This window comes from Leiobunum rupestre, chromosome 2 (genome assembly GCF_980474605.1).
Source record: "Leiobunum rupestre chromosome 2, qqLeiRupe1.1.hap1, whole genome shotgun sequence".
In the NCBI taxonomy this organism is placed as follows: domain Eukaryota; kingdom Metazoa; phylum Arthropoda; class Arachnida; order Opiliones; family Sclerosomatidae; genus Leiobunum; species Leiobunum rupestre.
The window spans coordinates 58,927,256-58,999,344 of NC_143385.1; the positions used below are offsets into that span (position 1 = coordinate 58,927,256).

General features: G+C 34.1%; 1 protein-coding gene across 1 annotated transcript; it reads left to right on the forward strand.

Moving 5' to 3' along the window:
* Window positions 1-30,415: 30,415 nt before the first annotated feature.
* LOC149958552 (adiponectin receptor protein-like) lies at window positions 30,416-54,757 on the forward strand. Its single transcript, XM_090164974.1, has 7 exons — window positions 30,416-30,591; window positions 43,868-43,981; window positions 46,250-46,400; window positions 46,955-47,135; window positions 48,138-48,325; window positions 52,308-52,501; window positions 54,450-54,757. Exons 2-7 carry the CDS (start codon window positions 43,886-43,888, stop codon window positions 54,561-54,563), a joined length of 924 nt encoding a protein of 307 aa, XP_090021100.1. The 5' UTR covers window positions 30,416-30,591; window positions 43,868-43,885; the 3' UTR covers window positions 54,564-54,757.
* The last annotated feature ends 17,332 nt before the right edge of the window (window positions 54,758-72,089 follow it).

Here is a 72,089-nt window from a genome sequence, read left to right on the forward strand (position 1 = left end):
TTCCGACAACGACCATAATTTCAAACTATGTTTTTTATATTTTTTATTTATTTCTTTCTTTTATTTTGTTTAATTATATATATTTAAAATTGAAGCTGAAACAAATTTTAAAATGACTTTGGTTTCCCCATAAGACATGCTACCCTCCCCACCTCGCCGTCTTGCACGCGTGCGCTGATTTGCCCTGGGGGGGGGGCGCGGTCGGGGGGAACTTTGGGACGAAAAAATATTTATGCATACATATAGTGGAGGCTACTGTTCTTTAGCCGCGCGCGTTTTTTCTCAAAGGCTAGTGTTACGTCGTCATAAACGGAGTATAAATTCCCGTCGCGCGACTACACCCCGTTTTAATCATAACTAAACCCTCAGTATCGTGTCGGTGGCATGGCGAGAATGGCCGTTGTCGAATTTGACTTTCTACTAGGAAAATCCGCCTCGCGCTCCGGCGGAGAGCCCCCCGACATTGTCGTGAAGGAACTAGCTATATCAACAGTATCGACCCCTCCCGCCGTTCAAGCTTGGACTTTCGAACAACCCTATCCAGTACAACAACTTCCGAACGCCATTAAAAGACAAAACGGCTGGGTGTCTAGGAACCTTCACGGTATTTGCTGGACCGCGGGGTATCTCCCCTATTATAAACTACCCGCCTGCCTTATATCAGCTGTTTCGAGTGCTGATATGATTTTTACAAAAGGAGACGTAAAGTGTAAATTTTTAGCCGATTATATTGAGACCGCCATATACGATTTGGAAACTTTTGACTGTCCCCGAGCTGTGACTTTTGATACGCCCCCGCCAGTGAAATGTCTATTCAGACATCAAACTCTAAACACCCGACAACCGTGTTCTTTGGAACGAAGTCTACTTTTCGCCGACTGGATTACCCAGAACCGCGCTGAAATAGACAACCAAATACGATGTCCATTTTAATTTTTTTTTGTATCGCACTATAATATTTTTATTTGACTCGTAAAAGAAAAATAATTTTTGTAATATATCATCTTATAAAATTTTTTTGTAAAAATAAATATTTTTTATTATCTTATAAATCCGACTCGTTATTTCTCATTGCTCGCGTCATTTTTTAGATTATGTAATTAATAGTTCATTGTGTCCATTCATTCGCCCACGTTGGAAAAATATTATAAACGTATTTTAGAATTTTAAAAATATTAAGTGTCAATTTACCCAAATGTAAAATTTACTTTATACGGTCACCTTTAAAAATAACAATGTATTCAATATAAAAACGTTTATTCACATTTTCTTTACAGCGGTTTTAATATTATGAATTTGATTAGTTTTACAATATTCTTGAAAATAAATCAGAGCAGAAATTTCCTTTTCAGTCGGCAGTTTTAATTCGGCTGGCAGGTTAGATGTAGTTGACTCGGTTGATTCCATTGTGGCACCGCGCTTTTTACATTCCCCAATAAGTTCGTTAAGATAATCGATAATTTTATCATCTGACATTTCCTCGACCTCCGTGCATAGATGGGCATTTCGAGAGTTGTTAATACCAGTTTCGCTACAGAGCTTGACCAAATAGTGCCTGCGATCACGCATTCATATCATGGCGTAACCCGATCTAGTAATCCCTGCAATTTCATTTATGAGTGGGGTCGTTTTAGCACTACCAGCGTGAACAAAAGTATGATCGACCAACATGGTAATCTCGCGGAAAGAGTCGTTCTTTTTTGGTTTCGACACAAAAAACAATGAGTGAATCGTCATTCGTGTTCTAGTTCACTTAAAAAACCTAGGTACATATTGCTCACTGAAGGTTTTTCTCGATAAAATTTTAATATTTTTTTATTAGAGTGAATAGGTCACGTTGAGCTAAACATTTTGATTAGTATAACGATCTGAGCTCCGAGATAATATTCGGTCTTTTTGGGGCGATTGTGAATTTGTAGTTTCTTTTTTAATAATTCAATATTTTACCGAGAGGGAATGTGTAAGCTTAATGTTTATTCGATAACGAGGATATCTGAGTTTCAAGAGATATTTTTTTCTGAATGTGATCCTGCTTGATAAAAACTAAATCCAGAAATATGTTTTCATGGAATGACGAACGGGTCATTTACAAATGTTCAAAAACTATCGAGCTTATTGTGGTCACGTTTTAACAAAATAAACTACCCATAGTCAAGAACAACGAAGTTCAAGTCTAAAGGGCGAGCTCTTTTTCGCTTTTTTCCATCCATCGATATCTGGCGTGAATCACGGTAGCGTAAACTATGAACAGAAGAACTAATAGTATATCTCTGTTAAGTTGTTTAGTTTCAATTTAGGGCCGGGAGTAGTGGCTCACTCCTGTAATCCCAGGCGTCCGGGAGGCAGAGTTTGTGGAAGGCCGTGTGAGGACGACTACCAATCCCCCAACGGGTGGTCGGGATACTTCCGCCACGGGTGTCCCCACCCCTGTCCCCACATATCCCCCCGTGGCCGTTACACATATCTCACCCTGATTAATCAGTTATTGTGTGTGTGCTGGTGTCTAAGGCCTCGGGTCGACACCGATGTTTGTGTATCTCAAAAAAAAAAAAGTTTCAATTTAGGTTTTTCTGTCGCGGTCAGACAGTCAGTCACTTTTAATTGCCTTTAATTTTTAATTTAGCTACTGGTTGTTCCAAAATAAGGTAAATAAGCTAATCACCCGACAAATTGTTATAAACCCATCACGTCGAGACAAGGAGGAGCTAGTCGTACAGGTTCAGGTACGCAGCAAGGGCCTTTCGGAATTGGGCCCTGTTGGGGATATCTTTGAGATAATCAAGAGCACGCATCTATTCGCGACGCCTACCCCTATAAGGGTGAAGCGTCTGCTAACTTTAGTAGTTTCTTCCACCACCGCTAAGAGCGCCACTGTGATTTCCGTCGCCAATAAGGGGAAATGTGGAATCACAACATATTTTATTTCGCCGCTGTCGGTTTCTGGCCACGTAACGTAACGAGATTCGACCAGTATTTTTAAAGTGCTTGTTGATGGATTCCGTGTGCTGCACTACCCCTTTGACCAGCCAGTCTATATTTTTCCGCAACGCGCGTGTAGTGTAAAAGTCGATCCACACTATGAGGCTTTTGCGTCTTCTATCCTTCTTGCGCTTTTCCCGTCTATCGCGCGTTGCGTTCATATACGAGAAGTGCGCAAATGTTTCAAGTATGAACGAGACGCGCCTAAGCGAGAAAAGCGTTCGAAAAAGCGAAATCCTCATAGTGTGAATCGACCTTTGACAATAGGGCGAGCAAAAAACGAGGAGGAACTACTAGAAGAGCATTGCGTGAAAAACGAGAACTGTTCCAAGGGACCACGCAGCACCTGGTATTTCATTTCGAAACACAGCGACTGAACTTGTTCATTAGGTGTCATACTTATAGATATTATGTTACTTATTTTGGGATTGTACTGAAATTAAAGCTTGATTTCGAAAAACAATTTATTACATTTAATAATGACTACAGTATAATCAAACCCAAGCTACATTTTAATCAATAATAAGCTGATAAGTCGTTTTCTACAATATCTTGCTTTGTTAAAATGGTTTGGCGCTCCGTCTCCTTTTCCTTTCGTTGCATAATTTTATAATTTAATAATCAGCTAGGCTAATACCCAAGGCACCACCTTAGGCCTAAGTCATCATGCGACTTTTGAAGCCCTTAATTTAGGTGGCCGGGTTACAATGCGTAGGAGGGTGGTGGCAAGCCCTGCATGCCACGAGATCGAGCCAACAGCTCCCTACACTAACTATTACCGTTAACCTAGACAAGTTTTTTATGGAAGGGGAAACCGAAGAACTCGGGGGAAAACCCCTTAAACCAGTGGGGAGAAAACTTGCAAACTCAACGCAGAAGGAGTTGTTCCGAGTTTTCAGCCAGTGCCACAAGCTGGGATCGAACCCGGCTCCTCTTGCTGCGAGGCGAAAGTGCTAACCACTCCGCCACCCCACTTACAAGTAAGAACTTTATTGGGACCAGGGACATTGGTACCAGTAATTGGCACTAAACCATCGTAGACGTAAAACATATTTAGCTTACGCTTGCCGAAATTCCCGGAGTTAAATTTTTCCGTAAAAGAAGGGCACATAACTAAATCGATATTTTGCACGTCTACTGATTTTAAATTGTTCCCTGAACCTAAACTATCGGCGTCAGTGCGGTCATCTTCGTCTGACGTTGTTAAGATCTACTCTAATGTGACCGCTATTTGTAAGTTCATACTGTAATGTTCATTCTCTTCCGTCTTATTTTTTCGTGGAGGAAAAAAACGTTTATAAACTGATAAATGATAAAGTCCAGATAATATTTGTAAACGATATTTCTGAGCAAATAATGTGGGTATTTTTTAAAACTAACTCAAAACTCGGTTCGTATGAATTTTTCAAAGAATAAAGTCGTCGTTAAAAAAAAATATTTTCAACGTTTGAATCGTTGCAAAAAATACTATTATCGTAGATAACTACGGTATCTGAGGGCTTCAATATTAATTGAAATATTCACGACGTGAACGCCGTTCATAACTCCTTTCAAATAAATTAATATCAGTAATTTTTAGTAAGATAATATGTTTATTTATTATTGTTTGGATTTGATAACACGGTTTTGTAAATTTTCGTTCATTCGTCGAGCTCCGTTGTAATATCACGGTACGAAGTGGTAACGCAATAATATTAGTAATTTTTCAAATCTCACTCACTCATTGCAATATATTTAGGGGCGAAGTTTCCTCGACCTATGAAATTGTATCTCGCTATCCTATATTTTCTGAAATAATACTGGTCATGGACCGTGATTGAGCTGAAAGTGCCCATCTATGCCTCCGTGTAATGGAGAGATTCACTCGTATCACAATCACACGCCAGATCCGAATCTTCTTTCATTGTATTACACGATAAATGAGTCATTAAATGTTGTTTGAAACCTCTCACGGACCGGTATATTTCCGCACATATCCAGCATTTCTTGGGTACACTAAGCGGAGACATCTTCCTCTTTCCCATAGCGGCTGGCTTATGAAAACCACAACGCATCTACGTAATCTTTACGTTTCATGGTGTAGATTACGTCATCTTTAGTGAGTCATTTTTAAATTACGTCATTTTTATAGATTACGTCATTTTTATAGATTACGTCATTTTGGGGGGTTTAAACCCAGAAATATTATTCCGTAGCTCAAAGAGAATCGGGATGGCATAAATATATTGTGAATTTTAAAAACGGTTAAAGTCTCTTTTCATTAAGTATTTTTAAATATTTGAATATCGGAATTGTATTTTGCCGCGTTAAAAGTAGAGTTTAGATGTATAGTCGTTTTAAGAAATACTCGTGATATAGGGTCAAGTGCCCAGCATATTTAAGTACTACAACGATATTAAAATAAAGTTTAAAAATATTTCCATTCTACGTTACTTTAACAACGAATATTCTATGACGTCAAAACACTCAAATCCATGTTTCAAATTCAAATTAACAGCGCAAAACACTTAAATCTATGTTTTCATTTGATTTTTAAATTAACCGCGACGCGCCCCCCCCCCCCCCCAGGGGAAATCAGCGCACGCGTGCAAGACGGCGAGGTGGGGAGGGTAGCATGTCTTATGGGGAAACCAAAGTCATTTTAAAATTTGTTTCAGCTTCAATTTTAAATATATATAATTAAACAAAATAAAAGAAAGAAATAAATAAAAAATATAAAAAACATAGTTTGAAATTATGGTCGTTGTCGGAATTCGCGAACATATCGGGTCTTCTATCTAAGCGCGATACCACCCTTGAGGTTGGGGATGGTTAACTTTTATTCAATAGATAAAGCTCTCAAAATTATTCGTAAAACGTTTTGATCAAGTAATTTATATTTCTGTATTATCCGCGTAATAAGCCGAGTTGGATAATTTTTCGATTCAATTATTGTAATTCTGGGCAAAAAAATTGCATGTCATTAAGTTATCGCATTGAAAGAAGCTTCAGTGTTTCCATAGTGAAATGTAAGGGAAGTTGGTTTTAAATATAATGGAAAATTACCCTTGTTATTCTATGTTCACCCATTGAGTATGGTAGCAGATGAAAAAAAATTAATTAGCCAAACTAATACTGTAATATATGCAAATATTTCACTCAGAATCAAAATTATTGACTCCCAAAAAATATTTAGCTATTTTATTATTAACCTACAGAGCTAGTCAGACTTAGGGAAGCGTGTTTTAAGATATGTTTAAAATTAACTTGATAAAAACAATGCTTGAGTTTTTAATTTTACGATACAGAGTGGCTCCCATTTAATGTGATGATTCTGAGTGAAAAATTTTCAAAAGTCAAAGTTATTGGATTGCATGAAACTTTAGTGTTTTCAGTTTGAAATTTAAGGGAAGTTACCGTTATTAAAGTGATGGTTAAATTAGAATTGAAAAAAATAAATAATTTCAGGTTTTTTATAACTGATATAGGGTGGATCCAAAAAAAGTAATTTTTTTAAATTGAACACCATCTCTTCTGAATACCTGTGTTGGGTAATTCTAAGGTGGTCACATATTTTTTTTCGATTCCATAATCGTAATTCTGGGAAAAAAATGCATGTAATAAAGTTATCGCATTGAAAGAAGCTTCAGTGTTTCCATAGTGAAATGTAAGGGAAGTTGGCTTTAAATATAGTGGAAAATTACCTTTATTATTCTATGTTCAACCATTGAGTATGGTAGCAGATGAAAAAAAATTAATTAGTCAAACTAATACTGTAATATATGCAAATATTTCACTCAGAATCAAAATTATTGAATCCAAAAAATATTTAGCTATTTTATTATTAACCTACAGAGCTAGTCAGACTTAGGGAAGCGTGTTTTAAGATAAGTTAAAAATGAATTTGGAAACAAAATTGCTTGAGCTTTTAATTTTACGATACAGAGTGGCTCCCATTTAATGTGATGATTCTGAGTGAAAAAATTTCAAAAGTCAAAGTTATTGGATTGCATGAAACTTTAGTGTTTTCAGTTTGAAATTTAAGGGAAGTTACCGTTTTTAAAGTGATGGTTAAATTAGAATTCAAAAAAATAAATAATTTCAGGTTTTATATAACTGATATAGGGTGGATCCAAAAAAAGTAATTTTTTTAAATTGAACACCATCTCTTCTGAATACCTGTGTTGGTTAATTCTAGGGTGGTTCCATATTTTTTTCGATTCAATAATTGTAATTCTGGAAAAAAAATGAATGTAATAAAGTTATCGCATTGAAAGAAGCTTCAGTGTTTTCATAGAGAAATGTAAGGAAAGTTGGCTTTAAATATATTGGACAATTATCTTTGTTATTCTATGTTCACCCGTTGAGAATGGTAGCAGGTGAAAAAAATAATTAGCCAACCTAATACTGTAATATATGGAAAATTTTCACTAAGCATCACAAGTATTAAACCCAAAAAATATTTAGCTATTTTATTATTACCCTACATAGCTAGTCAGACTTAGGGAAGCTTGTTTTAAGATATTTTTGAAATTAACTTGATAAAAACAATGCTTGAGCTTTTAAATGATACAGGGTGGATACCGAAATTGAAGAAAAGCTTGCTAAATGAAATTTTTTCACTTCCTAACATAATCAATGGGTGGACACAGACTTAAAAAGATAATTTTCAACTATATTGTACGGCAACTTCCCTTAATTATCACTCTGAAAACACTGAAGTTTCCTTCAATCCAATAACTTTAACATATTCAAATTTTTCACTCGAATCATCACATTAACTGAACCCAGAAATATTTATCTCTGTTAATCGTACTCTACACAGCTATTCAGACGTGCAACGTTTTTAAAGTTATGGTTAAATTAGAATAAAAAAATAATATGTAAATGATATAGGGTAGATACAGAAAAAAAATCTTATTTAAAAGCTGAAGTAATTTTCTTTTAAATTGAACACTACAAATATAGTTTTCGCATTTTAACTTTAAATATAGACTATTTTACCATTCTCGAGTATCTTGCATATTGAAATTGTTACGCATACGGGGTTACCATTTAATTTTGGAATAGATCACCGAAATGTTTTAATTAAAATATCTTTTATTTTCTACAATAATTACCTTTTATTACCATAAATAATGCAAAATACTCTGTACGCTCAATACGTTTAAATAGCTTTCCAAAATGTAAATATAGGTAGTAAAATACTATAAAAACCCCTGACTCTACGTTCAATACGTTAAAATAGCTTTCAATACGCCAAATATAGGTGGAAAAATAATAGAAAAACACACACATACTATTATTATTTTTAAATTTTTGGAAATACACAACATCCACCAGTTACTTCACAATATGACAAATTGGCTGCTCTCTTAGTGCCCAACATATCACAATTTAAACACAAATATATGCGTGGTAACGCTTTTAATACACCTGGAGGAATTCTTATACTTAGAATTCTTTTTGATTGGAAATAAACAGCTTTACGGTACTTCAAACAGATTGAGTATCCGTCACAGTACCATGCTAGCCGTCCGACAGTTGGAACATGAAAAACTGAACCGTCACAATATATACAGAAGTAGTCACCAGTTCTTAATAATGACGTGATTCCGTCTTTCTTCAATTCTTCGACTGATATTGCATTCACTAGTGGTAAATACACGCTTGGTTATAAATTCATATATAATTCTTATAATAGTTTCTAGTGAAGGCTACCAGTAATTAAGAATTAACATTACAACTAAATAATTATATATAAAAATAATGTGATTTCTAAGCTAGCTTTAAAAAAAAATAACCGAAAACAATCTTACTTTTGAAAAATGACTCTTTAATATCAAAAATCGTCTGTCATACTCGGAAACAATTAATTGATCACTGATGTCGTTTCTAATATTTCTTCAGCTTTTAAAGAAAAAAAGAGTTACTCGAGAATGGTAAAATAGTCTATACTTAAATTTAAAGTGCGTTTTAAATTGAAGTGATTCTTATTTTGTATTCCACTTTCACAATGGGGAAAGTGTCTTTCTCAAATGTTGTAGTTGTACTATTGTTAGAACTATTTAAATCCATAAGATAGAATCGTTCAGTACTTTGCTGATATAAAAAGAGGGACTCGTTCAAATGGAAATATTTTTAAACTTCATTTGAATATCATTAGCGTGTAAGTGGTCCATGTACCCAAAATTGAACCGCAAGTTCAGATATGCTAATACATAGAAAATACTATAAAAGCATCTTAACTCTACTTTTAATACATCAAAAAAAATTCCGATATTAAAATATTTCAAAATACTCAATTAATGTACTAAGTTACGTTAAAAAAGAGCCTATCGTAAACACGAATTCCTCCAATTGTTAAACATAGATTCCAGATTAGATGGTGTATGTATGATGGGTAAGACTCTTGTCAGAAAGATGAATTTTTATTTTAATACGTTAAAATAAATTTCGACTATACAAATATAGTTTTCGCATTTTAACTTTAAATATAGACTATTTTACCATTCTCGAGTATCTTGCATCTTGAAATTGTAACGCATACTGGTTACCATTTAATTTTGGAATACATCGCCAAGCTAAAAATATAAAAATTTATAAAAACTTAAATGGCTACGTCCTCATCCGAGAACAGCGGAGATGGATTTTACATTTTTGGTGGGAACAATCGTTTGTTATAACCATTTTAGCGCGAAGAATCCACACCTGATGTAAAAACGACACTTTTAGCTAGCGAGAGGGGACACCCGCTGTGTCTATTTTACGCGCTGGGGGCAAGGGCCATCCTCTATCTACCCTTTACCCCTTAGGGCCGATATTCCGTAAGACGGATAGCTTTGCGCATCGTAAAAGTGTTTGAAAATAATGTTACACGGGGAAAGTGTTTGTCGGTGAAAATAGTTATGAATAGATACACAAAGGGCTCGACCCATTGAACTATTTGGATTTATTTCATAACACCACTCGCACGTGGAAAAAAGTGTTTGACAGATGCCGTAGGGGGCCCATTACTCGGGTTTATAGCTACTGGCTGTTTGCATAACATCATGTCAGATGATTCCACCAGCCCTACCGAATAGGGACGATCCCGCCTTTCCCGTTACTCGCCTTATCGCGAACAATCCTAAAAACGCATTACTAATCGCGTTGATTTTACTTTTAATGGGACTTGTAGAATTTCTATCTCTTTGGTTTACCAATATGGCCGTCGCTATACACATAACACCGCAAAATTTGACTAATCGCGTGAGTCATTGAGTCAACCCATTACGTCATCCTGATTACGTCATCAAATTATTATCGCTATATAAGGGATTCATCCCCGTCATCCATCGGCAGTACACTACAAACCGTTTCTCGAGCATCATGTCTAAACGAAGCTGTGTAGATAACGTTCCAGCGCCTACTAAAATGTCTAAATTTGATCCGACTCAGCGGAAAGTTAACCCTCGGTATTCACTTTCATCCGAGCTTTTCGTTACTACGGGTTTTGCGTCTGAGCTCGATATATCTGTAGCTCTATGCAATAAAATCACACACCAGGTCTTTGAAATGTCTTCGCGCGCCTGGGATGATTTATACGGCCACTGGGAACAAATAAATGATCCCCAACGGTTGCCCTTTCGATCACCGTTCCCGCTATCTGATGCGCTAGTGACCGCCGCCATGTCTGACCAAAAAGAATTAACCTTGCAAAGTACGATATCCGAAGCGTCGGTCGTAATCAAAGCGCCGGAAACTCGAGAATTGGACAGACTCAAATATTTCATTAATTCGCACATTCAATTCCTTAAAGTGAAACAAAAACTCTTTGAATTAATGGGTTACGTTATAACCGATAATTATCGTAAGATTTACGAAATATTGTATAAAGAACCATGTGCACCCAACAATTTATTTCTATCGGATGAACATGAAAGGTATGATACCGTTGTCCGCTACGCGTCCAATTACGTAACAGCATTTAAAATTATTGACGATTTTAAAGAAACAGTGGCCAACCAAAATATGTTTTGTTTATTTAACTTTTACAATTTGTTTAATATGGTATCTACCAACCATAAATATATTAAAAATAAATTGTTTTATCTTTAAACGTTTTCATCCGCTTAATGTACTGTAACTTTGAATGTATAAATAAAACCTTATAATTTGTATACATTCTGCTCTTTTTTTCCAAAACACTTTTACCGATAACCGCCCGCTATTTTACGGTACGCTTAGGGGCCCGAAAGTGTTTGTCGGCGAAAACCAACACGAATTGTGCCCGACATTCACTATGACGGGTAGGCTGTTTGCATAACATCGTGTCACCGCCATAGGGGCAGATAACCTATTGACCTATAATGGGTTAGCACCTGGGTTTTATGGGTTATAACATCGTAAATCATCTAACCTTTTGACCTAAAATGGGGTGCCTCCAGCTATTAACTATGACGGGCCGGCTGTTTGCATAACATCGTGTCACCACCATAGGGGCAGATAACCTATTGACCTAACATCGTAAATCAACCTCGTAAATCATCTATTGACCCTAAAATGGGGTGCCTCCAGCTATTGCCCTTTTGACCTGCCGAAAATGTACGCAAAATGGGGGCCCCTACAGGGGCCCGTTTCACCCCCGTTTCCCCCGCCCGCAGGTGCCCCCTTATCGGTATACAGACTCACTTATCTCTTTTATGAATGCACCTCATTGTCACTTTCTGCCTGAAATTGTTTTTGATGTTGTATAAAATTTAGTATACGACCTGAATTTACCCTCAATTAGTGAAATTTCGAATCTTATTGATGGGGAATTTTGTTTCCAGGGTTTTGCGATACATGGAGACAAGACAGAATCGTCCGTGGGAATTAGAAGGAGAGTTTCCTTTCCTGAAGGCGATGGACAATTATGACTTTCGAATTCTTCCCAAGGAAACGAACGTCCATTTTCTGGCGCCAATTTTAAAAATTTGGATCTGCGGCATTCTTCTTTCTATAGCGGCCAACGCCTTCGAGTTTGCCTTCCAACACGCCACCGAAGTCACCAATCACCAATTAAAAGTCCAGAGAAAAGGCAAACGGAAAAGGAGAAAGTACAAGTTGGCAAAAACAATTATATTAAATAGAAGATACGATGAATTGAACCTTTACGCTAACAATGGGGTAAATTGTACGCGTATAGAGAACTCATTTCGCGGGACATTCTCTTCACGCATATCTTATTCCGCTTCCATTTGAGAACGAAAACTAAGAGAAAATAAACCTGTCAGTGACTTCCTCATTATATTTAGCAAAGGAAAATTTTAAGAATTGTGAGTGTGGTAAAACATCTACCTTTTCTAATTTTCTATACAGGGTGTTGTAAAAGGTAACGCAAACATTTGAAGGAGTTGTAGTGGGTGAGTTGAGAAGTAGACCGGTTTTTTCCCCAAATTCCTACGATGAGTTAAAAGAGCGCCAGAAAGCTTCAAAGTGTGGCCTACTAGGCTGCAACAAGCGCCAAACCAAGCGCTTAACTATATAACGTTTATATCTAGCTGGTTTTATTGTTTAAACTATATACACAAGTGCAATTTGGATTTGTTTCCCATGACAGACGGAAATATTTTAAGTCTAAAAATGTATTAAAAGTATTAATTATAATAGGGGTAATTAAAATGACTTAACATCAAATAGACTTTCCAAAGGAAAACTAAGCTGTGCCTAGGCAACCGCTAATATGCTTCATTATCCTTAGAGAGTAGTGGACTAGGTTATCATTACATATAAGAAAAACCAAATTAAGTTATTTAGTTATTTCATGTATCAAGCTATTAGCGAGAAAACATCTCGAGAGTACAAAGCGTTTGGATTTAATCTAGTTTATTCTATTTCACAGTCGTTAGATTTTATATTAATCGAAAATAAACCTAAGAAACCAAAATGGTACTTCGGGCGTATTTTATGAAATCAGATCTAAAAACCAATTCGCCAGAATGTCAAAATCTACCTTTGGTCCCCGAATCACATAATAACTTTTAAGGTGTGTGTAACAGCGACAAATGCAAGCTGAATTGCGACCTGGGAAAAGGTGAATGTAAAAATGGCAAGAATTCCAATTCATGTAAGACAGAAGAAAAAATAATATGAAAAAGGTTTGTCTGTTTCCGTGGATTCTAGATCTGGCTTTACTCGAGTGAAAATGGTTCTTGCTATTTTGATAAGATTTTGTAAAAGCGGGTTGATAGATATTCACAGCACTCGAACATTAGCTAAAATAAAATCATTTCTAATAAAACGTTTTAATGAACCTCTCTCTTTAAATAATTGTATTTTTCTTATTTCGCTTTACAGTGGTAAAGGTTTTGTGTAAAAGATTAACCAAATTTAAAGATAACTTTGTGATATTAAAATGTAAATTATTCTCAAAGTTAAATAAGCAGTGAGACTAACTCACTTTATCATTGTTCATGTTTTTCAATTTAAAACAAATTTAAGGTATGAACCAAATCCTATTTTACACATTCGTTTTATATATGTTAAGAAATCTTTAAGTTGCATTATATAATATTATTAAAAGTAAAATAAATATATGATACATTTGGTCAAGTTAACACAATTTTAATATAAAGCGTTATATAATATTTCATGCCTGTAATTTATATTATTTAATTAAAATTAGACAATTTAACAAAACTGAAGGATAATCGTTAATATTCATAGCCTTAAACTTAAAATATGTAAGATACTCGAAGCGTATTAAATACCTAACATTTTGGTAAGAAAAGCAATTTCGGAAAATTTTATACATCATATATAAAATATTTAAATTAAACTGTATTTAACACACAATTTACTACTAATTAAAAGCGAGGCAAAAGGTATTTATGTAAAATGCATGCTAAATTTTAGAATTTTTACTTGCTTTATTAAATAACACTTATTAAATTATAATTATCACAGGCATAAAAAATGAACACTTATAAATATGTTGTCCAAAAGTACGTAATGTTATCGTAATGTTGCCTTTTAAAACTAATTTAACGCTAAAAAAACCATCATTACCGCAGTTTGAATTAAACGACTTTTCTTAAATAACAGTTAGCTAATGTATACAGTAAATATTAATTAAACTCATTTTGTTAGTTATAAAATGAAGCGAAAATTTAATAAGAAGTTTCAATAAAGAAAATTAATATTATGTCTCTAAATAATCAGCTAGGCTTATATCAGAAAAGGATGATAAAATTAGCGAATAAGTAGATTCATCCATTATGAAAAGGGATAATAAAGCTAAACCCTAAACAAATTTGAAGAAATTTAAAAACTTACTATTAGCTCGTACCGATAGGTCTTCGAGCAGACAAAATGACGCGAAACTCGGACCAAATAGATCTTCGAGTGAAAAATTAAATTATATTAAATAGCCAGTACCGTGCGGGAAAAAAGGCTCTGTCGGTTTCAAAGGAAAATGACATGCAGCGCCTCTCGTGGCGAGATCACGCGTAACTTGGTTAAAAGTTTTTCCCCGCCCGCATTGAAATTAATGTAAAGTTGGCGATAATTAAACGTTAATTAACCTACCAAATGATATAAGAAATATTCCACTGACAATTTTTCCCGTTTATATGAACTTAAATGTAATATTAAATCGTCTTGAATAATCGTTTATCGCTTTATAACATTCAAAAATAATATTTTTAACGCGTCATGTAGATAATCGAAAAGCTGCTCGTCTAGGTAAAGTTTGCGTTGTCAACCCGCGTATTAGAAGGCAAAATGAGATTTTAGGAAGTAGGTTGTAATTCGGAACGATATTAATACTTTTCATTTTGTTATCAGTGAATTATAAATATGACTTGAAATAAGTTTCAAGGTTTATTTAAAAGCTAGTTTCATAACTTTTCATCCATTGGTTCGTTCACAATGTATCTTTAAAGTAGGCGAAAATTTTAAGGCGGTGAATCTTGCCTAGTCTTAAGCCTCGGTTTAATCTACCGCGTATTTTGAAACGGTAAAAACCCGATTACTATCTTTAACTGATAGCGAACGCTAATTGTAATACGAAACAAATAACGAAATACGTGGGATTTTTTTCGTTAAATGGACTAAGAAAATATTTTAGAGAATCTACGTATAGAAAAGGTAGAGCTCTTTTGATATATTTAACGTTAGGGAAACAGTTAAGGAAGACAGCTCAGTAGTTCAAGGGCAATGCATGCGAGACGTCGGTGACTAAAAAAGTCTACGATATATCAATTAATGTAAGTAATTTAATTTCTATTAAATATTACTCTAGGTTGTAAGAGATAGAAGTTTTTAAAATTCGCTGGAATTACCGCTGTCTCCCTAGATGTATATCTAGGCATACGCCTTTTTCGAAAATAAAACGATAAAATATATATTAAAGGCTTTTTTGGGTTTTTTTTAATTCATTTATTATGGAAAAATGTTAATCAAATATTTTTTCTAAAAACGATTTGTTAATTTACTTTAAATCATCGCTACATTTACATTAGCGTCAACGGGATTTGTAGTTTATTTTTAACCAAGTTACGCGCGAGCTCGCCCCTAGATGCGCTGCGCGTCAATCGCTCGTACTCTAAAATAAGCCTAAATATTAAAAATTTCAAAACGAGTTGCATAGCAACGGAAAGCCGAATAGGGGGAGAGTGGTGGAGATAAGTATATACGCAGTTCATAGGTGGTTCCATTTAATAAAAACTGTTTGTCTTGATGATGGCGCTGACGATTTTAAATGTTTTTAAACGTTTTTTAAAATAAAAAGTCTTACTTACGCAATAATATTCGTGTCTCTCTCTTTTCTTGTTTATATTATAATAGCGTAAGGTTAGAACGCTCTACCATTAATACCAAAATTATAAAAAAATTATCAAAATTGATCACATTTTGATCAATTTGCACCAAATGGGTGAAAATGCACCGATATGACTTAAATTGGAAAAAAATTGTGAAAAAAAATTAAAAAAATACAAACATTGAAAAAAATATTTCAAAAATAATAAAAATAATTTTTTTTTCAAAATTTAAAAAATATATAAAATTGAAAAAATATTGATCAAAAACAGTAGTATATCGATCAAAATTCATAGGAAATTTATAAGTTGTGTGAAATTGGATTAATGTATAGATAAATTGCGATTTTTTGGTCAATTTGATCAAACTTGACCAAAATTGGAAAATAATAGATCTAAATTAGCTCAATTTTAAAGTTTTGTAAACATTATATAAACATAAACTAAATTCGACCAACTATCTCAAAATTGTTTTAAATATTTTTTTCAAAATTTAGAAATGTTAATAACACTGAAAAAAATATCAAAATAGTTTCGATCCAAACCGATCAAAATTGATAGGAATTCATGGAAAAAATTTTATATATATCATAAATGGTTTTTTTTTTCCAAATTTGGAAAATAATAGAAAATTAGCAAAATCATTAAATTTTGTAAAAAAAAGTATAAAATTAAAAAAAATCAGTAGTTACGATCAAAAACCTCATTAATTTCCAATCTATATCCGTAGTTGTTTTGGTTCTTAAAGTTCTAAAATATTATTTACTTGATAAATAATAAATAAAAATTAAATGAAATTCAATAAAAATTATTTATATCAAATAAAATTCAATAAAAATTATTTATATCAAATAAAATTCAATAAAAATTATTTATATCAAATAAAATTCAATAAAAATTATTTATATCAAATAAAATTCAATAAAAATTATTTATATCAAATAAAATTCAATAAAAATTATTTATATCAAATAAAATTCAATAAAAATTATTTATATCAAATAAAATTCAATAAAAATTATTTATATCAAATAAAATTCAATAAAAATTATTTATATCAAATAAAATTCAATAAAAATTATTTATATCAAATAAAATTCAATAAAAATTATTTATATCAAATAAAATTGGGTAAAAACCTTTTAAAAATTAAATATTTGGTTTAAATTGGATAAACCTTTGACAATAAGTTATTTGTAATAAAATTGGGTGAAATTCATTAAAAATTATTTATATCAAATCAAATTGGGTTAAATTCATTAAATTGGGTGAAATAAAGGAATTACGCTAAAATTGACGCAAATTGGGAAAAAAATACTTAAGAAAATTCGCTAAAATTGAACCAAATTGGGAGACAATAAAAAAAATTCTAAAATTGGGTAAAATAAAGAGATTTCGCTATAAAAAAACCAAATGACAGCGATTTTGGGCTTTTATAGGTAATTTTGCATGCCTACAGTTAAATACAGATGAAAGCGAACAAATTTTGGTAAACCCAATAAATATTAGTTACTTCAAGTAAAATTGGGAAAAATTATTTATTATTTCAAATAAAATTGGGTAAACGCTAAATATTTCAATTATACTTGAGTAAACCATCGAATAAGTTACTTTTAATTAAATTCACAATTGTTAGTAAAAATCATGATGGAACGGAAATGACGAACTAATTTCTTTCCTATATAGTATTATAGTACTGTTTATAAATGTGTTTGTGTAAATATAACGTACTTAAAAAGGTAAAATATGAGAAAACAAATGTTAAGAAAAACTGAAAAACGTTTAATAACAACGAATAAAACAACTTTGTATTACACTGTTTCTTAAAATAATCAATAATAATAATAATAATAATAATAGTAATTTAAAAATTTTGCTAATTTTGATCAATTTAAAAAAAGCAATTTTTCTATATAAATAAATTTCCATCAATTCCTATCAATTTTGATCGTTTTGGATCGAAACTATTTTGATAATTTTTTTCAGTGTTATTAACATTTTTCAATTTTGAAAAAAAAATATTTCAAACAATTTTGAGATAGTTGGTCGAATTTAGTTTATTTTTATATAATTTTTACAAAACTAAATTGTGCTAATTTAGATCTATTATTTTCCAATTTTGGTCAAGTTTAATCAAATTGACCAAAATAAATACTTTTTTTTTAAAAATCGCAATTTATCTATACATTAATCCAATTTCACACAACTTATAAATTTCCGTCAATTTCTATTAATTTTGATCGAAACTACTATTGCTACTCTCCTTTAAATTGTTAATAACCTTAAGAAAACTAAAATACTTTTTATTTTAATCTAAATTACGCCAGGATTTTGTGACAGCTTTATGGTGCCAAATCCCGGGAATAGAAGTAGATTCATTGATTAAAGATTGTCCGGAAGATTTCGTAGCGACGGAGACGAGTTATAATTATTCAAAGATGAGGGGATTGGCAGCCTGTAACAGAGACAACGGGCAATCAGGATGCAAATGGATCAAACGATAACGGATATTGATCAAGGTGGACTTCGATAATTTGCAAAACGGAGTGTGGGTTTTGACGAGGATGGGGTCCATGTTGGAGAAACTGACGGACGAGATTGAAGAACTACTTCCTTTAAAAGACTTGACCAAACAAACCACAGACAATTTAACCTTTGTAACCCGAATAGAAGATTGTAAAGCCCGAACGACGACACGAATCAGAAAAATGGATGCACCAAGGAACTTAAAAGGAAACCGTGGACAACAAGTCTCGCAAATCAACCTACTAGCCTAGAGAATTGAGAAGTAAGACGGTAGTCTGGAGCAATGGCAAGATTTATGGGGTTCAAATCAAATCAAATCAAATAATTTTATTTTAAATTTGTTACATATTTTTGCAGTAAGAGGGCCAAGTCAGCATGTGACTTATAGTTCATTCCGATCAGTTGCTCACGACCGCATCGAAGCGATTATGAACAAAGTTAATAAGTTCAATTACTTGAAGACTCTCCATGAAAGGCTATTTGCGGTCTAGGACTCAGTGAAGAAAGTGACGACCAGATCCTTAAAAATAGATTTGAATTCAAAGAGCCAATTATTAACGATCATTACCTGCCGAGTGAATTAGTACTATAGATTTTCATAGAAATCCGATGCCATTTTGCAAAATGGCGGATATCAATAAAACTCATGGTGCGATAAGTTCCCTAATTATTCATCGACTAATCTGATTTTTTCTACGTTTCATTATCTGCCCGAGTAAATTAGCCCTATAGGTTTTCCATTATAATCCGACACCATTTTGAAATATGGCGGATATTAATAAAACTTAATGATGAGATAACTATATAAATTATTCGCCGATTTATGTGAAATTTTCTACGTTACATTATCCTAAGACCATTTACACCTGGACTGCAATGAAGGTAGGCGTTGTTGTTAGGCTAGTGTCACCGCTACCCCAACGCCACCATCGTTATTTAGTGGCAACTCTCGTCCACAAAAGAATTCGGGCTGAAAAAACGCGTTCACTTCGCGCTCCTCTCCCGACATTTTACTCGGTCGCCCCGCGAGTCGTGACCAATTTTCGCCCGTTATTTACGCCGCGTCAAGAGAAAAACAACGGAAGAGAGCGCGCCGTTCGCCTCCTAAAGAAGGGGGTAAAAAAAGGGGGTTGCTGCATGTTTGTGGATTACTATCGTGGATTATCTCCACTTGGTGGTGTTTTGTATCGGACACTCTGAAATCGGAGTTATAACGTTGGCATTATAGTCCAGGTGTAAATGGTCTTATCTGACCGAATAAATAAGCCCCTATATTTTGATAGAAATCTCACGCCATTTTTCCAAATAACTACTGAAATAATTCGCCGATTAATTTGAAGTTTTATACTTTGCATTATCTATTAAAGATAATAAGTCCTTTTATCTTTAATAAAAATTCGAGGCAATTTTGCAAAATAGCGGAGTCAAAATGTCTCACGGTCATACAAGTTCCGTTATTATTTGAATTATTTTGTTTCATTAAATGACCGAATAAATAAGTCCTTTCTGTTTTGAAAGAAATTTGAAGCCATTGTGCAAAATGGCGTATGTCAAAATATCTCATGTTCCGATAAGTTCCATTATTATTTGTCAACCATTCAGAAATTTTCTACGTTTCATTATCTGACGGAGTAAATCAATCCTATTTCTTTTGAAATAAATCCTGCACCATTTTGCAAAATATCGCATATCAATTTATCTCTTGGTGCGATTAATATAAATATATGGCAGTGATCACAGCAAGTTTTATAAATATTTTTTATTATACTTAAAACTATAACGTATTCATTCAATTTAGCTCAAGTTCACCCAAAATAGTATTTATTCCCACTTATTAGTGCAAAGTAATCATTAATGTAAAATTTACTATTTTGTTTCATTTAAAAAAATATTTGAATTTGTCATTTTCCCATGTAATTTTACGTAGACTTTTTTTCGTTTTAAGTTGTCAGAAACATTTTTGCTTGCCATTGCAAAACGGAAGCCCAGCGTAACTTTTCCCTTTAGCTTTTTTCATGTTACATCTAGGCGTAGCAATCCCCCAATTTTGAACCAAATCGGTGAAACACACCTCGGGTCGTCTCCTTGTTAGTGATAATGACAATGTTGAGGAAATTGACTCAAAAGAGTCATTCTCAATTAGTAGAAATAATAACATTATTGGCAAAAATTTCCACAATTTTTGTAAAAGTGTGAATTATTGAAAGTTTTAGTATCTTTAATTTTAATATTTATAGACATACTTGACGAATATCGGACCAAAATCTAATTTTAAATTTATTTGGAACATTATCAGTACTTTGAAATTGCTTGTATTCATGGTCAGTATTATCTTATTTCTAAAAGCTAATTTTTTTCATTTTGTTAATTATTTTCTCGCTTCACCGATAGAAAGTCTATACAAACAATTTGGTTCAAAGAATTATACCGTTGGTAAGTTTTCAGGATGTGTACCGGTTTTTGGGGGTAGTTTATTAGAAGTCCATATCTTTGAAACGAAGCGCTTATGAACCCATGTTAATTTGATTTTCCCACTCGTCGGGAACCATAGAACACGCCCCTGAGTTATTGACATACTTTTCCGTAACCCCTTTATAGTCAGATATGTACTTTGCCTCGGGTAACTGTTGATAGTACTCTGGGTCAGATGAAATACAAATAAAGATAAGGAATAACTCACATAAATGCAAATGACGCAAAATATTTGTTGGGTGAGTTGGGTGTTTCCACCTCAATAATCTCATACCGAAAACCCTCAGTGTGACCTAATCGTTTTACCTGGAAGACTTAATTCGTTACGCAGGAATTGGCCGACCGATGCACAGCCTAAAACTGAAAACAATCAGATCGGCCTCTCTTAAACTGATGTCTGAGTCACACTTTGCCCTAATGCCATTCAGTTTATTTATTATTTTTCTCCTTTTATAATAAATTACTTTAAGTTCAGGCCAACTGGGGTATTGATCAAATAAAAGTCTACCCTGAAATATCCTTATATTAATAATCGTGACTTTTGGGGGATAATAACTTTGAACTTCAAGGCGAAAAAGACAAAAGAGATGCCGTAACAATTAATCAGGATATTTTTGAGATAATAATAAAGGATGTTTCCCAGTAGCTCCCAGGGCTAACAATAAATATAGAAATTACCAGATCGCAAAATTCTTTAAAATATAATAGATTTACAGGACTAAATCTGCTTTTAAATTGAAGATTTATTGGACTAAATATAATAGAGAAAATTACAATGCCATAAGATACATACAGAAAATTAAAGGAAGTATAGGATCACTGGTTTCCCATAAATCAGATCCTGAATATCAGTCACATCATTTCTAACCAGCATTCCCGATAATTTTCAAAAGTAGCTTTTAAAGGGGAACGGTCAAGCTTTAACCAGTTAGATAGCCCTATAACCCTTTAAAAACTAAAATTTATGGCGAAAACCGCATCAAAAAATATTGAGTGGTTAATTTTTAATAAAATAAAGAAATTTCGGGTAATCGAAAAGCGCGCGTCCGCCGCGACACCTGGTGAGAAATCGGCGAGACGAAAAAACAACGTAAAAGCGCGCGCTGCTGAAGACGCGAAAATTATGATTTGTACGCGCGGCGCTTTCCAGTTATAAGAGACCTAAGCCTAAATTGCGCGATTTCAAAAGTTAGGATATTTCGCAAATCGCTCATACGGGGTTAGGGGCGCTGGCGGCAGCCCCTAAGATGGCGGCGAAAATTCAAACCCAAACACCTGGCGTTATTTTTCGTTTCAACTTTTTGGGCCAAAAAATATTTTTTCAAGACAAAAAAAGGTACGTGTTAGTATATTGAACGTCTTGTTAATCTTTTGATACGGAAATAAGGCCATATTTGGAAAAGCTTGGCCGTTCCCCTTTAAACAGTGAAGTTTTACTGTTTACTTTATTTAATACCAATTGTTTAGAACCAAATAACTTCAATTTTTACTTTCTAATAACCTGATGGTAGTAGAATTTTCATTGTTTGAGCAGTGTATAGGTTCCGACTATCCCGAATATTGAAATGTAGGCAAATAAATTATCTGCCGCTGCTTCTTTTTCACCTTCCCGTAGCCACAATTTTGGATCCAATAGGTTTATGGGCGAAAGTTATCTAACCTCCTTTAACTTAATAATTATGTAATTTAGTTAAAGATAAATAGCTTGAAATGCTCAACGTTCGAATGTTGGAAGTGTGAAAAAATCTTTGGCGGTATTTGAATGCCTTTACTATGAATAGAATATTCACAAGGTCACATGGATCGATCGAAACTAAATTGATTTTGCTTTTTAATTTAAAATTCTAAAAAAGAAATGTACTGTTCTTCCAGAATACTAAAAGTCTGCTAGTACATATCTTGAACCATTTATTTAAAATTTGGCCATACCTGCATACTGAATTTACGTATTAAATTTTATTGCAAAATAGTTTTCCCATTAATTGACTGATCATCATTCAATTTTCCGAAATCAGCAAACTAGTTCAAAATCTATTCTAGTTTATGTTTTAATGTACATGTTTAAATCTCCGAGACTTTAAAAGAGTAACAGATTATTAAAAGTGTCTCACCTTTGGTTTCTGTTTTTAAAACCCTTCACAATAAATAATAAAAAGTTTCTCAAACTTGGTGATAATTGTACAAAGTTTTCCCAATCAAATCATTGTGTTTCTAAAAATGACCCGAAACGACCCCTCGTATTTAATTGATGAAATTACTGAAGTTCACTATATTTAATCTAAGAAAGTGGAAATCAAAATAGCGTGGTCTGTAATATCTCCGGTACGTGTTAAGTATTTCGGTCAAGGGATCACCTATCTATCTAAATTTATAAAGACGGGCCCAGTTTTAAAGTTGCCTTGCCATAATTTAAAGAACATTTGATACATTGAAACCAGAGCCGTAGCTTGGACGTGACCAGCGGGGCACTTTCCCACTGCGTAAAATTATGGAGAATCTATAACCCACCATTTAAATTAATAGTTAAATTGAATTTTCTAAAGTTTCATTGCAGATTGGTAATACTAAAAATACAATTCACCGGTTTATGCGCAAAAAATTAAGTTGACAGGCTCAACTCAGGTTCTGAAACAAATAAACGGGAAACAAAGAACCGTTTTTCACTATATATAAAATTACAATACAAACACATTATCATAAAACTGTTAAAATGACAACTGAAGAATTGATTCGGACAATATTTCATTGATAGGTTGAATCTTTTACATAGATTGGGTGGATCAAATTACTGGCTGCCGTTTCGATTGCTACAACACGCAGAGTATACCAGTAGCTAATTTATGGAAATTTCATGTAATATTTAAAAATATGGTTCTTAAAAAATGAAACTTGTTTATCCTAGAATAGTTAATCTTCCACTGTATACTTCTTAGGTGGAGTACTCGACTACGCCTCCATTTGGAAATTGCACGATTTGGCAAAATGTGTAAAGGTTGTAATCATACGTTAGCAAGGTGGGGATGGTTAGCACTATCACCTCGCAGCCAGAGGAGCCGGGTTCGATCCCAGCTTGTGGCACTGGGTGACATTAAACTCGGAACCACACCTTCTGCGTAGAGTCTGCAAGTTCTCTTCCCACTGGTTTAAGTGGTTTTCCCCCGAGCTCTTCAGTTTCCCCTTCTTTAAAAAGTTGTTGAGGTTAACAGTAAAAGTTAGTGCAGGGAGCTGCTGGCTCAGGTGTCATGAAGGGCTTTCCACCACCCTCCTACGCAATTTAAGACGGTCACCTGAATCAATGGCTTTAAAAGTAGCGTGATGACTTAGGCCTAAGGTGGTGCCAGGATTATTATTAATTTATAACAATAAAATTAAATGGTCAAAATATAATTTTTTAATATAATTTGGTTTTTGGTTAATGAAGATTAAAATAGCTGCTATCGTTGAAATCGTGAAAATCTTTCATTTTTACTACAATTCTGAACAAATTTAATTTTCAGAATAAAGCAACAATTGTAGCAATTCCAGACACCCAGTTTAGTTTTCTCCGCGTATTTATTATTGATATCCATATTTCTAAGTATTTAATAAAAGTTACACAACGGCGCAAATTTGGGTTTTTGACCCAAGGCGCCAAATAAGCTATTTACGGCTCTGATTGTGACCACGTCTGACTACCTTAGACCAATTTACCATGAAGGGATTCATGGTTAAATGATCGATTTTTTCGAACCATTTTTAAGAACACATTGGAAAAGAAATATATTATATTACAATTTGTTCTAGGTTAAGCCCTAAGCCACCTAGGCTAACTATTTTACAGTAATTGGTGGGGCTCATAATCAAGACCACGGAACATTCTACGTATACTCTTCATTGAAAGGTAGGTCAGTTGGTAATAATAATAAAGTCTTATATTCACCGTGTAGGTGCAGGCAAAATCATACAATAGGTCTGAGATGTTTCGGACTACTATGCCAATGAAGCAATTTGGGGTTTATCTAGCTTCACTCATAAAAAAGTAAAAAGAACATCACGAAGCATCACAGTATGGTGCATTTCCGTAATACAACCGCATTAGAGATAATCATTCAGAATCTTATATAGAAATAACTAATGCCGGATTTAAGCAACTGGTGGCATTGTACTAGAAGACCTTTATAGCCCCCAAGATATGCTTCTCCATTGGAAAACTTTAACTAACCTAGTACTTACCCTAGTTGCACAAAAACGTTGCGCCGATAGCTGTCGGAATGCTGTTGGTCAACTGTGTTGGGGCGGCATTCGTTTTTTAGTCTAAATGTCCTACCTCGCCAACATCTGTTGTTACTGACGGGTTAGCGTTGAAAAAAACAATTAATATGCCAGCCAACAACAAATTTGAAACTTTGCCAACAGTATTTTTGCTATCATCCCATCACCAGATTCCCATAAATTTTCTATAGACTTACCCAGCATTGGAACACCATTTTACCAGCCCCTCAAATGTACTTATCCAGCTTTAGAAAATCACTATACCAGCGTTATGACCGCTTCATCCCCAGCAAAAGATTAGCTACATACCCAGAATTTTCCCAGCAGTATTCTAACCATGGACAGTAAATTAAGAGGACAGGTTTTCGATACCCTTCCACAGTGCATTTTATTTCTCCCCGCGTATCAATCAGCTCGAGAGACTCCGAGGGAGTCTTGCAAGGTCGTTTGTACCACGTCATCTTAAAATTTCAAAATGGCAATCTAATGCGGTTGATATTGTTACATAATTTTGGTTTTTGAATTCAATAAAAACTATCAATTGATATTTAGTATATCATATTTAATCTATAAAAACGTGAAAAAATTCCTTTTGACGTAAAAATGTACTTCGTGTTTATCTGTTTTCTTTTTTCAACAGTATCGTCCACTCTTAGCGATACTTGTTTTTTTTTCAAATAACCTTGGCTGACTCCCTTAGTGTGATTGGTTTACGGGGGCTAAAAACCAGGCTTTTTACCGATCCTCTAAAATCTACTATCCATGTTCTAACTACCTTGCTTACCAAATACTTCCCAGCAACGTTATGCACACTTTCCCTACAGAATGTAGTCTACTTCCCATCAACTTAATTTCTAACTAAAATTAAGCTTAATGTTAATATTTTAAACAATATTGGTAAAACAATTTATTGAATTTTCAAATCATGTCATTTTGTAGGCAATACTGAGTGGTTTAGTTACAAAATTTTACGTACATTTTACAAATGGAAATAGTTTTAATCAGAAGGTGAGTCATAACTTTCATTTTCATTTTGACGCTCTGTAACTGTTTGAACTTTTATTTTCCCGGTTCTGCTCGTCCTCCGTTTCTATCTCCAGACCCTCGAATCCCCTTTCGAATTATTTGATCTATTTCCTCTTCTGTTGTAAAAAGTGCATTAAATTTTTCATTATAAAAGGAGATTCATGGCTTCATTTTAAAGCAAAACTTTATTATAGTTCTGCTGAGCGCTTTAGCGTCATCTCAACCTAACTTAAATTTACTTTGACCAAGCAAGGCAAAGTAAACCAAAAGCTGTATTGCACCACAAGAACCAATCTTCCATTACATGTACAAAATTATATATTGTTAATACACACATTCAATGGATGTGATACCTTTTCTTCCTTTTTGGAAAGTCAAAACTAAACTTGCAAAGATCTTGAGCAAGGATGAAAAGTTACAAGAAGCTGCGAATGTTTTCCAAAATGCCTAAGCATGCAATTCCGGATGATATCGACAATGCCGGGCAAATTTTTATTGCAGCTCTTTATGGAGGCAAAGGTGGTGAAATTAAACTTGACGAACCCAGGTTTAGGATTTTGGCTAAATCTTTATCAAAAAATGATCTTAATCTCTGTTATGGAAACAACAAACGTCCGCAAGATTGGGGTTGAAGAAAATCTAAATAGGGCTTGCTTCCTATCACCTCTACAAAGGATCTAGCGCCTCAAAGACTTCTTAAAACTATTTCGTGCACATGTTAAAAAGGCTGTAAGGCAGCTTGTGGTTGTAGAAAAGTTGGCCTCCAATTTTCCCCAATCTGCATTAATTGCCAAGGACAATCGTGTACAAACATTAGAGATGTTGAAGCAAACGATAATTACGATGAAGAAATCTATATTTAACTGGAGCGTCTAATAAGCCAAGACAGCCAAGAACATTTTATTTCAAAGGAGGAAATTGAAACCAAGTCTAACATAAACATCGAGATGAAAAACGAATGCAAATCCCTTGTAAAAAAGAAAATTAACTAATTATAATTATATGGAATTAATCGATAAACATGAAACTAGTCTCCATGGCCCAATATGGTCAGAGGGTGGTATCAACCTTTCCAGGGCACAAATTGAACCGCGGGCCATATATTGCGCTGACACTCATCAAAATACTACTTTTGGCACGAATAAGATGTCAAGCCTACTTAATGTTACGTTCAACATCGTTTTATTGCTAGTAAAAACCAGGGACGTACCTTTAGGGGGGGGACAGGGGGAGGCTCCCCCCCCCCCCCAGTTTTGTAGAGTTGGCAAATCGAGGTGGACTTGGCAAAATGAAAATTATGAAACATGTTAGTTAATTAAAAAAACTCCTAAATCGATAGTAAACCAATCATTTAGAATTTCCCAGCAATTTACTTCCCTAAAGTCATTAACTATATTTGAGATTTCTATGTAGTTGCTTCTCCTTATGTATAACTTACAAAACCTGATTTCTACGCTAGGCAGCTAGTGTGCGGAACTTTAGTTCAGCCTTGTGGTAAAAGCTTTTTAAATAGTCATTTTTCCTACAGCACCTTATAAAATTGAAAGGCAGATAGACGCGTGATCAGTGATGCACAAAAAAAATTTCTATCTATCTTTTTCGTATCTTTTTACATAGATGGCAGCAGCTATACTATACTTTCAATTTTTTCCCTCTGAAATTTCTGTAAATATCATTTTATTTTTGATATTTTTGAGCATAGATGGCGACAAAATCATTCACAATCTTTCATTTTATTCAGTTTTGGCCCTTTGATTTTTTCACGATCTTTCAAATTTCTTTAAGATATGAGAGTTTCAATTATTTTCAATTCTTTTTTGCCCTTGCCTGAAAAATTTCAGAAGAAATCTTTAAAGATTTAGATAAGTATCATTTCAAATACTTCTTTAGTTTTCATTATTTTGAAAAGTATATTTAAAAATATTTCAAGTACGTTTCACGAGAAAGTAGAATCAAATTTTTTCATATCAAAAGTTCGAAGTATTAAAATGAATATTTCAATTTTTATCTTTTGATTATTAATTCAGTAGTAAACCTTCCAATATTTGATTTTGATTATATGGATTAGAATCGATCTTAATTTTCGTATTTTCAAAAACTAAATTATGGAAAATAAATAAAGCTATTGCATCGCCACAGCCCACGCTGCCAGTTTGCAACACACGTGACACTCTAACTGCGTGGGAGTTGGGACGGTGGGAAAAATAACTTTTGGAAGTTTTGGTTTTAGTTTTGAAATCGCCTTTCAGTCTACGCGGCGCAGCTTTTTATCGCTAGAATCAGTCTTTGCTTTCCCCCCTCTGTCTGCCTAGGGATAGAGGGAATTGTCCCCCCCCCGTTAAAAAACAGCCAGAAAAACGGCGCGACCTTTGACCGCTCCTCTCCCTTCTATCACTTAACATTGTTTCGGGTTTGGCTATATTTCGGTATCACGTGAGATACGTTCGCCGCTCAAATAGTGTATATCGGCATATCTAGATGGCGCTAAAATATTTCCTCTCAAATACAAACAAAATTGAAGAGAAACCAGAAAAAATCTATCGTGTAATTTCTAATATAAAAAATGGAAGCACTAGCTCTATTCCGCTCTTTTTTTCGCTAGGCTAGGTAAGAGAAGAATCTTTTCAAATATAGTTCGCTCCCGAATTTATTTCTTCAAAATTCTATCGCGATCATTTTGCAATGTAGAAGATCATATCAAAATCGTATATTTTAATTTTTATTTTTCGGATAAAGTATCATCTCGTATCCTAAAAGTATCCAAAGATACGAGCGCGCCCATCACTGCGCGTGATAGGGAAGATCGGTTGTTCGTTATTATTTCAGTGTTCATTTTCTACGTTAAATTTATAAAAATACCTAGTTTTAATTTCTATAGGAGATGTTACATTTTTTTTTACTACGGGTAAATTAGGTAAGTCGTGAATATTATAGTGATATTCTTTAGGAAAGTCAAAATTTCACAAGCCAATATTCCTAAAGTTGCGTTGGGTAAAGATAACTTGTGATCATATGGTGTGATAAAGTGTCGGTTGTTCTTACGTTAATATTTCAGTAATAAGTGTTTGAATTTCTTATGTTATATTTGGGTATGAATAATTCCAGTTATTCAAAGCAGTTCAGTTAAACAACAACTAGTATTCGTCAGGATGAAATGTATCTATTTTTTACTACAGCGGGATACACGACGAGAAAATAGTAAGGGGTGCCTACTTAACTTAATTGGGCTGCAGTCTGGCTAGTGATTATTGTCAAAATAAAGGAGACGTTAAAACGTTGAGAGACAATGTAATGCCCAAATATTAAGTTTTTGAATATATTGCTCTTTCGTTAAGTTTTCTTAGTAACAATTATCCCTCTCACGCTTCTCCCCCCTTAAGTTTCGTTTAAAATATCTTTCCTGAGTTTGAATGCTGGCCGTTCTTTCTGACGATTGTTATATTCTCAATTGGCATCCACGAAGGTGCCCCCAGGCACTGTAGCAGAGTCGTCCCTAAATTGGAATAGAGACTATGCGCACTAGTCTTCTAAACCAATTTAGGGACGACTCTGCTACAGTGCACTCAGGAAAGATATTTTAAACGAAACTTAAGGGGGGAGAAGTGTGAGAGGGATAATTGTTACTAAGAAAACTTAACGAAAGAGCAATATATTCCAAAACTTAATATTTGGGCATTACAACAATTTCCCCGTTTAAACCAAAAAATACACTTGTGCGTTTCGAATTTACTACAAAAATTTTGTTTGTTATTTATTAACATAAATACATTATTACAAAATTCTAGTTAAACAATATCAAAATACAGTGCGAATAAATATTATTTAAAATCAATATGTAACCAATTATGGTAGAGAAAACAAACATTCCTCGAGTGAGGAGTCCGGCGGAAAAGTGTTAACACTTTCTCGGTTTTTGTTAAGTAAAATATTTTTCAAAATTGTTGCTTGATGTTTTTGTGTTTAATAAAGAATTCAATAAAAGGCGTTAAGCCTTAAAGTCCCCACAGCTCGGTTTATTTTTTATTTAATTTAATGTGGCTTAAATTAACTAAACAATGTGAAGACGATGCTTTATGTTAAATTGAGCATGTGCTTAAGATGTTTGAGTAGAAAAATTAAATGCTCCCTAAGGTCCTGACTATAACAAGACCACTTAAGTTTACACTTCCGGCTTTAAGCGTTATTTCCGTATATTATTGTAGGTCTTGTAGCGATGCGGCCGTGGATATAACGTACGACTGGGGGGCAAAAATATTACTTCATAATTTCGTTGCCCCGTCCGCTAACTCTAGGCAATGAGAAAAAAAAACGCGTAAAAAAATAAAAGGTTTAGAATTCTATTTCAGTAGCGATCTCCCATAAACACTTCAAAATGCTATATTTCCTTTTCATCAATTGAAAGTCCTCACCTTATTTTGGTCTTCTATCTGAAACTTTGAACGGTCCGTCATATATTGAAGGTTACAAAAGTCAAGGTCAAAATACAAGCGCGAACATCAGGGCGATAAACTGGTTTTCGCGAGAGGCAGTTATTACAACGAACTCTGAAGGACGTATTTTGTATAGGGAAAAGACAGTAGGTGTGTTTCTATAATGTATAAGGCATGAAAGTAAAAGTTTCTCTCTCTCAGTTGGGAAAATATTTTTGTCTCGCGCGTCATTGCAAATAATTCGGACGTTTATCGGTGGTTTCGCTCGCGTTTCTACAAATTTTATAAGATAATTATACCTTAATTAATTAAAAAAGTAATAATATAATTATTCAATATTTATAAATATTATGGAAGTTTTAAACTTTGATAAGATTTAGAAGGATTTAAAGTATAGTATGCGTTTCATTTGGTTGCAGCTACACGCAAAATTTTAATCTGATTAGATATAGTCAATCGTGTATTACCTAAAAGCGGTAAGTAATAAATTAATTTATCGAAATATTTTTAAGTGGCGTAAAAAGATATCTTTAGATAAGAGGTGTGGCAACCCTAATGAACCGCATTGTGGACTTAACTCACAAAATTTAAAATATCGCTAGTGTTTGAATATTTTCTACTAAGTCGTTTTCAAAACGTTTTCGCCTGAATCTATAATTTACACATACATTTTAAGGGGGAAGAATATAGTAAAAGACTCTTTTTCGTTCAAGCTGAACGTTTCTGTTTTAAAAATGACATAATTGAATTATATTTTCTTATTAGGCTGAACCTTCCTCTAGTGCTTAAAATAATTTTGATAATTCTAATATTAATAGTTAACGAGATATAAGGTCCTAACTAAAGGGTAGTTTGGGCGCTTGCCCAACTTGTTTAGCTCCGGGGGTCCGAATTAAAACGTAATTACTTAATTATTTTTAAATTTAAAATTGACAAAATTATTTAAAGCACTAAACAAGAGGCTGTTCTACACTTAAATATTAATTTTATAAGTTAAAATACAAAATTAAAAGAGTTTAGCTTGAAATAGCGCGAAAGTAGACAATGGCCACAGTAGTCTTCCCTCTTAAATCCACAAAAAGTTTATAATAACGGTAGTTTTTATGTAAAATATTTTGTTATGGAATCATGTTGTAATGTTGTAAGGGTCTTTAGTACTCAAGTTATTGCTTCACATTTAATTCATCACTTTGGAATTGTTTTAATTTATTTATTTTTTGACAGATAAAATCAATAATAATATTTGCATTTCAAATTAATGTTTTATTATAACAGAGCGTACAAATATTTTTCTTATCACTAAAATAACGACTTTATCCAACACTACAAAATTTCACCAATTAAACCTTATCTAAGTAAAATCTCATGCCGTCTCAGTAAACAGGGAACTTAAATTCATCGAAAATTAATAATTTGAAATATCAGTGATAAGTTTCTACATTCAAATAAAAGTTTGGGAAATCAGAGTTAACTTTCAAATGAAAAGTTACTCCTATTTTATAAAATACATACTTCCTGAGTGACTTCTAATTTATAAAATACATACTTCCTGAGTGACTTCTAATTTATAAAATACATACTTCCTGAGTGACTTCTAATTTATAAAATACATACTTCCTGAGATAAATATATATGTTTAGTACGTTGCTTGAAACCTGTACCTTCCGACGAATACTGTATTGGACGAAATCAATTGTTAAAGAGATTTTCTTAAGTAATTTCCGCTGAAATATTTGGCCGATAAATAAATATATATTCCTAGACAGTGAAAAATACTCGACCATAAAGCGGTTTGGGGCCTGTTGACAAATGTAACATTACTTAACATAAATTTATAAAATTTGCAATTTAGTAATTCATTTTTTACTATAAAAAAGCGGGATTACCTTTGTAGATGTAAAAATATAAAAAGTAAGCTTAATTTAAATGTTATATAATAATTTAAGCGTTTGTCGGGCTATCGTATTTGATTTTTTGTAACGTCATTAAAGGGGGCTTTTTATTTGAGTGGTTGGATTATTGGTTACTTCATTTAAAGGGCAGAACACTATTGTATTTGAGAGGTTTGATTATTTGTTACTTGTATAAGACTGATACATTTGTAAATTTTGTAACACTCTCGGAAATTGTTTTTTTTATCTCAAAATTAATAACCAATAAAAAATTAGTTCAAAAACGTAAAATTTTAGAAGTCATACATACATTACTATTTAAATAAGATTCTTTTTAAATTAATTGTGAAAAGGCTTGGACCACCTATTACATGTTATTTTTCATCTCAGTGACAAACTGACCTATTCCGACCAAACCAATTTCATTTAACGTGTTCGAGAAAAAAAAGAGAATATATAAGGTGTTCGAGTATGTTCTACAACTTGTTCGATATTGACAGTTTTCGTCTACCACCTAAAAATAAAAATTCCAAAGCCATGAGATCTGTCACGATTTTGCTGAAATTTACAAAGTACAACGACCTTCCCCGATAGTGTATACATCCGGAAAATGTCTAGGTAATTTAGTTTTTGAGAAAAATGCCTCGGGCGATCAAATTATAAACACCCTGTATATTACGTCATTTAAGGGGTAGGCGTTTCTGTTGCCTTATGACGCATTCATATTTACATTTTTGAAATAAGGAAAAACCCTAACAGATTCATACTCAAACTGGGAAGTACCTTAGCTTTTAGAACGACTGTAGAAACTCATCAAAATCACAACCTACAATCACTGTTGGGTGGAGGAGCATAGCTGATATAGTGAGCCGCAATTACGACCTTCACATTTTCGCGTAAACGTTGATGAGGCTCCGTATACTATTATTCCTCCGCGCGTTATCTCCGTAGTCTTATTTAAATTATGTCTATGGAGGCCGTAAACGAAAGGTTCTCGAGGAGAAAATCAACGCTTTCTTTGAAGATAAAATTGAAATTCAGTTGTTCTCTCTACAATCGCAAACACTCTCCAAACCCTTTTAGCCAATTTTAACACAGTTATCCAGATAACAAAGTGCCATTTTAAGTAATTTTTTTAAATATAGATCAAAAGGTAATGCATGTTAATTTTTTTGGCATGATACTCGCTCTTTTTGCAATTATCAAGAAATTTCCTTGGTCGTTTAGTGGGTAATTTGAGTTGTGAACCGCCATTATTAATAATAATAATCAGCTAAGCTACTACCCAAGCGACTTGTAAAGTCAATTATCGGGGGCCGGGTTACAATGCGTAGGAGGGTGGTGGCAAGCCCGTCATGCCACGCAGGCCAACAGCTACCTACACTTACTATAACCGTTAACCACAAAATATTTTAATGGAAAGGGGAATCCGAAGAATTCAGGAAAAACCCTTTTAACCAGTAGGAAGATACCTTGCGAAGGAGTGGTTCAGAGTTTGCACCCAGTGCCACAAGCAGAGTAATTAAAAGTTATAAATATTCACCTTCAATTTAACTAGACCCGCCCATAGGTCAAGCCTGTAAAATGACACCTACTTGCGGGTTCCCCATGAGTGCTTTAGGGGTTTGTTTAAATAGTTTCATATTGAATGTGTATGGACCCAGTCATCTTTTATAAAGGCTATATAATCTAATACCCTAATTTTGGGTATGTTGGAGTGTAACATAATATTTGCAAAGATAAAGCTATTTGGTGCTCTCACATTTCTCAGTTACATTTTTCGCCGCTGTAAGCCGTTAGCGCTACTAAACTGTTTAAACTAACCACGGAGCCTATATACAACAAGATGTCACGGACATTTAAGCACACACAATCCTCCTGATGTATTAAATATATTTTCAATATTAAGTTTAAATTTAATTTTTTTTCAATCAACTTGAACATTAACTTAATAAACTCAAGAGGAATTAGATCGAAAATAAATTTTTGAAGTTACCTGTATCAATTGGTACAAAATTCATACATCACAATAGTGCGTACGTGGGTTGTGAGAATCTGTTCCATTGCGCCGAATGCCATTCGACCGAACCCAATCCCATTCGACCGAAAAAGCCGCACTTTGGCGGATTTAGGATTCGGTCTAATGGAATTGTCCCATTCAACCGAAAAACCCGCACTTCTCCGGGTTTAGGATTCGGTTTTATCCGTTTCAGCATCTGTCAGAACAGCATGCAGTGTTACCTAACCTAACCTAACCTCACCTAAAATATATTAAAACGCTTCCAAAAAAAATCAAAAGGAGTAGAAAGAACAAGTTGGCAAGCCAAAATATACCTCTCCTCGGAAGAATGGTCCCTAGTGGTATTAATTTCTCGACACGACCCCCAAAGATATCTCCGCAATTCAGAGTTATTTACGAAAAACGTATTCTCGGTTCAAACCCTGCCCGGTATAAAATTTTAATTTTAATTTAAATAATTGAGACGAAACAATCGAGTTTAATTTATTCAGAATATTATAAATTAAGTAGTTACAACAGCGAGTTAGACTTACTAAAACAATGCACAATTGAATTTAACCCTTTTTACAGTTGAATATAATACTAAGCAAATTTTAATGAAAGAAATATCTACAGATGGTAATTGTATTTTTCTCGCTTACGAAATACTTGCCGCATCTTTAACGCTCATTTTATTTCAACACTCGTAGACTTCCAGTTGACGTTGTGACACATACCGCATGAAAAAGACCAATGCCGTCCAATTTCCAATATCATATAATGACTCGCACACCCAGGGAAATCATTGACTGCGTTAGAAATCGTAGATATCCAAATATCCACACCAAATATATTTACAAGAAGCAAAAACCTTACCATCAACAAAGCACAGAGAGCCACTTGACTAACCGCCAGCTCTTAAAGCAATAAACGTTAAATTATCGTCTTTGAATTAACACAACTATATATAGGTCGTTAATAATACCCGTAAATAAATAACAAAAAACTAACAAAGTGGACCACCCACAGGGTCTACCCTTTAACCCTCTTATCTCGGCTGACTGCGCTAAAACAAGATTTAACCTTTAAAATTTCATTCGTAAAAAAACCAGATTAGGCCTTCATAAATTCATTAATAAAAAAAGACTTTATTACCTATTATGCTTACGATGCGTGTCTTAATTTCAGTGAACCTAAGCAGCTATCGGTGGTTCTGTGGTAGAGCGCTCAATTGCCAAGCCGAATGGTCTGGGTTCGAAACCTGGGTGGCGCATTTGTTTTTAATCAATAGAGAAACGCTAAATTAGAATTTCTTCGATGCAATAATTTCAATTTCAATTAAACCAAAATTTCGTACACTATTAAATACGCTTCCGATAAAGCTGAAGGTCTAATTTTCAATAAGGCGTAACAAGTGTCGGTGTTTCTGTGGTAGAACGTCCGCCTGTCAATCAGGAGGTCTCGGGTTCAAATCCCGCTCGATGCGATCGCAAATTGATACTAAGACGAATACCGTGTACAACTGGTGGAAACCCTGCCATTGGACGTTGAGAGGTAGCATTACACTCAGCACTCGGTCCGTCCCAAAGTCATTAAGAAGAAGTTGGAAAGAAAACGCCCATATAAACACAACCATCAGAACACAAACACGACAAATTCAACACTCACAACCTACGCATAAACATTACAAAAACGTAATACACCAAACCGTCACGACGGTGAGCGAAAAAACACCATCCAAACCAAACCGCAAATGAATCCGTTAACGCTCACCGTCACACGGTGGTTTTGCCAACCCTTTGAGAAACTGCGAACGCAGATATCTCGAGAAACTGCGTACGCAGTGATTACTATTTACACCGAAAATGCGAACGCGTTCGCAGGCCTGACAGACAGACAAGGTGGTTGTATAACCCCTCCTAGGGGACTTTGTCCCGTCGGAGAGGTAAAAACTATTTTTTTTTGCGGTCGCTCAATTGTGAATATTGCCTCGATCGATTAGAAAAATACAATACCCGCCTTTGGGCTAATTTCATCAAAAACATTGGCGGAATTCGGTCGAATGGGAATCGGCGCAATGGGAAGATACCGGCTGTGGGGTCCCGCAACCTTAAGTTCTTAAAGTGACCGTAAACGTACTTCAAAAATTATAAGTACTAACTAAAAATATAATTTTTAATCAAGTCAGTCTTAATATATAAAGAGTATGTAGATTTTAAGTAGAATATCGCCAAAAAGCCTTAAAATGTGAAAATGGGCAGCAAGTGGGCCTCGGATCTCTAAAATTCATATAGGGATACCGAGGGCATGATATTACCTTTCAATTAAGATATCCCCGCAGACTAGGGTGGTCCTTATTTTATTTATTTCTTAAATATTGAAGTCTTACCCTCTAAATTAGTTTCAATGAGCTTGAAAATTCCCTATATTTTTGCATTAGAAGAAATAAGGATTTTTCATTATAATAAATATTTTGAGAGAAAGTCAGGGGTAGTGGCTACTTTCTCTAAAACTGATACATTCCAAGAAATTTAATATATCACTAATTTCAAACTGCTTTTTTTTCGTATGATAATTGGTCCAATAGACTGGCTTAAAATATGTAGTGATATAGGAGAAAGAGGCATAGTGATTTATTAAACTACTTGTAATTTTTCAGTTTTAGATCAAGTAATCTTTGATTATGAAGGATTTAAAAGTCATGGTGAAATTAGTATTTTGTAAAATTGTATAAAAGAGACACGATACTTCATGACTGATAAAACGGGTTTATTTGTAATATTTACAATCACGGCGAGCTTTCGAGCCGTGGCTCCTTTTCAAGCCGAAGTCTTAATAATAATAGTAATAATTTAGATAAAGTAGCCTTAACCCATAGCTTTCTCGTCAAATATTTATAAGAATAAAAAATCATTCTTTCTTCTCAAGAAGTTTGTTTAAATACATTACAACTAATTTAGAGGGTAAGACTTCAATATTTAAGAAATAAATAAAATAAGGACCACCCTACTCAGACTTCCTCAAAGAGTGAGATTAGTCAAGGTCACTCATTTCAGTCATATTCTTTGTGGAAAACCGTAAATTTAAGGCGGGAAATTTGAATTCGTTCCAAAAGGTATATTTTAGCCTCCCTTCACGTTAATAGATGGAAGTCATTAATTTAAATTTAAATTCAATTTTCCAGCCTTCTTTTAATAGTGTTCAAAATTGATAAGAGTGAAAGAGCTGACCTTGACTACCTTCACTCTTTTCCCGCGAGCTCACTCGGCGATTGACGGAAAAGTGAAAACTACACTCTCACGAGTGGAGTTTTTTATTCGGGAGTGAGAAAAGTGTCGGGGATAATCAATGGCAAAAATTCACTCCGAGTTTTGCCCAACTCTGTATCCATGACCCTTCTAAGCCTAATTCTTGTAGAGATATGTTGAATACGGCGACCTCGGCAACACTGTACGTGGGCACAGTACGTGTACACACTATTCCTTTAGGGATTGTGTGTAAAAATGGCGAACCGACAATGCGTCCTTCATTCGCCAGCAGCTATTTAAATTTATTTATAGATTTTCTGCCAATTTTCAACGAGGGTGTTTAGGCCTAGGTCACCCTCTTCGTCAGAGACTATATTTTTATTCTTCCAATGAAAATAGAAATTTATGGTGAGAACTATATAAGAGATTATAAGGCTAATAATGTTTCCCAATTGTGGGCGCTCTATTTCTCAATTGTCCCCCCCCCTTACATATTGACTTAATAAAAAATTAAATAAAAAATGCTTTTATCAAAGCAGTTGGAAGGCTGATTTAAGGGGTAGTTGGGATGTATGAAGGCACAGATACTGGAAATGTTTTATAATTAAAGAGTTATTTTTTGGAATTATTTTAAAAAGCAAAATATATTTCTAAAATAATTTCCATCGATTTTCCTCACCTTTTATAGATTTTAAAACCCTTTCCTTATATTTGAGCCTTGAAACTGTAACAGTAAACTGAAAAAATTTTAAATTGTAAAGGAGTACGCGTGTTTAGTTCAGAATTAAGTATATAAGTGGTCGGGATACTTCCGCCATGGGTGTCCCCACCCCTATCCCCACGTATCCCGCCGTTGGCGTGGCCGTTACACATATCTCACCCTGATTAATCAGTTATTGTGTGTGAGTCTCAAACAAAAAAAAAGCCCTGTACAGACGTCTGCTATGCTGTCGTAACTGGATTCTGCAGTTTTGTGTTTCAACTTTCAAACTACTACTCGGAAAATATTATAACCTTAATTAACATGCTGTTTTATATGTTAAATTAAAGTTTTGTATAAATACATAAGAAATTAAACGGTTAAAGGAGTTTGCAACTTTCTATGTGAGCTAATTCTCTTAATGAATTTATAAAACAGACATGTACTAAATTTTATCTATCCAAGTCTGCACTTATTATTTTAAATTTCTGGTTTAAAGTAGAATTATACATCAGTATTTAAATTTGGCATGCATAATGATCCTCACAATTCAAGTAACCGCTGGTAGTAAAAAAGAGTAACATTTAGAGTTACATTAAAATGACCACATTTCTTTCTAGAAAGGCCTGATGAAATGTGTGCAGTTACACTGCAGTACCCTGTTTCAATTGTTAAAGGGACTTTCAAGATAGACTTAGTCGAATTGAAATAAGTCATTCAGTCGTAACTTTGGGTTCACAATGTTCGGAAACTGAATTACTAAAGGACAAGACACATGGCTCTCCTTGCACTTGCAAGCTCTCTCTATAGGAAGAGAATATCATCTGTTGTTCGTGAAAATAGAAGCTATAATTACATCCAAATTTCCTCTGTTAACTTGAACAGTCTTGATTAAATTTATTGCAATCTCTTTTATTGATGACTTTTTTACTAGTTTAGTTTCTATAATGAGTTTCAGCAATTTAAATGCTGTAATTTTACACGTAATCCTTTACAATTTAAAATTTTCTCAGTTTACTGTTACAGTTTCAAGGCTCAAATTTAAGGAAAGGGTTTTAAAATCTATAAAAGGTGAGGAAAATCGATGGAAATTATTTTAGAAATATATTTTGCTTTTTAAAATAATTCCAAAAAATACCCCTTAAATCAACCTTCCAACTGCTTTGATAAAAGCATTTTTTATTTAATAGCTGTCCCTTTGCTCTGCCTGACAGGGCATATTATTCCGAAAATTAATAATTTAAAATAAAAGCCATAAGTTAGAAAATAAATAGGTTTAATTTTAAATATATTTTGAACAGAAATTTTAATATTATTGAATGTAATTTAATATATTGAATATTATTTTAAATATTTTACTTAACATTGGGAAATAATGATGATAATTGGTTATGTCAAATTGAGTTTTAATTTCCCATTAAGACTTAGATAACAAGATAATAGGTCTATAACTGGTTCTAGTACGCAAGTCAAATATGCTAATTTTGGTAAAACTTTCATTAAAAAAGACCTTTGATGAGATAGTGTTTATGGGTAGTATAACATGATTTGTGAAGCGTTTTTAATCGCTTACTTTTATCTCAATCATGTATCAAGAGTTTCCAACTCTGCCGAGCTTTTGTCGAAGACGGACAAAATTTCGAGCTGATCAGTTGGCCTTCCAGGTCAAAAATTATACACTAACTCATTAGAGTACGAAGGTTCTTATCTACAGTCGACTAACTTCCGTTAAATGACGGGTTTATTATACGTTTCTCGATGATACATTAAAATTAATTGTAGTACTGCCAGACAATAATTGTTGACAGTAAGTATAATCCCGCTAGGGATCCACAATACTGAATCTTGGGCATGAAAATCGCTTAAAATAAAGTCTTAAAATTTTTAGCGACCAGACTATTGATTCTCCTGCGCTTGGCTGTATTAATTTTAACCATAGGAAATCGCGCTGACCCCTTAAATAAGAATGGCCTACCGGCCATTCTTAATAACTTCGAACTAATTTCACGATAGTCATAATTTTGATCCGTTGTTGATAGCAGAATTTACAAAAATAAAACCTGCCAACTTACTCTCAACATTAAAATCGTAAGGATTTGTACAACTTACTTTGCGGCAGTCTTGCCTGTCCAACAGCCAATGTTAGTAAATTCTAAAACAGTACGCTGTCTACTCACACGAAACTGACGACGGCAGAATTAAAAATAAGTTCCGGATTTGTTAAAGCTTAAAAGTAATCAATTAAAACCCTTAGTACTTCTTTTTTTTGGTTGGGTAATTTTTTTTATATTTTTTTTTATTGTGGTTTTTAATCTTTTACAGTATTGTTAAATATTTTTTATTTTATCAAATTTTTATTTTAATATGCGGCCTTAAAAACAGACACCCCTCGAGTCGATTTGGGCGTGACGAAATGAAAACAATGTGGTAGATATGCAATTTCAAAAAAGGCGCCCTTTTTAAATTAAGAAACGGGTATGGTGCAATATTTAAAAATACTGGTGCGTAAAGGTGTGTAATTGGTGCCTATTGATAGACCATTTTTAGGCGAAAATTTCAAAATAGGCGGGGCTAGCATTATCTTGTTTGAAATTTCGATATCTCCGAAACGATTATGGTCCAAAAATTTTAAATGACGGTGCGTAATGGGTGCCTATCGATCGGTATTTTTTTGTGAAAATTTTATAACGGCACTGGTGCGAAATTTGAAAATAGTGGTGCGTAATGGTGGGTAATTGGTGCCTATTGACAGGCCATCGTTTTGTGAAAATTTTATAACGGCACTGGTGCGAAATTTTAAAATAGTGGTGCGTAATGGTGGAAATTGGTGCCTATTGACAGGCCATCGTTTTGTGAAAATTTTATAACGGCACTGGTGCGAAATTTGAAAATAGTGGTGCGTAATGGTGGGTAATTGGTGCCTATTGACAGGCCATCGTTTTGTGAAAATTTTATAACGGCACTGGTGCGAAATTTGAAAATAGTGGTGCGTAATGGTGGGTAATTGGTGCCTATTGACAGGCCATCGTTTTGTGAAAATTTTATAACGGCACTGGTGCGAAATTTGAAAATAGTGGTGCGTAATGGTGGGTAATTGGTGCCTATTGACAGGCCATCGTTTTGTGAAAATTTTATAACGGCACTGGTGCGAAATTTGAAAATAGTGGTGCGTAATGGTGGGTAATTGGTGCCTATTGATAGGTCAATTAGTTTTCGGAAATTTCAAAATAAGCAAGCTTTTAAATCAAAAGGAATTTGGTTGAAAATGAGAGTATTAAACATTTTGATCACTATGTCGTTTAATATAATTAATGCTATAAGCAGTAGCAACCAAAGAGTCATTTTACGTAATAGAAAAATCCATGACCATGCTTTATTAATGAAGCATTAACGATATTGAAATCATCCACTTCATTAACTTGATATACCCGTAAAACATAACACAACCTGAATATATATAAATATATTCATCACCTTGTCATTCATTGAATAATAAATCTATTTTATCATTGACTAAAGCATCAAAAGCAACTTCTCAGTAAAGCAATACCGTAACCAATTTCGAGTTCCAATGAAAACATTATTCAGCAGTACACGGCAATAATAATGAAATCGTGTTAGAGATATAAGTTTGATAAATAACTAAACTGGAGTTGCCACTATCGCGAAAATATTGGTGCAGCCATAAGTCTATAATATAGATCTATAAGTTTGTCACTTTGGGGAATATTTTACTGAGAGTTAGTAACGATGTGACGTCATCGCAAGAAGAAAATCTCCCCCTAGCGAGGCGCTGTCAAAGGCTACGTGTGACACGTTAGCAAGCGGACGCAAAACGGCGACGAAGCCCGTAATGCAGTCTGTCTTGTAAATAGCTCTCAGTAAAATTTTTCTATGTGAAGAATAGGAAGTGTCACACTTGAGGTGCAGCGTATGTTTACTTTTACCTTCGATTGATGTATCACTGACTTTTCTAACCCTATCAGTTTGAAAGTTCTGAACAATTCGGGGAAGTAAAAAAAATTGATACTGCTCAACTTATAAGCTTTTGATTTACAAAACTAAATAAAAATTATATCGAGACCATCAGTAGGTCTCGATATAATTTTTATTTTATGAATCAATCGATGGAGAATTAGATTCTAATTATCCATCGATTGATTCATAATTCAGCTTCCTTATCCAATCGGTTCATTCAGCTAGAAAGCTAAGAGCAGAGGCTTACCGGCCCAGGTTAAGAGGGTTATTATTTAACCGGGATAGAATGTAGAGGCAGCCAAAACACTCCTATCTTTAATTTCCAATTGTTCCAGTGATAATTCTGATTCTCCGTTCAATATAATTTTAATAATTCGATATAGGGGGGTACCATTTTGAAACTTTTTAAACCGGTGCCATATACCCTCAGTACGCCACTACGTAGCTATCAGCATCGATCCGAAATCAAACAATTGATCTAAGGCAAGAAAAGGTGGGGGTATTTCCAATCGATTTACGTAGCATCACTTCTAACTCCCTTCTAACCTTATATAGGTTTAGTAGAGTACCGTGGAACAACAATTATGGGCACTGACTAAATTACGCCCTCCTATTTATCGAAATTAATATTTGCCTATCGAGGGTTGGCAAACGTATCATTTCCCTTTTTATCACAAATAGCACGAGAGTAATCCTACGAATAGCTGCGGCGGCTACGTACCTTGGGATAATAATACACACAGTTCACTATGAAATTGTGTAAAAACTACTTTAAATATAGCAATCTCGCCTAAAAAATGAATCATGCCAAATTTGAAGAAAAATAGAAAATTACGAATCAAGCGTATAAAATTACAAGTTGGCCAGCCAAAATATACCTCTCCTCGGAGGAGTTTCTATATTTTCAGTGAAGGAGTTGAGGAGTTAATAATCAGCTAGACTAATACCCAAGGCACCACCCTAGGCCTAAATCATCGAGCGACTTTTAAAGCCTTTAATTCAGGTGGCCGGGTTACAATGCGTAGGAAGGTGGTGGCAAGCCCTGCATGCCACGCGAGGCAACAGCTCCCTACACTCACTATTACCGTTAACCTCAACAAGTTTCTATGGAAGGGGAAACCCCTTAAACCAGTGGGGAGAGAACTTGCAAACTCCACGCAGAAGGAGTTGTTCCAAGTTTTCACCCAGTGCCACAAGTTGGGATCGAACCCTGCTCCTCTTGCTGCGAGGCGAAAGTGCTAACCACTCCGCCACCCCACAAGCGTAACTTGTATCCGTGGTTCTGTGGTTGAACGCTCACCTGTCGTGCATGAGGGCTCCGGTTTGTATCACGCCCGATACTAACGCAAATTTAAAATAAAATTATACCACACCCAATGACAAAAAGAGGGCTCTTTTGCAAAAAGCTTTTCCATAATTCCAAGAAACTGCGAACGCAGGGATTACACTTTGCCCCGAAAATGCGTACGCGTTCGCAGCCTAAACAGACAGACAGACACGTTGATTGTAAAACCCCTCTGACTACAAAAAAAATCTACGATATGTTATTTAATTCTGGTTAAACTTAATTTGCATACTTTACGTTAATTTTGGGTTTCTTTCCAGTGTAATAAAGAAAAAAGTATGGCTAACAATTATGAACCGGAAACTATCCTTACGAAAAGGCACCGTAAACATTCATCTACTAGTTTATTGGATGAAGACGGGGCAATTGAAGATGTAAGTATTAAACTGTACTCCTTAAACACAAGATTAAAAGTAGTTAATTGCAAATTTGTACTGGAAATCGTGGGCTTATATATTTAGCTTGGCTCACATGGAAATTATTTTATCTCCGTTGAATTTCCATTTGTTACACCACTGCAGAAAGCAAAGCGGGAAATGAGAAAACAACATTTCTGCAGTGTTAATTATGCTTAACATAATGATATCGCTCTTGGCTATAGCTATCATCGTAATATTCTTGAAAGTTAGAAAATTGCGGTCGTGAGTATGGAAACATCGTAGAAAGATTAAAAATCCAAAATCTTCTGGAATCGTATGAAATTATATCTTAATCGTTATTGAAATGATAACATATTGTTGTGAAAGATTAGATATTACGAAATGTTTTAAATTATTAAATCGGTATAAAAAATGAGTGTATCTCGATTTAAATTGATTTTATCATTCTTTGATTAAGTCGTGATGTCTTAATGATTAAGTCGTGATGTCTTAATGATTAAGTCGTGATGTCTTAATGATTAAGTCGTGATGTCTTAATGATTAAGTCGTGATGTCTTAATGATTAAGTCGTGATGTCTTAATGATTAAGTCGTGATGTCTTAATGATTAAGTCGTGATGTCTTAATGATTAAGTCGTGATGTCTTAATGATTAAGTCGTGATGTCTTAATGATTAAGTCGTGATGTCTTAATGATTAAGTCGTGATGTCTTAATGATTAAGTCGTGATGTCTTAATGATTAAGTCGTGATGTCTTAATGATTAAGTCGTGATGTCTTAATGATTAAGTCGTGATGTCTTAATGATTAAGTCGTGATGTCTTAATGATTAAGTCGTGATGTCTTAATGATTAAGTCGTGATGTCTTAATGATTAAGTCGTGATGTCTTAATGATTAAGTCGTGATGTCTTAATGATTAAGTCGTGATGTCTTAATGATTAAGTCGTGATGTCTTAATGATTAAGTCGTGATGTCTGATTGATTAAATCGTGATGTCTTAATGATTAAGTCGTGATGTCTTAATGATTAAGTCGTGATGTCTTAATGATTAAGTCGTGATGTTTTAATTAGCATTTAAGTCGTGATGTTTTAATTAGCATTTAAGTCGTCATGTTTTAATTAGCATTTAAGTCTTAAACTTTAAAGTCATTTTTTGTAAAATCCCTAATGGAAATGGTTAAAGATTAGAGCTCGGGGAAACCGATAAATTAACCGACAAAATTTCCATTAACCATCAAAAATCGATTAACTGTTTATTTATGGATATTATTCGCGACTATTATACGATTTAATATGCAACAAATAAGTTTTGATATGGATATAAAAGAAATGAACGGAAAATTTATCCGATCGCCGAGCCCTATTAAAGATGACGACGTCAAGAACGGATTGTCCTGCTGAACAGGCTGAGCTATTACAGTCAGCTCAGTCTGGAAGGTAGCGTTTTTACTATATGTACCGTATTATACCGGGTGTTTCAAAAGGTTATGCAAAAATTTGAATGAGTTGTAGGGGGTGAGTTGAGAAGTATGCGTGTTTTCCCCCGTATTTTCCTTCGATTAGTTAAAAGAGCGCCAGAGAACTTCAAAGTGTGACCTACTAGCTCCTGGAAGTAGGGGTACGATGAATTTGCGAATGCGTGGGAATTGAGATACATAACAAAAAACAAATGAGTTTTATTAAACACAGAAGAACCAAGTAGGAGAATGTGTATGTTGTACAAGTTACAATATGTTCAAAGTTTCTTCGTTCAACTCTTACACAAAGACGACAGCGTCGAAGGAGGGAATCGCGTTCATGTTAAAATACTCCCGGTGTGTTCCGAATCTCTTTGGTAGCGGCTTGGATCCTTGCCACCAAATCGATGGCAGAATCTACTGGCGTGGAGATTACCAGATCCTTCATCCATCCCCACAAGAAAAGGTCCAGCGGACCTCCTCTCCCTATCCATCTGCGTGGGTCCATCACGACTTTAAATTCTGTATAAGTTTACTTTTTTACTCTGGTTACAAAGTTCTTTTTTTATCTATAACAAGAACCCAAACCTTAATGTTCGCATTTCCTTGCTGCTTGTTGTAGCCTACTTCCAGTGGCTAGTAGTTCACACTTTGAAGCTCTATGGCGCTCTTTTAACTCATCGTAGGAAAATGAGAAAAAACAGGCATACATCTCAACTCACCCCTACAACTATTTCAAATTTTTGCATAACCTATTGAAGCACCCTGTATAATCTGACGTTGAAATTAGCATGTTTGTTTTTGTAGGTGTACCATTTCAGGTCTTTGCCGAAATGGCTTCAAGACAACGATTTTCTTCACTGCGGTTACAGGCCATGTAATCCGTCATTTATGGCTTGTTTTAGATCAATTTTTAGAATTCATACCGAAACCGGCAACATTTGGACCCACCTTTTAGGTAATATTTCTTAACATAATTTAGTTCAAGGGGCAAATCACTTAACACTATTGCTAAGGACCAACTTAAAGATCACACCAAATATATTAAATGTAAAATTTTAAGAACCGTAACGAAATTGAAATTTTCGGAAATAATCTTATAAATATTAAATTTTCATTAAGGCTTAGGTAATTTTCATTGTACAGATAAAATTTTTAATGAAATGTTTCAATGAGTATTGAAATTATTATTATTTTTTTAATATTTAAAATTAAAAATGATTAATTTAAATGCATAAATCGTGATTTAAATATAAAACCAAAACTGAAATAATGATACCCGTTTATATATATATATATATGAAATCGTGAGTTTTGGTAAAATCTCATTTGAAATCCTTTATCTTAATTTAAATAATTCAATTATAAATTATAAATGTTAATTGCTCTTTTTTTAATCATAAGTAATGTAGACTGATAATTTTTAAAAATATAATCATTAACAAAATTTTACTAATTTAAATATCATTTATTAATAATTTATATATAAAATATCATTGTCTCATTTTTCAGGATGTTTAATGTTCATCGGTATCACAACGAATTTTCTAACTCGAACACACAACGAAATGAAATGCCAACAAAAAATGGTTTTTTCGTTTTTTTTTGCTGGTGCAATTTTATGCTTGGGCATGTCAAGTACCTACCATACAGTTAGCTGTCACTCCGAAAAAGTGGCCAGACTTTTTAAAAAGTATGTAATAAATTATATAATAATATATTGAGGAAATTTCTCCGACCAAGGAAATGAGAGACAAATTTACAAAATTGTTGTCACTACAATCGAAATTTATTATTCACGTTTTTGTTTGCATTCGTTACTTTTAAAATTTTAGTCTTATTTACCAAAGACATCAATATTTTACTACTGTTCAATCAAGCGCTTGAGAAAAATATAAAATCTAGATATGAAGGAAATTAAGCTAAATAATAAAGTTAATGTTACATTGAATACAGTACTGCTCTTGATAAAAAAAACGTACCAAAAAATACTTTTTTTTTTTAAAAATGGGTGGTATTTATAGAAGAAAGACTCAGTTCACACTTGTTTTAGTTTTAACACATGTTTATTCGTTTTTATTTTAAAAATATATACACTTTTAAAGCATTTTGATATATTTTGGCGCGATATTAAAAAAAATAATATATGGTTCATAGACTTTTCTAGAAATGTCTTAACTTTTATTAATATTGCGAGTCTAAACTACTTGATTTTTGTAATGCTAACTTGTTTATCCTAAATTATAATAAAATACAAAAAAAAACCCATAAAACCCGATGGGTCTGGGTTTTTTTTTAACCGTAGTACCAAATTTACGTATTTGAGTCAAAATTCAGCTACTCCTTGTCGGAGCGAGTCGATCATGAGGTAATCTGAGCGCTCAAAGAGCTCTCAACATCACCAAATGCTATAAATAATAGTTAGGCATTGAAACTAATAGCGCCACACATTCAATAGAATTATAAAAGAAATCGCTTTATAATCACTTCGTTATCACGGTAATCGTTCCGTACTCTTTCCGTAATTAACTGCAACCATTTTTTAAAGGTGGTTATCGATTACTAATAATGTAGTCGGGGTACAGAAACATTTTAAGTGTTAAGCCCTTCTTTATTATTATCACTCTCCTTTCGCTGGTCAAATTATAAATTAGGTACACAAATGTGAGTTAAAGACGTTGAATTCAAATTTCAGGTTGGATTACTGTGGAATTGCCTTACTGATAATGGGGTCCTTCGTTCCATGGCTCTACTACGGCTTCTATTGTGAATTCCGACCAAAAGTGATTTATCTTACAATGGTCACTTGCTTAGGAGTAGCAGCCATCATTGTTTCCCTATTGGATAAATTTGGAACACCTAGATTTAGACCAGTGAGAGCAGGTATACAAAACTGCACTTGCAAATATTATTGATCTTACCAGTGATGGGCACTGTCCAGCTTACTTAAGGGGAAAATACTTTTGAACGAAATTGAGCGGTTAATTTTCTTAAAGTTAAGAGTGAAACGGAAACGAAGCGAGTTTATAATTTCGGCACACTAACGGTCGCTTATACAGAAGAACATCATTTATCCTCCAATTGGGCTCAAACATAAAAATTCCAATTTTGCTGCCCATATGAGCGCAAAAACAGAGAAACTCCAATTTCGTGTGTAAATAAACCTACTGTTTTCAGTATAGTGCATATACTTGGTTAACTATGAATATGTTATTTCAATTTGAAATACTGCCTGACCTCAAAATCATATTAAACGTTTGTATTTGTTTACAAGTTATCCAGGGCTATAACTTAAATACGTAATGAGGTAAAACTGGTTCGTATATACAGGGTGTTAGAAATTGATCGATGCAAGCATTTTTCGCAATAACTTAGTATTGTAGAGGTATGAAATTATGAAAATGTGGGTATTTTCCATGGTTTTGTAAAAGAATATTCTTTACTGGTAGGTTGCAGACAAACGTTTTCAATGAGAAAGTGAAAGAGCAGACTCTAAAATGTTAGAATAAACTTGGTTTGGTTAAACTCCACTTATTTTTCACTGAAATATGAGGTCATGAAAATAACAAGTTGGTCGTAGGAGGCAATTTTTTTTATTCCAATTATTAAAATCAAAAATTGGCCAAAATGTTTCTATGTTTGAATTAACCACTTGAAAAATTATTTTGTTTTTGTAAATTCTAAGCCAATGAATTATACTACCGTCAGATGCGATACACATCTGAGCACGGTAAAAAAGATTCGAAAAGAGTCCTGGATCTATTCTGGAGTGACAAGACGACATGCTTCAACAATTATCCCGCGTATCTCTTTAACAGCGGCCACAGGCGTGTACGGTATACATGGTCTTTTATGAAGTCCCACAAGACAAATCCAGGACTGTTTAGTTTGGGGATCTAGGACACCAACGAACGGGTCCATTTCTTCCCATACATGGATTTGGGAGTTCATTGTTGAGGTGCTTCACGACATCATGGAGCTGGTGCTCCGTCATGCTGAAACCGAACACACCTGAAATCGTACTTGTAGGTGAATGTCGTCCAATGCGTTTGCTACATCGTTTTGAAGAAAGGCCCTACAGACAAGCCTGTTGATAAAATGAAGCAATAAGTCTATCTCCTACCAGACTAGCCCACACATCAACGTGAAACTGCTACTGATGGTGATGATAGTAGACCCAGTGAGGATTATCAACTACCAACCGCTTCCGACCACCAAACTTACAGCGTTTCGTTGGCTTATGCTGTGGGTGGAGCTTCGGCGAAAAGAGGTGAAATAAAACAGCGGGAGTTAACGAAGTCTCTTTAAAATGTCTCTGGAACGCGTTTTGCAATATGCAGTATGGTATAGTTAAATTACGAATCTCGTTTTTGAACGAGACTTTTGAAAATGTCTCTGGAACGGGCCTTAATGGGCAGAATTACTTCACCTTTCTTCAAAAATAGGTAGCGCATTTCATGATCTTCCCAAACACGATTTCAGGTGTCTTTTTTTTTCAGCACGACGGAGCGCTAGCTCACCAACACCATGATGTCGTGGAGTACCTCAACAATGAATTCCCAAATCGATGGATGTGAAGGAATGGAAACGTACGTTGGCCTCATAGATCCCCGGAAATAAGAGTTCTGGATTTTTTCTTGTGGGGCTTCATGAAAGACAACGTATATAGAAGCATGTCATCTTGTAACTCCAAAAATGAACCAAACCAATTTTTGGATTTTTTACTGTGTCCAGGTGTGTATTGCAGATGACGGTGGTATTTTGGAAGCACATTTGAAATTGTAAATGGTTAATTCCAACATAGAAACATTTAAAAAAAATTGAATAAAATAAGTTGCCTCCTACGACCAACTTGTTTTTTCATGACCTCATATTTCAGTGAAAAATTGGCGGATTTTAAACAAACCAAGTTTATTCTAACCTTTTAGTCTTTACCTTCAAATTGAATTTTTGTCCGCAACCTACCGGTGATAAATATTTTTTTTTTCAAAACCATGAAAAATGACGCTATTTTCGTGAAAATTTAAATTTAAAACGATTAATAGTCATAGAATACCACTTGGAAATTTCGTATTTCTACAATACATAGTGTTGGCGAAAAACGCTTGTATGGATCAATTTCAAACACCCTGTATAGCCTCCTTTTGATTTGTAAAACGTCGATAATTTAAAAAAAACAATGGTTATCACGGTAAAATTGTTCGATGAAAGTTAAATAAAATAAAAGTGGTTTAACAACGTAGTAGCAGTCATATATTTTATTTAAATTTCATCGGTAAAACGGTATGGGTATCAGGATTTCAATAATCCTCATATTTGGAAGCTAATTATTAAATTTTACCTGTTAGGAAAATATTTTGCAGCTATCTATCCAATTATTCTGGTTTCTATTAATTTCAGTTTTTTTCGAGGAAAATTAGTTAACTATCTCAAATTATTCGTGTAATATCCACGGATAACAATATGAATAATAGAAGACACAAGAGTCGGTTTTTGAGTAAAGTAATAAAGTTACCAAATCGTGGGAAGCTCTTGACTTGTGGGGTTCTTTTTTAGAGATGATTAGTTCAATTAAACATTGTTTTATATTTGGCGGAACCAGGGGATACCTTTTTAAGCCACCGGCTTCAATTGGTCTAAATGTTGTTTTCGATGATTTTACGGTGTTGGTCCATTTGATCGAAAAATATGTGATCGACAGTCGATCATTATACGTTGCAATTGATCGAAATTCCATTTGATCGAATCCCATTTGTCATTTGTTTCATAAGATCGAACCTTCAAATGATCGAATACTATTTGATCGAATTCAAAAGTATTTATAGTACCAGTTGGTATGTTTTTATTTTACCGAATGTCAATATGAAGTGCAGAAGGAATAATGATGGAATAATTCATTGCCTAAGTGCAGAAGGAATAATTCATTGCTTAAGTGCAGAAGGAATAATGATGTAATAATTCATTGCTTTAACTGTATTAAGCCACAAAGATGAAGAGATTTTTACTTTATACACTATATGATGGAATTTTTTAAGACATCGATGATAACGGCCCGTTGTTTTTGATATATATAAATAGGGTCAGGTTAGGTTAGGTTAGGTTGATGTACGCGCGCCGTAGTCGCGTATGCACCGTTGTATACGAGGGGTCTGACCACGTTCACGGCCCTTCTATTGCTAAAAATTAGGTACAGAGTTCGTTTTTTTAATAGGTCTTTCTATTAATTATGTCCGAGATAATATTTTGTTTTCGACGTCACTGCGCTCAGGTTATTTTCTGTATATTATTTTTCTTTAGTACAGTTTAAAGAAATAATAATAATAATTACTCCCAAAAACTAGTAGTTTTACCCTACAGTAGCTTTCGATCAAATTTCGTTCGATCAAATGCCATTCGATCAAATGCAATTCGATCAAATGGAAATTCGATCAAATGGGACCCGTTCGATCATTTGGGAATCGATCAAATAGACTCAAACCGATTTTACCGGTTGTGGAGATGTTGTGTTGGTTCTAGTTCATTATTTAAGGGTTATCTCTAATTTTTGATGGAACCAGATGATACTTTGGTACAAAGTTCGCTTTAATTGCTCGTCGTCCTGTCGATGATTATACCAGACAGATATCTGAAATAGCAGGGATTGCACATTGTTTTCCAGTCAGTACTTGACCTTATTTTGCTAAACTGGTCAATGTTTGAGGTGAAATATGTTGTTGTCACGCTTTCATTAAATAAAATTATGAACCTAGGCCTCACTTGATTACGTAAAACCCAAGACTAACTGTTATCCTAGATATCCATTATAGAAAGTGTATTGAGATATTTACCGGATAACTTAGTACCTGCGTGTTTGAATATTCCGCAGGCGTGTTCGTCGGATTTGGCCTGAGCGGAGTGATTCCAGCAGTGCACCATTTGCTGAGAGATGGCTGGTTAATTTCTATTTATCAGGCCTCTCTTGGATGGCTATTTCTGATGGCTGTGCTGTACATTCTGGGGGCTGTGTTCTACGCCATGAGAGTTCCTGAACGTTACTTTCCAGGAAAATGTGATATTTGTGTAAGTTTACGACATCTGATATCTTAACGCGTTGGGGTCACGAAATTGGAAAGTTAAATCATTTTTAAAGGGGAACGGCCAAGCTTTTCCAAATTCCGCCTTATTTGCATATCAATAGGTGTTTTCGTAAATCCGGCGCTTAACTTTTTACTGTTGGGAGTACTGCCAACCGAGGCATTTTTTAGTTGGCCGTAATAGCCGTTTTTTTCGGTTTCGTCTAAAGTGTCGCCTGCTAAAGTTTATCTGTTTATGTTTCTTTACTTAGACCGTTTCGATCGTTTCACCATCTTTTAAGGTTAAATTGTTATTTAATAAACTAGAAAATTATTAGTTAAACATTTGAAACTTATTTTGAAAGATTCAAGATAAGATAAATTGCTTTTCATGTATATCTAAAGGTATGTACCATATGCAAACTTTTGATAGTGCTATTATTTCCGATAGGCCTTGTCCTACGTAAAGAAAACCTTAAAACTACACGACAAAAAATATAAAATATATTAAAACCTACCTAGGAATATTTTCATTTATGGAGTCCATAACCCACCCAACACTTTGCCAACATATAGAATAAATACTAAAATACTAAAAAGGACCAAAATTGTTATTTTCTCAAAGGCCGCTGCTGTTTCACTATCACCCAGTGTACCTGAAGCAGACGCCAAATTCGAACAAAAACGCATAACTCGTTTCTATGACGTTTTTGTGACGTCGACCCCAACAGTAAAACAAGTTCGTCGGTGGGGAAAACAATTTGCTTATTCAGCTATTGATCAACAAGACGTTCAATATACTTACACGTACCTTATTTTGTCTTGAAAAAAATAGTTTTTGGCCCAAAAAGTTTAAACGCAAAATAACGCCTAGTATTTGGGTTGGAATTTTCGCCGCCATCTTAAGATATATCGCCAGCGCCAGCACGACCTTAGTGAGCGTTTTGTGAACTAGCCTAAATTTTGAAATCGTGCAATTTAGGCTTAGGTCTTCAGCAGCGCGCGCTTTTATATTGTTTTTTTTTTTAATTTTAATCAAGCAAGGAGTGTCTCACCGATTTCTCACCAGGTGTCGCAGTGGACGCGCGCTTTTCTATTTCCCGAAATGTCTGTTTTATTAAAAATTAACCGCTAAATATTTTGATGTGGTTTTCGCCATAAATTTTAATTTTTAACGGGATATAGGGCTATCTAACTGGTTAAAGCTTGACCGTTCCCCTTTATAACAATATAAAGACCGGATTTCAAAAATCGGTTAATAGTTTAAATAGTACCTGAGACATCAATCCAAAATGAAGGAGACCCGTGAACGTTATTTTTTGCACCCCTTCCGTAAGGGGAGGGAAATCATTAGATTTCTCCAGGGACCAAGGATTATTCGTCAATCAATATCGTCAGTCGTTTTCTCTAGCCAAGTGTTTTTCTTAATCTTTTTCCCTAATGGTAGAGGTTTATTTTAAAAACATATCTTCTGGGTTACAGTAGATAAGACCTACCCTTGAATTGTGACACAATCACTTTAAGAGGCTTAGCACTTTTGCAGATCAGTTCTCAATATTTTTGTAAACTCTGACAGGAATCCATACCTCTGCTTGGAATACTTATCCGACCATATAGCGTATGGTAAGATCACTCTGACGGCTTTGGCCCCGCCTACTAGCAAAAAATCAAGTTAACATAATGACGTCAAAAAAACCGCCAGTCACATCGAGACGAAAATCTGCCGCGTTAGGCATTCCAAGTAGAGGTATGGATTCCTTACTCCGTGAATACACATTAAAAGCCAATTTTCTCTGGCAAATAAGACGCAATGGCGATCGTTCAACCAATTACAATACATTTGTGAAAGACCGGAATTTTGGTTTTTCGTCAACGTTCGCCGTCGGTGGTTTTTTTTCGTAGTGTAAAGCAACCTTTAACTAAGATTTTAATCATTTGTAACCTCATCTTTACAGGTTCAAAGTCACCAGATCTTCCACGTATTGGTTGTTGCTGCGGCGTTTGTCCATTATCATGGCATAACTGAAATGGCAACGCAGAGACTATCTATTGGGGAATGTTCCATTTAAAAAATGATTTTAAATGTTTGATCGTGCGCTATGTGCAGTTATGAATGCCATAAAATATTCAAATAACAATATTTTCCAAAATGTGCATTTCCAACTTTTTATCATGTTGAGACAGACTTTATAAATAGCTACTGATTTTGGATGTTTTAAAGGAGCAAATAATAAATTAATTTTGGAAAAAAAGGGAGTAAATCGTAAATAACTTCTTCATAGCTTAAAGATTGGTCAGACCACTGGGTTGCGTCAATTTATGTAACAAAATCAAATCTGAAGATAGTTTTTTCTTTTCGGGTAAACTAAGTTACCTCAAATTTTGTTTTTCCAGAATTATGGAAAAAAATAATAATAATAATAATTTATTTATTTTGTTCTTCGTATGAGGATAAGCACTTCTTTATAGACGTGTGTTTTAACGTAGTTATAGTTATCGGTTTTCACTGGTCAAAGCTCTTCTGGTGACTCAAAAAAATGACCTTAAACCAAAATGGAAAAAAACCAAACTGAACAAAACCGCTGCCAATGGAACTGGAAAACGTTTCATCGCTTTTCTTTCTTGAACATCAATGGAATGTTTCTGACACAGCAGTAGCTAACAAATGAAGTGCTGCTGTTCCCAGTGAAATATCTAAGGCACTTGAGCACGTTTTCTGGGGGCTACTTCAGCATCTCTAAAAGCAGAATATTAAAAGTAAAACGTTTGAAAACGGCGGCGTACACGCCAATATGGCGAAACTTGTTACGCGATTTAAATTTTTATTAAAATTTTATAGTGAACTGGTAATCGTAAATTATTTTTAATTACTAAGCAGAATATTAACTTATTTTATTGCATGTTCGCTTAAAACATTTTAACAAGCGAAAATATTTTAGTCATTTACGTTGGTCGAGAATCATTTAGAAACAGAGTTAGATATGTTAAATCACCAAACCCTCCATCGAGTTGGGAATAAATAGAGGTACAACTAAATCTGGCTGGCGCGGGACCAATTTCTTTCAATAAGGAGACTTTATCAACTTTATCGTTCTACCGTGGCGGCATCTGTCTTTAGTGGTGGCAACTATATAGCAATTGAATTTTTTCGCGAATCTGATGCGAAATTGAAATGTATGATTACTCGTAATCGTAACAAACAAACCTTTGAAGTTGTTTAAAAATAATTTTATTCTGTCAACACGATCCTTTTTAACTCAAGTTACGGTGAGTTAGCTAATATTTATTTATTTTTAGCCATATAACTTTACAAAATATAGATGGCGCTACCGCCTAATTATAAAGATGAATTTCGTACAGTCATATCAGAACAGGTCCCACGTAACCATGGCAACCGAAATCGTAATTGTAATTCAAGCAGTATTATTCCCAATTCAATGAAACCCTCCTTTTTTCATTTTTGTACTCTTTAAATTTATTTACTTTTGGTCGCCTTTAGCTGATACATTTTGAGCCGCTACTTCATTGTCAACCGTATAATTCAAGATCTTTTTTTACCTATTCGAACGAAATTCTTCCTCTTGCTTCCCCCTTTTTTGGCCTACCAGGAGGGCAAACTTTAGCCCGTTCCCTCTCCGGTATATTTCCAAGTGTTTTCCAAGAAAATTACGATTGCACCATTTTTGTAAACCTCCTACGGGCGTCCCTTTGGTCTTCTCACCACAACCATGGATTAACAATAACTCACGGGGATAGTTCTCTTCGAAAATAAGTTTGATTCAAACGCCATCGGTCCTAGCGGGTGAAATCAGAACTAGGCCTAAGCGGAAACGATTCAATTCGGCGAGCAGACGGGCAGTTTTATTGGCGCCGCGAAATCTAACGAATTTTTTTGATAATAAGAATAATAGAAGACAATAACTGTTGAATTTTTATTAATGTAAAGCTAATTACTATTTACCTAGGCGATATAAAACAAAATTACGGCATAAACAATGACAAATCCTATTAAATTCCGAATAAAACCAATTTTAGTTATTTACTGACAATCGCCATTTTTAAAAACCATATTAAAAACCCATAGTGTCGATTTCAGACACGAGATGGCGTGACTTTTTCTGGATTTGAATGGTTTTTGGGGCGAAAGTGGGGAGTTTAGGACTGTAAGGGGGGGAGAATTTGTAGCAAACGTATTTTTGGCCATGGACACTGTATCTCTAACCGGACGGGAAAAGCTGTAGCTTCCACCATACAAAATCACCTGTCGCCGCCCCCGTCTCTGTAAAGGGGGGGAGGTTCAAGAATTTTGAAAGTTTCGGGCTGTCAAGGCCATATTATTCGTCACGTGGTCGACCAACCGTTCCGTTTGAAATGGGGGTTTACAATCTTCCGAATGACCTTGACGGCCCTGCGAATCGAGTGCGGCCGACTATTTCAGCTAATACGAAGTAGGACGCAAACGGACAGTGAAACGGTACCTCTTTTAGGCTGCTTTTCCCGTCCGGCGGATGCGAAGACAAGCAAGAAAGTTGATTGTTGGAAAAACATAAATCCAAAGAATTACCTTGAGTTTGTAATATTATTGGTCTGAGTTAAGTTGCAAAACTGAGCCATATTGATTAAGATTTCCGCTTTCCGTTTAGCGTAATAAGGGCAGTTTGCTTGCCACCACCCTCCTACGCATTGTAACCCGGCCACCTGAATTAAGGGCTTCAAAAGTCGCATGATGACTTAGGCCTAAGGTGATGCCTTGGGTATTAGCCTAGCTGATTATTATTATTATTACTAAGCGTCTTCCAACAGACCTTTAGTAAATTAAAATATCCTACGAGTAAGATGTCCCCCTCGTAATTTGTCAAGAAAGAGCGTAAGTGTACATCCAAATTTTCATAAGTTTCAATTGTGCTACATGGTGGTAAGTATATGTTCCCGATTAGTAATTTATTTTTAGTTTCAAGCCTGATTTCGATCCATACTGCTTCGAAATCTAGCTCCAGGTCATTACGACGAAATGAATTTATATCATTAGAAATGGCAATCAAGGTTCCCCCGCCAAACGTGGCGCGGTCTTTACGATGTACAATGTAATTGTCGTTGAAGTAATTCGTATCGAAGTGTTTCGAAGTAAGAAAAGTCTCGGTAACACAGTAAATAGAGCAGTTATACTCGAGCACGATCTCGTAAAACTCCGCGTCTTTAGTACAGAGTCCGCGTACATTCTGATAAAGAATCGTTAATTCGTTCCTGTTCATTATTGTTCTGTAGTATTGAGGGTCACAAGGTGCACTATTTTCGCTGTCTCCAGGGGCCGGAAAAGTGTACTTTTGGTCATCTTTCAAGAAACCGAAAAATTCGGATACTAGACAATTTCTCGGAAAATTGTCCTGGTTAAAAAGTTTATCGAATTCTTCGGCGTTACAGGTAACGTGGAAAGACAGAGCCAAGATTCGTATCGGTCTCGATATACTCTTTTAGTTCCAAATTGGTGACGCTAGCGGGCAACCTCGATATAAATAAAGCTTTATTACAGGGAACTATAGGTTGTTTAGTTATAGATTGTATAGTGTCCGAGCTTTTACCACCCACCAGTAATTTTTTTCTTATTCTTGGTTCTGTTATCTTGTTCTGGTTTATTGTGTTTTGATTGAGTTTGTGAAAGCTGAAAAAAACGTCCATTCGAAGGGTGGTGGAAAGTTTTCGAATTCGTTTGTGGTCTATTTTTTAAACTTTAGCATAGGAAATAGGTCGGTTCCTTTGTACTTCGATAAATCCATCCGCATTATCGTCTACTGAAATGCCATTTGGCTCGTTATCTGAGTCTGAATGCCGTTCATGTTTTTTATGGACATTTACGCTATCCGTGTCTTGTGCGTCTAGGGTATGCACCGCCGATAAGACAAGAAATTTTTTTTACATCAGAATTTTGTTGCTTCACCTTATCTAGCTCTATTTTTAAATCCATATTTTGAATTTTTAATCACACATTTCTGTTTTAAGGTGATTTAGTAATGTCAGACGTTACCCTTGCTAGTAGTATTAATTGTCTGGCCTCAAATTTTGATTCGCTGCAGCTTATGTTTCTCGTTGTCTTGCATTACCCAACTCAATGGTTGCAGCAAAAACCCCTTCTGGCCTGGCCTCAACCTTCTGATTGGCTGCAACTTATGTTTATCGTTTTCATTCATAACCCTACTCATTGGTTGCAGCTACGACCCATTCTTCTCTGGCCTTAGCCTTCTGATGGGCTGCAGCTTATGTTTCTCGTTGTCTTGCATAACGCTACTCATTGGTTGCAGCTAAAACCCTTTCTTCTCTGGCCTCAGCCTTCTGATTGGCTGCAGCTTATGTGTCTCGTTCTCTTGCATTACCCTACTCATTGGTTGCAGCAAAAACCCTTTCTTCTCTGGCCGCAGCCTTCTGATTGGCTGCAGCTTATGTGTCTCGTTCTCTTGCATTACCCTACTCATTGGTTGCAGCAAAAACCCCTTCTTGCCTGGCCTCAACCTTCTGATTGGCTGTTTACCGTTGTCATTCATAACCCTACTCATTGGTTGCAGCTACAACCCCTTCTTCTCTGGCCTCAGCCTTCTGATTGGCTGCAGCTTATGTTTCTCGTTGTCTTGCATAACGCTTCTCATTAATTGTAGCTTAAACCCCTTCTTTTCTGGCCTCAACCCTCTGATTGGCTACAGTTTATTTTTCTCGTTGTCTTGCATAACCCTACTCATTGGTTGCAGCTAAACCCCTTGTCTGGCTTCAATACCTTATGATTGGCTGAAACTTATGTTTTCTCGTTGTCTTGCATATATCTACTCTTTGGTTGCAGCTAAAACCCTTTCTTCTCTGGCCTCAACCTTCTGATTGGCTGCAGCTTATGTTTCTCGTTGTCTTGCATAACGCTACTCATTGGTTGCAGCTACAACCCCTTGTTGTCTGGCCTCAACCTTCGGATTCGCTGCAGCTTATATTTATCGTTGTCTTTCCTAAATATGTCAAAAAGCTTAAAATCTTCCAAGGTGTTTCCTAGTTGTTCATTAATAGTTTTAAAATTGCCAATTTAGTGGTATGGCGCAATTGACGCTATAACAATAGTTTTATACTTATCCGGCTAAAAATTATTTAATTAAATTTAAAAAAAAGTACTTTCTAAAAAGAAAATATGCAAACAAATTTCTAAAAAAGCTAAAATAATCACAATTTGAAGCAACCGTTTATATCGCACGTTTACCAATTTGAATTTAAAAAATTTTCGTACATTTTTTTAATTTCTCTCGACTGACGAAACTGAATTTTGCGAGATTCATCGTACTTGTACTATTTAACTGATTTTGGTTTAAAATTTTAATCTACATTAAATATATATTTATAGCTTATCAATGCAAACTCACTCTTCTTATATTAAACCCATCGAAATATGGAACTTCAATAAATCCATTTAGAATTTAAAAAATGTGGGCTTAAATATTTTTATTAAAAGACGAAATTCACAGAAATAATAAAAGCAAGCGCTAACAAATGCCATTTGTCGATTTTCTGGTTAAAGATAATTTTTGCACACCGTATGACAGGTTAAACGAAAATAAAAATGAAAGGAAATCTGAAACGAATGACGGGCAAGAGGGAGATTTCAGAGGTTAAATACAAATGAAAGGAAATCTAAAATTAATGTGAGGCAAAGGTGAGATTTAAAAGGCCAAATATAAATGATAGGAAATCTGAAACGAATGAGGGACAATGGTGAGATTAGAGACGAAAATTCAAATAAAATATGAGAGATTAAAACCCACATGACAAAACACGTAGGTGAGAACGTAGAGGAGTGTCGACATACAGCCTGAGCGTACACGAACGGAACTTTTACGCTGTACGTTAAAAGTTTCTGAATTTACAGTTCAGCTCAATTTATTTTATTGTTGAGCACATTTTACTTCTATAAAATAGTCGAAGGCCTGACAATATTGTGTCGAAACGGCCGTGGGTTGTTTAAATAAAGCTTATATTATTTTACAATAAGTGCTATTTTAAATTTATTTTAATTTATTTATGTTCAAGGCTGGAAATTTACAATCTGTGGATAATATATAAGACAAGTTGTGGAGATATTTTAGATGTATTTTGAATATTTGTAATTTAGCTTCATCTATTCGGGATAATATTTTCCTCTACATGTATAGGCCAGCGTATTTGATTTAAAAAAAATTGTGTTGTAAGTCGTAAAATTTTCCGGAAAATGACCGAAGACTTTTTTCCGGAAAATTATCCATTTTTTTCAAAAAAAATATCATTCCATGATTAGTCTAATATATTGTTTGCAAATTTAAATAAAGCGGCATTTTCGCCTCATTTTTTCGAATCTAAACTTCTAGACTGATTAACAATGTAACTGTATTAATGTTTTGTAGTATGTTTACTGTTATTAGACATTTTATATCGATAAAAAGTTAAATTAAAAACCCTTATAAAGTAATTTATGTTGAAATTTTTAATTTTTCCGATTTGCGGAAAATTTTCTGGCAATTCTTCCACATTTTATTTTTCCAGAAAATGAACAACACTAGTTTTCACTAGCAATAATACTGTTTTTTTGTTTGATAAAAATTTAAGTGGCGCTAGGGGGCAGTGCTGAGAGACTAATGTTCCCATTTTGGTAATTTTTCACTAATGGAAAATCTCCAGTCAAGGAACAATTTGATTATTAAAATTCATAGTTTAAATCTTTATTGATTAACACTGTATATTTTATTATTATTGTGGTTCTAATATTAAAGAAATATTTACTTAATATTAAGAGCAAATATAATATTAATTATAGGATGAAACCATATTCACGCGAAAAAAAGTAGGCAATTTACTATTTTTACTAGTTAGTATATTTATATACAGGGTTTTGCTCGAAAAAGTGATTTTTTTCCAAAACCATGTTTTTTAGAACGTTGAAATTTGTACTGTACATTATACGTGCCGGGGGACACTTTCTACCAAAATTGCATCGAAATCGAAAAATATTTTCACGTTTTTTTAAAATTTAAATTTTATCCGCTAGGTTCTATGAGAAAATTGTCTATGAGAAAATTGTAGAGCGTCACCGAAAACGTACAAATAGCGTTGGCGCGAAAAAAACTAGACGTATTTTTCACTGACAAAATACGACTTGAAAAAGTGACAAGTTTGGCAAGCTAAAATAACTTTTTTTGAATTCCATTGGTAGAGTAGTCTAACTTTATGAAAGACAGAAATTTGTTAATCTGGTGTTTAATGCAATAAACAGAGCTGAAAAATCGAGGAGACAATGGCGAAGCAGGTATTACACGATTTAATTTCGTAGGATAAAAAATGCGAATTTTTTTAAAAAACAAAGAGACATTTTATTTATCTACTTACAAACAAAATTTATAAGAACGTTTCAAAGATACCACCTTCGGCTGCGATGCAGGCTTGGGCGCGAACAATCATATTGTCGAAGGCGGCTTGAATCATTTCCGGGGTTACTTCCCGGCAAGCGCTTACAATTCGTTGACGCGGCTCTTCAAGGGTCTCAACCGGAGTGGCGTACACCTTGTCCTTGACGAAGCCCCAAAGAAAGAAATCCAACGGGGTCAGATCGGGCGACCTTGCTGGCCAGTGTACGGGACCGTTTCTCCCTATCCATCGTTGTGGAAATTCGTTGTTTAGGTAATCTCTCTCGGCTCTGTGGTAATGAGGCGGGGCACCGTCTAGCTGAAACCACAGTCTTGCTCGTTGCGCCAACGGCAGTTCGTCAAGTTGTTGTTCTAGCTCATTTCTCAAGAAATCTAAATAACTCTGGCCATTAAGATTTTGCGGTAAGAATACTGGACCAATTAAACGGTTTCCAACAAGACCAATCCAAACATTCAAGTGCCCAAATTGAAATTGGTGACGGTGTTCATATCCCCGGTGTGGATTTGTGTCTTCCTAAACATTATTATTTTGGTGATTGTAAGGGCCGTCTCTTGCAAACGAGGATTCATCCGAGAATAGCATGTTGCGGAGGAATTGGGGATCGTCGTGCACGGAATTTAGCAGCCAGTTGCAAAAATCCAGACGTTGTAGAGCGTCTCTATCTCGTAAGCTGTGGTGAAACGGTTCGGCACATTGGCCAGCAAGGTTGCCAGATCTTATGTAAGTTAAATCGCCATTAATAATTTAATTATTCAGTTATTTAATTTCTTCGCCATTGTATCCTCGATTTTTCAGCGGTGTTTATTGCATTAAACACCAGATTAATAAATTTCTGACTTTCATAAAGTGACACTACTCTCCCAATGGAATTAAAAAAAAAGTTATTTTAGCTTGCCCAACTTGTCACTTTTTCAAGTCGTATTTTGTCAGTGAAAAATACGTCTATTTTTTCGCATACCTAAAACGGTTTGTTATAAAAGTTAACTATTTCCGTATAAATATTTTTGTCACTGTTTTAAGATGAAACTGAAATTTCCACTGTCAGGAGTATGATTAGTGATTCGCTAAGAAAAAGAAATCAGCCTAGTATCTCAATATGTTTCTAAATCTTTCGTCTTTCGACGCGAGTGAAGATCACTACGATGAACATTTGCTTTCCCCCTTCGACCCTGGAAGCAAGCGGTTCGTCTGAACATAGTCATTATGCCAAAGTAAGGTAAACCCGATGAAAACCTAAATATATTTAAAACTTCAACACCTGTGAAAAGGTAAGCATGTTTAAAACCTATAAATTTAGATTTTCGTCATGTAGTAGAGCCTAAACACTGAGTTGTTAGACATGTTTAAAACAATAGACATGACATAAACCTAAACACTGAGTTGTTAAACATGTTTAAAACAATAGACATGACATAAACCTAAACACTGAGTTGTTAAACATGTTTAAAACAATAGACATGACATAAACCTAAACACTGAGTTGTTAAACATTTTTAAAACAATAGACATGACATAAACCTAAACACTGAGTTGTTAAACATGTTTAAAACAATAGACATGACATAAACCTAAACACTGAGTTGTTAAACATGTTTAAAACAATAGACATGACATAAACCTAAACACTGAGTTGTTAAACATGTTTAAAACAATAGACATGACATAAACCTAAACACTGAGTTGTTAAACATGTTTAAAACAATAGACATGACATAAACCTAAACACTGAGTTGTTAAACATGTTTATAACAATAGACATGACATAAACATAAACACTGAGTTGTTAAACATGTTTATAACAATAGACATGACATAAACCTAAACACTGAGTTGTTAAACATGTTTAAAACAATAGACATGACATAAACCTAAACACTGAGTTGTTAAACATGTTTATAACAATAGACATGACATAAACATAAACACTGAGTTGTTAAACATGTTTAAAACAATAGACATGACATAAACCTAAACACTGAGTTGTTAAACATGTTTAAAACAATAGACATGACATAAACCTAAACACTGAGTTGTTAAACATGTTTATAACAATAGACATGACATAAACCTAAACACTGAGTTGTTAAACATGTTTAAAACAATAGACATGTCATAAACCTAAACACTGAGTTGTTAAACATGTTTAAAACAATAGACATGACATAAACCTAAACACTGAGTTGTTAAACATGTTTAAAACAATAGACATGACATAAACCTAAACACTGAGTTGTTAAACATGTTTATAACAATAGACATGACATAAACATAAACACTGAGTTGTTAAACATGTTTATAACAATAGACATGACATAAACCTAAACACTGAGTTGTTAAACATGTTTAAAACAATAGACATGACATAAACCTAAACACTGAGTTGTTAAACATGTTTAAAACAATAGACATGTCATAAACCTAAACACTGAGTTGTTAAACATGTTTAAAACAATAGACATGTCATAAACCTAAACACTGAGTTGTTAAACATGTTTAAAACAATAGACATGACATAAACCTAAACACTGAGTTGTTAAACATGTTTAAAACAATAGACATGACATAAACCTAAACACTGAGTTGTTAAACATGTTTATAACAATAGACATGACATAAACATAAACACTGAGTTGTTAAACATGTTTATAACAATAGGCATGACATAAACCTAAACACTGAGTTGTTAAACATGTTTAAAACAATAGACATGACATAAACCTAAACACTGAGTTGTTAAACATGTTTATAACAATAGACATGACATAAACCTAAACACTGAGTTGTTAAACATGTTTAAAACAATAGACATGTCATAAACCTAAACACTGAGTTGTTAAACATGTTTAAAACAATAGACATGACATAAACCTAAACACTGAGTTGTTAAACATGTTTAAAACAATAGACATGACATAAACCTAAACACTGAGTTGTTAGACATGTTTAAAACAATAGACATGTCATAAACCTAAACACTGAGTTGTTAAACATGTTTAAAACAATAGACATGACATAAACCTAAACACTGAGTTGTTAAACATGTTTAAAACAATAGACATGACATAAACCTAAACACTGAGTTGTTAAACATGTTTAAAACAATAGACATGACATAAACCTAAACACTGAGTTGTTAGACATGTTTAAAACAATAGACATGTCATAAACCTAAACACTGAGTTGTTAAACATGTTTAAAACAATAGACATGACATAAACCTAAACACTGAGTTGTTAAACATGTTTATAACAATAGACATGACATAAACATAAACACTGAGTTGTTAAACATGTTTATAACAATAGACATGACATAAACATAAACACTGAGTTGTTAAACATGTTTATAACAATAGACATGACATAAACATAAACACTGAGTTGTTAAACATGTTTATAACAATAGGCATGACATAAACCTAGGGTACGTTCAGCAGCAGTCAACGGAAAAAAACCCGATGGATTTGATATTTTCCACCGATGAGCTTTTTCGTCATAATGACGTCGTAAGTTGCTGAACGCTTTTATTCAGTCATCGGTGTTTTTTAAAATGCCGTAGCTTTTATAGTAGTTTTACGTCAGTAATGACGTCAGTCATCGGAAAAACCGACTCTTCCAGCCGATGACTTCGGTGAGTAACCGATGACTATCGTGACGTCAAAACCGGAAACGAGAAAAAGCGTACAGTAGGAAACCGATGTCACCGATTAGTAATCGGTGAGTCCGATGAGCTTTGCTGAACGTATCCCTAAACACTGAGTTGTTAAACATGTTTATAACAATAGACATGACATAAACCTAAACACTGAGTTGTTAAACATGTTTATTCGATAAACATATAACATAAGCATATTGAGATTTTACATGTGTTTAAAAAGCTTTCCAATTTGGCGTTTAGGAAAACGTTTAGATTCTAAACGTCGTTTTTTCTGTGAAGATTTCTTCCAAAAATTAGCTAGTGAAAATGTCCGTTGACTTTCTCGCGTGTAATTAATTTCTTCCCCCACGTCATAGCATGGCTATTCCTTTCGGTCGTAAGACTGGGGACGAATACGACGGAACAAACAACGCTATGACGTAAGGAATTTGGTTTGCCAATTGTTGGCTCTTGTAGAATTAGAAGTAAAATTAATTTTCTTCTTTAGATTGCTTCCGAAAGTTAGTGGGTTTAAATGTCGTTCCTGATATTTTACACGAACAATTTCAAATGTCGGTCGATTTTCCCTCGATTTTTACCGCAAACAGACTCGTTGCATCGCGATATAAATTTTTTTTCCAAACGACACAAAAATAACGTAAATCATATATTATCTGTGATCCATGACATCAGTATTACCTTCGCATTGTTGTATTAAAGTGTTTTTTCTAACGGCTGAAGGAAACTAGTGCGGTTAAATAGAGTTTTAAAAATATTTTGGAAATAATTGTTTTTCACGAGTATAGAAAGAAAACATTTTTTACCAATACTTAAAAATGTGAGCATTGTCTAAACAAAAACATTTTTTTCGTGTTCCCTAGAAAATGTAAATCTATATATCCGATTTATCCTAAATTAAACAAGACTTAGGTGCATTTTATTTGAAACTAGGTTTTACGATTTGACACACGCGCGTTGCTAGGAAAGAATAGCCCACCGTAATAGATGTTTCTATAAAATAAATTCAACGAAAAATATCAATATAAAATGTTTCTCTAACGTCACAAGCAGAGCTTTATAAGAATAATCGTTGTACGCGAGATTTGCACGCGCACTAAAAAATCAGAAATTCCTCGAGACCTTCACGCGCTCCTAGACAGTGACGTAAACGATACATTGCAACAATAAGGCCAATTTAGTTCATAGAAATACACATTGTTCGTTGAATTACTGAGTTTCAAATTTGTAGTGTTCGTTGTGTCAAAATACGGTGTCATCTTCAAGTATAAACGCGTATGGAAATCCATGGAGAGTGATAAGTGCCTATCGAAGTTGTCGTTCAAAATTCTAGAGCGCTGTGCTAAACCTCTCTATTTTCTATAAATAAGTCTATGGTCTTCATTCAAAAGTATATTTTTATAAGCTTTAAAACATTTTTTTATCAAAAAAGGATTTCAATAGAAAAATATACAATTGATACTGAAAAATCCCTTAAATTAAAATTATATTTAACAGATACGGAAATCTTTGTATAGTGGTTTTAAGTAATCGACTAAAACATTTGAGGCATAAATTAATAATTGAAAAATGATAATGTTTAATTCTTTTTCAATTACTATTACGTCACAGCCAAATAATGAATATAATTGGTTATTTCGTTCTTAACGTTAACTGCTAATTTGTCATTTTCTGAAGGTGATCTCAGAAAATTGTTCGAATATTTTTTTCGCCAGTATAGATTACTTAATAGTATTATTAGATCATAAGAAACGTTGTAGCCATAAGAAAATATACAGGAAAGTTTCTTACTACATCTTTTCATCACAGTGACATCTTGGACCGATTAACTCAAGGTTGAGGAAAATTTAAATCGATTTGAAAATGAAAACTAACACTTAATTTGTTCGAAAATTATAAATTATTGTATTGAAAAATAAAATTATTAATAAAATTATAACTTGAATTAATTGTCTCAATAGGTCACTTTAAATGTATAAGAATCCATTGGTAATTTGGGTACCAGCTGCCGTCTCGAATATCTCAGCTATAAACCACGCCCTTTTAGATTCATCAGGGCCACCACACATCCTTAGCCATTCAATAGTTTACGGGTTGTTGTAACTCGAATTTCTTTCGGGGAATAATTTCCAATTTTGGAAAAAGTAATTAATATTATCACGCAGCTCCAGCAAATATATAGGTCGAAATAGGCCTTCGAAAAATTAATTGAAAAATATATCGAGAGCTCATTTTATTCGGATCGACGCGGGAATTGAACCGTGTCAGATGTCACATCTGTGCTTCATTTATCCGTTTCAACATTACATCTACCCCATAGTTGAAAAAATAGTTGGCAAACAACCAACTACGTTTGTTCCAAGCTGTTACCACTACCAACTTTTCCAATTCCGTTCGTGGCGAATATTAAGCTCGAAATTGTTCGTAATCTGCCACGTGGTAGTAGAAATATTCCCCTATTGACAAATTCATCAACGACCAATTGTGACGAAATTACTGTTACATTTCTGCTATATAAAAGGAGACTTACCGTAACAGAACGTTACTCTAAAAAAAATTTCCACACTGAAGATATTTCCCGAAAATACCATCCGGTAAGTATTACATGTAGTCCTTCTTACTCCATCACACTACATAGCGAAGTAATTAGTTTCATTTAGAATTTTTGAAACGTTTTATCTGCTAATCATCGTCTAGATAAACATTACGAAACGTTTTATACAAATTAAAAAATTATCTTTACAGTTCTATAGATATTCTATGGTCAATTGTAGCCTTTTGAAAATTCTATAAAAAACTTACAGAAAATTTTATTGAAAATATTTTTATGGATTATATATTTTTAGCTATTTTTTATATATTTTATGGAAATAAATTTAATGGTTTCTATACATCTTACCTAAATTGATGTGTAAGAATTTCTATAGAAAAAGGTTCAAAGGGTTTCTATAGATTATAAATAGACTACTTTAAAATATTTTTAGATTATACCTAATTTATTCTAAAGAGTATACAAATTTTCAGCGTTTTAATTTTGCATTTAAACTGGAAACGATAATTTTACCTTATCCCGAAAATAGTCTCCCCAATTTTAAATTTAAGAAAAACGTGCTAAGCGCGCAAACTAGGTTAATTTCCACAAAAAATGCTTTTTACCTCGTTAACTACTCACCTTAAAATACACCTAACGTATTTAAGCACCATAGTTTTATCTGCATATTATGTCATAAATTTAAATAATATCTAGTCGTTAGCGTTTTAGCCTTAATTTTAATTCCGTAATGATATTCTGTTATTTATGGAGCATATTTTTCAGATGTTATAGTTTAAGAAAGTCACTATTCTTCTTTCGCGTGATATTTGTCATATTTCTGATATTAATAGTTAAGCTAAAAAACAATTTTTTTTATGTAACGGTATTTTTAAGCCTGTGTGGTTCCTTGGGGTATGAACTTAGCTGGATATTATTATAATTATGATGTTCAAAATGTCTGCCAAATTTGCATTCGGCGTTTTCATCGTCGTTCTCGGCATGATCACCATAGCAAACTCTGCTGGAGAAAGTAATATACTTTTGTTTCTAAAAACCAGAATATTTTTGCCATTGTTAATTTAAGCAAGCTGAATTTAGGCCTGTTTTGAGTTCATTTTTTAATTCTGGAAATGGTTACGGTCAAAAGGGGAAACGGCTATTGAGAGTGATTTTATGGCGTTATAAAGTAAAAAGACACGATTAATTGGTTAAAAATTAAATGTTCAAACATCTATTTTACAAAAAATTAAATTGTATAACCCTAGTAAGGTAAGAATGGAAATAATTTAGGTCAATTAACAGTAATAACGTTAGTATTGTTTTCTTTAGAAAGAAGTTATAATGGAAAAAAACTGTCTATATGGTCCGTGCAAATCTAAAGGAAATAGAAAAACTAAAGTGTGAATGGAGCACCTGGAGTTTTATCGTTAAATTTCCCTCTCCAAAATCTGAGCCTGAGAGGTGCAAAAAATGGGTCTTAGCCTGTGGTAGTAAAGATCTTACATTGTCAAACATCAATAAGTGGAGCCACATTTGTTCCAAGCATTTTCATGGGTTCCAAGGACCAACCCCAGAATACCCAGATCCAATTTCCTTATTTGACGTGTTAACACCAACAATGTTTAAGACACCAACTTCAAAAAGTACTAGCTTCACAGGAACACCTACAACACCAAATCAACGAGAAACTGAAACACTCTCTACTCATGAAACACCGATGATAAGGTTACCATTTCAACGCCAAGAACTATTCTTAGAATATAAAACCAGTACCGAAACTAAAGGATTATACTGGTAAGATATGTGTGGTAACTAAGCTAATTTATTTTTAATGTATATTTAACTCTACTTTAACCAGTACCTGTGTTGAAATCACAAAATTATTTCCACTGACTGGTTGGGCTTTGAAGGTTTTTGAAAAAACCGTTTCATTTTCGAAACATGAAAATGGTGTTAAAGTGATAGAGTGTAGATTTGATTTATAGGCAGATGTACAATTTTGCCTTAATATATTGGGTAAAGCTTTTCCTCGTGAAAAGATTTTACAAAATGTTAATATTAAAAGCAACAATGACATTTTTAACCTTTTAAATAAGGTAAATGAATTTAAATTATCATAAATTAAATTATGTCGTAGTAATGTAGATAAGGATTGGATTGACATTTTCAGTAGAAATTGTGTGAATGATGGCAAAAGGTGCAGCGAAAAAGGTTTCTACAATGTTGAATTTAAATCGGTTCACAGCGTCAGATGTGTGCATTTCCTCAAACTAAGGAAAAATCAAAAACGTTGTGCAAATTGTACTGCACACAGAGGAACACTCAGGAAATGAGGTTAAGAAGAGCAGCCCAAAAGCTAAATGTGAAAAAATCCGTCAAACGTTCCACAAAAAAAATAGTCGAATTTAAAAAAACTAAAAGGCAAAGGGAGTTGACAGAGAGTTTATGTAGAGCTAAACTTCAAGATTTGGAAGAGGATTAATTTACATCTATAGTTTTAAAGGAGCTAATAAAAGCTATGACAACTTCTAAATATGGAATGCGATGGTGTTGTTATATGAAAAACGAATCTAAAGCAGCATACGAAATTTTAAGAAAATCCAAGATCTTACCAATGCCAACAACCAGAACATTATACAATCATAATCATGTATTAGATAATTTAAGTGGATTCAACAACGAGAAGTTCGTTCAAATGTTGGAAGAAACTAAACTTCATCAGCTTAAAGAGCATCAAAAATATTTTGATTTGCTCCTAGATGAACTTGATGTAAAACCCGATATAGTTTATCACAAAAATACACTGGATTTAAAGATATTTCACCAGATCACAACAAACTAGACGACATTGAACGTGAGGCAAAAGGCTCTTCTACTCCTCCACTTGCTACGCACATTTTGCAATTAATGCTTAGATGTATTACAACTAGCATTAAGATTCCGTTTGCTCACTTCCCAACAACAACTGTAACATCAAGTGCGTTATATACAATAATCTGGGAAGCGATTAGAAGGCTTGAAAATGTGTTTAAAGCAGAAAAACATGCTATAAAGAAACTGTGGCATTCATTAGAACCTTTGATAATTTTTTTTATTTGTGCAATGTCAAAAACTGTTCCGAAGAATATCGCTATTTGAAGAAAGATAATTCTCCCTATCGTTCATTGAATGATGATAGATTAAAGGTAAATATCTTAAATTTAATCATTATAGATATATACTAAATGATTTTCTTTCTTAGTGGCTGGAAGTTGATTTTTTAAATTATTTAAACAACTGGGAGGAAGAAGTTACGAGTAGACCTGGAGATTTTTCTTAACCAGAGAGAGTAAAAATGTTGCTTTCACGTGAAACGATTGAGGGGCTGAAAATGACTGGTATACGTATACAATGATATTTTGGTTATTTTAAAATGTATTTTAATTTTTTACTCTTAATACTCAGCTCTTTCAACATCAGCAATTGTAAAGTTTATATTGAACACGGGGGCGTCATTGGTCTTAACCCAGCATTTAAATCAGGATATTTTAGAACAAGAATTTGGACGACACCGGGCTGCTGGAGGAAGAAATAACAATCCTTCTGTATGGCAGTACCAATGTAATATAGACAAACTTAAATCATTGAAAGGCCTAGTTCTAGAGGCGATTGCTGGAAATACCAAAATTGATCTGTAGAAATATTTTGTTTTACATATATTTACGAAATAAATCCGCATCAGGATCGTCATTTAGAAAGCTGAAATCTTTGTTGTTATTATTACACATTTGACTAGACTCAATGTTTATAGCACTAACAGACGATTGAGTTGAAATCGGTGGACTAATTGTAGAAGCTTGAACTAATTTCTTCGATGGTGAATTTTCTTTCTCTGGTTTAATTTTTCCCAATTTAACATTGCCTTCTTTGTTACGATCTTGTAAAGCTTTTCTTAATTCTAATTAACCTCTAATTGATTCCTTTGTAAGAAATTGGAATTCTTCTTTTA

What these genes read in the sequence shown, in the direction of transcription:
- LOC149958552 (XM_090164974.1), top strand. Translation starts at nt 43,886, where the DNA reads ATGGCTAACAATTATGAACCGGAAACTATCCTTACGAAAAGGCACCGT. An exon ending in CATTTGGACCCACCTTTTAG is followed by an intron (nt 46,401 to 46,954) that starts GTAATATTTCTT and finishes CTCATTTTTCAG; the next exon opens with GATGTTTAATGTTCATCGGT. An exon ending in ATTTAGACCAGTGAGAGCAG is followed by an intron (nt 48,326 to 52,307) that starts GTATACAAAACT and finishes AATATTCCGCAG; the next exon opens with GCGTGTTCGTCGGATTTGGC.